Raw genomic sequence first — 70701 nt, 5'->3', positions numbered from 1 at the left:
TATCTAGGGACAGCACTGCTTGCTCCACACGGAGAGGGGCCTAGAAAAGGTGGCCTAAACAAAGCTCGTCTCCTCCACCCCAGTTGGCTAGCCGTGGTCAACGGGCATCCTTACTTGCGGTCAAAAAATAACAACAAAGAAAAGGCATGCACCTGCCTCACAAAGTGTGCAAAGACTAAAGCTTGCGTGTTGGAACATCAGAACCATGCTTGACACAGTAGAAAGTGGTCGCCCTGAACGACGCTCTGCTCTAGTTGCCCACGAACTTCTCAGGTTGAATATCGACATAGCAGCTCTCAGTGAGGTCCGTTTCCCTGAGGAAGGTAGTCTTCAAGAACACGGTGCTGGCTATACCCTCTACTGGTCAGGTAAGTCAAAGGCTGAGAGCCGCCTTTCTGGCGTTGGCTTCATGGTCAGGAACTCCATTGCCTCCAAACTCAAAAACCTGCCAACAGGTCACTCAGATCGCATCATGTCCATGCGCCTCCCACTTCAAAACAAGCAGCATGCAACACTCTTCAGTGTGTATGCCCCAACCCTTCAAGCAGATCCTGCAGAAAAGAACAAGTTCTATGCTGATCTACACAACCTCGTACGGAAGACCCCTACAGAGGACAAGGTGATCATCCTTGGCGACTTCAATGCCAGAGTAGGTAAAGACTCGGAAGCCTGGAAAGGAGTACTTGGCAAACACGGCATTGGCAACTGCAATGACAACGGGCGCCTCCTGCTAGAATTCTGCATGGAGCACCAGCTCACCATCACCAACACTATCTTCCAGCAGAAGAACAGTCTGAAGACAACCTGGATGCACCCACGGTCCAAGCACTGGCACCTTATCGACTACATTCTGGTGCGCCAGAGAGACCTTCGAGATGTCTTACACACCCGAGTAATTCCCAGTGCAGAATGTCATACGGATCATCGTCTTGTACGCTGCAATCTCCGTCTTCACTTTAAACCCACACCCAGGAGAGAAGGTATCCCTCGGAGGAAGTTTCAGGTTGGCAGTCTCCAGTCAGCCGAAGTTAAAGCTGCCTTCCAGGCAAAACTCCAGTCAAGAATTGAGGACCCCAGTTGCCCCACAGACCCTTCTCCAGAAGCACTCTGGGAACACCTAAAAATTACCGTCCTGCAGATCTCTGAAGAAGTCCTCGGGTTCTCCACAAGGAAGAACAAGGACTGGTTTGATGAGAACAATCAAGAGATCCAAGATTTACTGGCAAAAAAGAGATCTGCCTATCAAGCACATCTTGCTCAGCCCTCCTGTCCTGGGAAAAAAGCAACCTTTCGCGCTGTATGTAGCAACCTCCAGTGCAAGCTTCGAGACATTCAGAACGAATGGTGGACCAAGCTTGCAGAGAGAACCCAGCTGTGTGCAGACACTGGTGATTTAAGAGGGTTCTACGAAGCCCTGAAGGCAGTATATGGTCCATCATATCAGACTCAGAGTCCCTTGCGTAGTGCAGACGGCCAAGTGCTCCTCACAGACAAGGCATCCATATTGAACCGGTGGTCGGAGTATTTTCAGGTTCTCTTCAGTGCCAACCGCATAGTTCAAGATTCAGCAATTCACCTCACCCCACTTCAACCAGTGAAAACAGAGTTGGATGAGATCCCCACTCTAGAAGAGACTGTTAAAGCCATCAAGCAACTGAAAAGTGGCAAGGCAGCAGGAGTTGATGAAATTCCACCAGAGATCTGGAAGCATGGGGGCACAGTACTACATAGCTCACTTCACAAAGTACTTGTCACCTGCTGGGAACAAGGCAAATTACCACACGACTTTCGCGATGCAATCATCATCACCCTATACAAGAACAAAGGGGAAAAATCAGACTGCTCCAACTACCGGGGGATAACCCTGCTCTCCATCGCAGGCAAAATCCTTGCCAGAATACTTCTGAACAGACTGGTGCCCACCATTGCAGAAGAACTCCTCCCAGAGAGCCAGTGCGGCTTCAGAGCTAACAGGAGCACCACCGACATGGTATTTGTTCTCAGGCAGCTCCAAGAGAAATGCAGGGAACAAAACAAGGCCCTGTATGTGACTTTTGTCGACCTTACCAAAGCTTTCGATACCGTTAGCAGGAAAGGCCTGTGGCAAATCTTGGAACGTTTAGGATGCCCCCCAAGGTTCCTCAGCATGATCATCCAGCTACACGAAGACCAACGAGGCCAAGTCAGACACTGCAACGACCTCTCGGAGACCTTCCCAATAGGCACAGGTGTAAAGCAAGGCTGCGTTCTCGCGCCAACTCTCTTTACGATCTTCTTTAGCATGATGCTTCAAAGAGCCGCAGTAGATCTAGATGATGACGATGGTGTCTACATCCGCTATCGCACTGATGGCAGCCTGTTCAACCTGAGGCGACTAAAGGTCCACTCCAAGACAATGGAAAAACTCATCCGAGAGCTACAGTTTGCTGATGATGTTGCACTCGTCTCCCACTCGGTATCAGCTCTGCAGCATATGACGTCCTGCTTTGCAGAGGCTGCCAAGCTATTCGGCCTAGAAGTTAGTCTGAAGAAGACAGAAGTTCTCCACCAGCCTGCACCCCAGGAAGATTATCACCCTCCCTGCATCACTGTGGGTGAATCAGTTCTGAAGACAGTCCAGCAGTTCAGCTACCTGGGGTGCATCATCTCCTCAGATGCTAAGATCGACAAGGAGATCGACAACAGGCTGGCAAAGGCAAACCGTGTCTTTGGCCGACTGCACAAAAGAGTGTGGAGCAACTAGCATCTGAAAAAAGGCACAAAGATCAATGTTTACAAAGCGGTTGTGATGACAACCCTCATCTACGGCTCCGAATCGTGGGTTTTATACCGTCATCACCTGCGACTCCTTGAGCGCTTTCATCAGCGCTGCCTTCGCACCATCCTCAACATCCACTGGAGTGACTTTGTGACCAACACTGAAGTTCTCAAGCGGGCGGAGGTTACCAGCATCGAGGCACTGCTGTTGAAGACGCAGCTGCGCTGGGCAGGGCATATTTCTAGGATGGAAAACCACCGCCTTCCCAAGATTGCTCTGTATGGCGAACTCTCCACCGGCCATCGAAATAGAGGGGCACCAAAGAAGAGGTACAAGGACTCCTTGAAGAAATCCCTTGGCACCTGTCGCATCAACCATCACCAGTGGTCTGACCTAGCCTCAGATCGCAAAGCATGGAGGCACACCATCCACCAGGCTGTCTCTTCTTTTGAGAACGCACGCATAGCTGGTCTTGAGGACAAAAGGAGATTGAGGAAGAATCGCACTGCTACAGCACCAACCCTAAATCAGACTTTTCCCTGCAGCCACTGTGGCCGGATCTGCCTGTCCCGCATTGGTCTTGTCAGCCACCAGCGAGCCTGCAGCAGACGTGGACTATTGCACCCTTCTTAAATCTTCGTTCGCGAAGCCAAGCCGAGAGAGAGAAATTTTGCTCTGCTTAGAGGTCCAAGAAGGTAATGAATCAGCTGGCCCTTGGGGTCCCCACAGCTTCCAAACCCAGCAAGAAAAGACTTTCATCTACTCAAAAAGGTTACAGATAATCATATCATAAGACAACAGGTTATGCTCTGCAAAATAACCCACAATTAATAACTGTCTTCTAAAGAAATGAATAGGAGGCACAGTGATGAAGAACAGCTGGAGAAGAAGCAGCCTCCCCCCCAGACATGGGAATGTCAGTGACTTGCTGCACTTGCAGGGGCCGCATCCAGTCCAGTGGCTGTGTGGTGGGTGTAGGCCTATCAAATGCTTGCTTTCCTGGCAGAGGAACTAACGATGTTGTAAAAAAGGCTGGGAGGTCTGTCGCAAGTGGCACAGGAGCACAAATGGCACCTACAGATAAAGGCAATCTGGCTAACGGCATCAGGCCAGCAGCTACTCTCCCCCACACAGAGGTGGGTCCAGACAGTGCTGGGTGCAACTATTGAGTTAAATGTTTTTTAGAAAACCCACACAGAAGCTTTTTGTAATATCCCCAATCTGCCACATTTCCTGGTTAAGGGAAAAATACTGTTCAAAAAAATTGCAAAGATGATATGACAACAGCGGTAACAAGAGAAAGAGATTTCACTTACAAAAACAGCACATGTTACATGACATGTTCATGTAGGAACATTTAACTTATTGTGAACAGATTAACTTCCAAAAAGGTTTAAGTTGCTACTGCTTGAAGCCCAGATTAGAGAGAGAAGAAGAAAAACAGAAGGCCAAAGAGGCAGAGCATCTAATGAATGAGAGGGTGGGGCCCATTGCCCAAATGCACTCCAGGGAGAGAATTCTCTTAACCCTTTCTGTCCCAGATCCTCTTGCATGCACAGTTACAATATCCAACAGGAACAGCAAGTAGGCTTCCAAAACTCTCAGGCTGCTGCAAGGTAACAATAACTCTTTTTAAAAATGCAGATAAGCATCAGCTGCAGGTCTATGACTGCTTTCCAGAAAGCTATCAAAATGATGTATAAAGCTCACTCACAAGCCCAGTCCAAATGACAGCTTTTGGCCAACTTCTGCCAGATCTGAAATAAATGGGACTTTGTGGGACTAGGCCATGCATACCATAAAATGTAATGCCAGGTAGTGGAGATATAAACTAATATAAACTAATATAAAGGATAAGTAAAAATATAAAGATATTTTTACTTAAAATACAAACATGTTTAAAACTCTTGCAATGTTTTGTTTAAAGTGGAAAGGTGGGGGAATCGTGGGATTTGGCCATGCAATTTTAAAAATAAAATATCAAGAAAAAGCTCAAGGATCACAGCAGAAACTAAAAATATAAACCAAAAATATGAAATACTCTGGGCTTAGGAAAACATGAACTGGTTGGGCATTGCAAGCTTCTTCCCCTGCCCCCAGGTTTGCTCAGATTGGCAATGGTTCTCCAGTGCAATATCCGCCCTTGGAGGTGGGTTCCCAGGTTAGAGTACCCATTAGGGTTGCCAAGTCCAATTCAAGAAATATCTGGGGATTTTGGGGGTGGGGCCAGGAGACTTTGGGGGTGGAGCCAGGCGCACGGGTGTGACAAGCATAATTGAACTCCAAGGGAGTTCTGGCCATCACATTTAAAGGGACAGCACACCTTTTAAAATGCCTTCCTTCCATAGAAAATAATGAAGGATAGGGGCACCTTCTTTTGGGGCTCGTAGAATTGGACCCCCTGGTCCAATACTTTTGAAACTTGGGGGGCATTTTGGGAAGAGGCACTAGATGCTATACTGAAAATTTGGCACCTCTACCTCAAAAAACAGCCTCCCCAGAGCCCCCGATACCCGCAGATCAATTCCCCATCATTCCTTATGGGAATTGTTCAAGGAGGTGCATAATGGCTGTGGGGGTGGGGCTTCCCCCGCCGGCCAGCTGGCTGGGGGAGGGTGTCAAGTCAGCTGAATTCAATAACGAGTCTTTGGTTGAAACAAAGTTACTAGTTTATTGGAGACAGAACTATAGACCATGATAGAGATTGAAGGACTGGGGTACATAGACATTAACCAAGCATTTAAGGTATAGATCAAAAGGATTCCTGAGGGAGGGGCATTCTATGCAGTGTATATTCACATCAGGATGTTACTACTTTGTTCCCAAGCTGAGGCCTTGGCGCCTTCACACTCCCACAGACACCCGGCCTGAGAAGGTTCTACTATCTTGTTCCCATATCACCATTTCAAAGCAGGCTACACAACAAAGGGACGGTAAGGGGGTGAGGAAAGTTAGCTAGCAGCATTCGGTGTTCAGTGTGGTTTACCCAGAACCCTTCACTTCCGAACCAATGTTAGGATTGCAGCTTGACCAAAATACAGCAGACTTGACAGAGGGGGGAAGCCTGTAAAACCGGGGGATCCCCTGCTGGGATCTGGGGATTGGGAAGCCTAGTACCCATTAGGCACCAGTTCTAAGGTCCATTCAGCAGAGACACGCTGGCTCAAAGCATCAACCCTTTATAGGGCTGCCAGGTCCGACTCAAGAAATATCTGGGGACTTTGAGGGTGGAGACAGGAGCAAGGCTGTGACCAGCACGACTGAACTCCGAAGGGATGTCTGAGCTCTTGGGAACATCAGCAAAACACAAACTGTAAATCTTCCAATTCTGTATATTGCTGCATGTCTAAATGTCAAAAACTGTACATAGGTATAAGCACCAGGCCTATCAAGGTGAGAATTCGTTAGCACATTTCTTGCATTCATGTCAATGCTGAAGAAGCTCTTATGGCTAATCATTTTGGAGCCACTGCCCCCCCAAGATGGATTTAAATTCTGTATATTATTCCAGTATAAAACAACGAGACTATAGAATTGAAAATGTTACCACAGAAAGAGTGTTTCTTCATCCATAAATTTCAAACTTTACATCCTGAAGGATTAAATATCATTAGATCTTTATGCATTCCTGTAATTTTAAGATAATTCTGCAGTTCTACTTTACAGATTTAATTCATGTATTTTATACCAGAAAGATTATAAAATTGAAAATATCCAGAGAATATGACTATTGAAAGAGTCTCTCCTCATTGGACCTTTCTGCATTTTTGTAATTTCAAGATAATGTTGTTAGTCCCACACTTAGTAAAATGTATATTATACTAGATAGGAATATTGTGTACAATTCTGGCCACCGCACCTCAAAAAGGATATTATAGCATTGGAAAAAGTGCAGAAAAGGGCAACTAAAGGTTTGGAACACTTTCCCTATGAAGGGATGTTAAAATGCTTGGGGCTCTTTAGCTTGGAGAAACGTCAACTGCAGGGTGACATGATAGAAGTTTACAAGATTATGCATGGGATGGAGAAAGTAGAGAAAGAAGTACTTTTCTCCCTTTCTCACAATACAAGAACTTGTGGGCATTCAATGAAATTGCTGAGCAGTCAGGTTAAAACGAATCAAAGGAAGTACTTCTTCACCCAAAGAGTGATTAACATGTGGAATTCATTGCCACAGGAGGTGGTGGTGGCCACAAGCATAGCCAGCTTTAAGAGGGGATTGGATAAAAATATGGAGCAGAGGTCCATCTGTGGCTATTAGCCACAGTGTGTGTGTGTGTGTGTGTGTATATATGTGTGTGTATATATATACTGGCCACTATGTGACACTATAGCAGCTCTCAGTGAGGTCCGTTTCCCTGAGGAAGGTAGTCTTCAAGAACATGGTGTTGGCTATACCCTCTACTGGTCGGGTAAGTCAAAGGCTGAGAGCCGCCTTTCTGGCGTTGGCTTCATGGTCAGGAACTCCATTGCCTCCAAACTCAAAAACCTGCCAACAGGTCACTCAGATCGCATCATGTCCATGCGCCTCCCACTTCAAAACAAGCAGCATGCAACACTCTTCAGTGTGTATGCCCCAACTCTTCAAGCAGATCCTGCAGAAAAGAACAAGTTCTATGCTGATCTACGCAACCTCGTACGGAAGACCCCTACAGAGGACAAGGTGATCATCCTTGGCGACTTCAATGCCAGAGTAGGTAAAGACTCGGAAGCCTGGAAAGGAGTACTTGGCAAACACGGCATTGGCAACTGCAATGATAACGGGCGCCTCCTGCTAGAATTCTGCACGGAGCACCAGCTTACCATCACCAACACTATCTTTCAGCAGAAGAACAGCCTGAAGACAACCTGGATGCACCCACGGTCCAAGCACTGGCACCTTATCGACTACATTCTGGTGCACCAGAGAGACCTTCGAGATGTCTTACACACCCGAGTAATGCCCAGTGCGGAATGTCATACGGATCATCGTCTTGTACGCTGCAATCTCCGTCTTCACTTTAAACCCACACCCAGGAGAGGAGGTATCCCTCGGAGGAAGCTTCAGGTTGGCAGCCTTCAGTCAGCCGAAGTTAAAGCTGCCTTCCAGGCAAAACTCCAGTCAAGAAATGAGGACCCCAGTTGCCCCACAGACCCTTCTCCAGAAGCACTCTGGGAACACCTAAAAACTACCATCCTGTTGACCTCTGAAGAAGTCCTCGGGTTCTCCACAAGGAAAAACAAGGACTGGTTTGACGAGAACAATCAAGAGATCCAAGAATTACTAGCGAAAAAGAGATCTGCCTACCAAGCACATCTTGCTCAGCCCTCCTGTCCCGGGAAAAAAGCAATCTTTCGCGCTGCATGTAGCAACCTCCAGCGCAAGCTTCGAGACATTCAGAACGAGTGGTGGACCAAGCTTGCAGAGAGAACCCAGCTGTGTGCAGACACTGGTGATTTAAGAGGGTTCTACGAAGCCCTGAAGGCAGTATATGGCCCATCATATCAGGCTCAGAGTCCCTTGCGTAGTGCAGACGGCCAAGTGCTCCTCACAGACAAGGCATCCATACTGAACCGGTGGTCGGAGTATTTTCAGGCTCTCTTCAGTGCCAACCGCGTAGTTCAAGATTCAGCAATCCACCTCACCCCACTTCAACCAGTGAAAACAGAGTTGGATGAGATCCCCACCCTAGAAGAGACTGTTAAAGCCATCAAGCAACTGAAAAGTGGCAAGGCAGCAGGAGTTGATGGAATCCCACCAGAGATCTGGAAGCATGGGGGCACAGTACTACATAGCACACTTCACAAAGTACTTGTCACCTGCTGGGAACAAGGCAAACTACCACAGGACTTTCGCGATGCAATCATCATCACTCTATACAAGAACAGAGGAGAAAAGTCAGACTGCTCCAACTACCGGGGGATAACCCTGCTCTCCATCGCAGGCAAAATCCTTGCCAGAATACTTCTGAACAGACTGGTGCCCACCATTGCAGAAGAACTCCTCCCAGAGAGTCAGTGTGGCTTCAGAGCTAACAGGAGCACCACAGACATGGTATTTGTTCTCCGGCAGCTCCAAGAGAAATGCAGGGAACAGAACAAGGGTCTATATGTGACTTTTGTCGACCTTACCAAAGCTTTCGATACCGTTAGCAGGAAAGGCCTGTGGCAAATCTTGGAACGTTTAGGATGTCCCCCGAGATTCCTCAGCATGATCATCCAGCTACATGAAGACCAGCGAGGCCAAGTCAGACACTGCAACGACCTCTCGGAGCCCTTCCCAATAGGCACAGGTGTAAAGCAAGGCTGCGTTCTCGCGCCAACTCTCTTTATGATCTTCTTTAGCATGATGCTTCAAAGAGCCGCAGTAGATCTAGATGATGACGATGGTGTCTACATCCGCTATCGCACTGATGGCAGCCTGTTCAACCTGAGGCGACTAAAGGCTCACTCCAAGACAATGGAAAAACTCATCCGAGAGCTACTGTTTGCTGATGCTGCTGCACTCGTCTCCCACTCGGTATCAGCTCTGCAGCATATGACGTCCTGCTTTGCAGAGGCTGCCAAGCTATTCGGCCTAGAAGTTAGTCTGAAGAAGACAGAAGTTCTCCACCAGCCTGCACCCCAGGAAGATTATCACCCTCCCTGCATCACTGTGGGTGAATCAGTACTGAAGACAGTCCAGCAGTTCAGCTACCTGGGGTGCATCATCTCCTCAGATGCCAAGATTGACAAGGAGATCGACAACAGGCTGGCAAAGGCAAACCGTGCCTTTGGCCGACTGCACAAAAGAGTATGGAGCAACAAGCATCTGAAAAAAGGCACAAAGATCAATGTTTACAAAGCGGTTGTGTTGACAACCCTCATCTACGGCTCCGAATCGTGGGTTTTATACCGTCATCACCTGCGACTCCTTGAGTGCTTTCATCAGCACTGCCTTCGCACCATCCTCAACATCCACTGGAGTGACTTTGTGACCAACACTGAAGTCCTCAAGAGGGCGGAGGTTACAAGCATCGAAGCATTGCTGTTGAAGACGCAGCTGCGCTGGGCAGGGCATATTTCTAGGATGGAAAACCACCGCCTTCCTAAGATTGCTCTGTATGGCGAACTTTCCACCGGCCATCGAAATAGAGGGGCACCAAAGAAGAGGTACAAGGACTCCTTGAAGAAATCCCTTGGCACCTGTCGCATCAACCATCACCAGTGGTCTGACCTAGCCTCAGATCGCAAAGCATGGAGGCACACCATCCACCAGGCTGTCTCTTCCTTTGAGAACGCACGCATAGCTGGTCTTGAGGACAAAAGGAGATTGAGGAAGAATCGCACTGCTACAGCACCAACCCCAAATCAGACTTTTCCCTGCAGCCACTGTGGCCGGATCTGCCTGTCCCGCATTGGTCTTGTCAGCCACCAGCGAGCCTGCAGCAGACGTGGACTACTGCACCCTTCTTAAATCTTCGTTCGCGAAGTCAAGCCGAGAGAGAGAGACTATGTGACACAGAGTGTTGGACTGGATGGGTCATTGGCCTGATCCAACATGGCTTCTCTTATGTTCTATGTTCTTATGTCTATAGAACTGCAGATATCTAAAAGATACTACTATTGAAAAAGTTTCTCCTCATATATAAGTTCCAAACTTTAAGGATCAATCATGGTAGTAGACTTCTTTACACTCCTGTAACTTTAAGACGGCTCTAAGTTCCTATACCTGCAGATCTAAAACTTATATTTTGTATTAGTATAAATCACAAGACTATATAATTGAAAATATGTAAGTAATATTACTGCAAAATGAATTTTTGAAGTGTATATTTTGAAGGAGTAAATATGCCATTGGACTTTTATGCATTCTTGGAACTTTAAGGCAATTTTACAGCCTCATGCCTCTGCTAGGGGATTGCTTTAAATAGCACTTTGAATGTTATCTCCACTGGGAGAATCTTTCTCTATGTAATTACTCTAGGCTTTGGCTACGGGCGATTCCCGTACAAACACAGGTTTTGGTATGTATTATTTGTTTGAAGAGTTGTAAAATGTTTATAATTTATTCAGTTTTTGTATACATGTGTCTCAGTTTCTGCTTTCTCTTTTTGTTTTAGTACATAAGATCGCAAGCTCTTTGGAGCCTGTTTTGGCCCCACTCCAAAAATGATAACAGGTAGATCTTCATTTGAGCGCTTAGATTTTATTCTTGTCATTAATTTGTTAAGTCCTTATGACTTAGCCTGTATCCTTTCATTTTTAGTCATTAAGCTCTCTGGAGTCCAGGCTAAAGGTCCCATTTCAAGGTGCTCTTTTGAATGCTTACACTTTATTACTGTTCATTATTATGCTTCAATGATTTAGCTTCTGTTTTTTTAACTTTAACAAACAGGACTATATATTTATCCATTCATCATTAGATCCGATGAAGACTTGAAATGGTGCACTTTGGATTGACCCACTGTTGTCCATATATTTGGAATGTATATCTGGAATTAGTGTGTTTTGTTGTGCATGACTGGCTACCACTAAATTACTTTTATTGTTGTGCTGTTGTGCCTGGAGCAGTGTATTTTTGATTTGGATTCTCCACACTGCAGTCCATTGTTTTGACTACCCAACTGGGGACTGGCAGCCCAATTTGCAAGGTCACACATCTCCAGCAAGGAACAGCTTCTAACTGGCCATATACATGCTTACATTAAAATACATTGCAGCACAGATAAAGCTGCAAGGAAAACATGGAATGGATTTTTCCATTAAGGTCTCTGAGCCCCAGATAGACTACTCCCAGAGTATAGAATCATAGAGTTGGAAGGGACCTCCAGGGTCATCTAGTCCAACCCCCTGCATAATGTGGGAAACACACAAATACCTCCCCCTAAATTCACAGGATCTTCATTGCTGTCAGATGGCCATTTAGCCTCTGTTTAAAAACCTCCAAAGAAGGAGAGCCCACCACCTCCCGAGGAAGCCTGTTCCACTGAGGAATCGCTCTAACAGTCAGGAAGTTCTTCCTAATGTTGAGCTGGAAACTCTTTTGATCTAATTTCAACCCATTGGTTCTGGTCCTACCTTCTGGGGCCACAGAAAACAATTCCACACCATCCTCTATATGACAGCCCTTCAAGGGCTTGAAGATGGTGATCATATCACCTCTCAGCTGCCTCCTCTCCAGGCTAAACATCCCCAGGTCCTTCAATCTTTCCTTATAGGACTTGGTCTCCAGACCTCTCACCATCTTTGTCTCCCTCCTCTGGACCCGTTCCAGCTTGTCTATATCCTTCTTAAAATGTGATGCCCAAAACTGAACACAATACTCCAGGTGAGGTCTTATCAGAGCAGAGTAAAGCGATACCATCAGAGTAGTTTTTCTGTGCACAGAGACCTTAGTGGAAAGTCATTTCTGTGTTTTCCTTGAAGCTTCCCAGGCCCAGAATTGCTTTCTGCCTCAGAGACCAGGAAGAAGAAGCTGGGAACTTGGCAGTGTCAGAGCTTTGAAGAATTTGGAATGGGAGGGAGGGGGAGAAAAGAGCCCTGCAGGCCTGATTAAAGCCCTGAGCAACAGACACGTGGCAACACAGTAGCAACCAAGTGGTACAAAGAACAACTGTGCTATCACCAATGAAAACAATATTTAAGAATAATTGGTTCTACTTCTATTAAATATAAGTCATAACTATGACAATAGTATACACACAATCAACTTATCACACAAAAATACTATTCAAGCAAGGATAAATAATCCACCGAAAGGAAGGGCTGTTGAAACTCCTTGGTAAATAAAGGTAAAGGTAGTCCCCTGTGCAAGCACCAAGTCGTTACCAACCCATGGGGCAACATCACATCACAACATTTTCTTGGCAAACTTTTTGTTATTTGGTGGTTTGCTCTTGCCTTCCCCAATCACCTATACTTTACCCCCAGCAAGCTGGGTACTCATTTTACAGACCTGGGAAGGATGGAAGGCTGAGTCAACCTGGAGCTGAATTGGAGCAGAGCTTGGACTGCTGTACTGCAATTAATCAATCTGTGCCATGGGGCTCTTGCCTGAGCCTGGCCTGCCTTACTGGGTTGTTATTTGAATTATTGGCATGAGATATGTGAAGTATTTGAAACCTGTAAAGAACTGAACTGTAGTTTTAAGTCAGAGTTATCAAGTTTTCTCTGCAGCCATCTCCTGCTTTGTGGGTCCAGTTTGTGCTGACAGGATTGTTGTGTTTGGAGCATTCCTGTTTTTTAGCACCTGTCCCACAGCCAGGCTGCACTGTGTGGTGGAGGCCTGCTGGCTGACGGTGCCCCAGGAGCTTTGCCTTCAAGGCTCTGCAAGGCCACATGAAGAGGAGAGGAAGTGCTTGGAAGGTCTCATCCAAGCACCTGCATACCCAAGCAGCATACCTTTCTGACCACCGTGAGGCCAACAGAGTCTGGCACTGAGGGAGGATGTAGGCATAGCTGCCTTCAGGAGCTGAACCACCTGCCCTGTGGCCACGTTCCTGCCCTAGGCAGCCACCTGCTTTGTTTGACTGGCCCTGCATCCAGGCCATCTAGTCCCACCTCCTGCTCAATACAGGATCAGCCTAGAGCATCCCTGACCAGAGTTCGTCCAGCCGCTGCTTAAAGATTGCCAGGGAGGGGGAGGTCATCATCTCCCTCTGAAGCTGATTCCACTGCTGGACAACTCTTACTGTAAAAAGGCTTTTCCCAATAGGAATTCATTTGCATATTAGGCCACACCCCCTGATGTCACCATTGTTTCACACAGGACTCTTTCTACAAAAAGCCCTGTGTGAAACAATGGTGGTATCAGGGAGGACTCATTTGCATACTCGCCTACACCCCCTGATGCCAAGCCAGCCAGAACTGTGCTCCTGCTCCCCAAAAGCCCTGGTTTCCCCTAAGATCCAGCTGGTATCTTCCCACCGTTAATTTAAACCCCTGGTTGTGAGTCCTCTCCTCTGCGGCCCACAGGAACAGCTCCCCGCCCTCCTCTAAGTGGGAGCCCCCCCTCCCCTCTCCACCCCAATACTACTCATACAGAAATTAAACAGAAATTAAAATAAAAATAGAAAAGGTCTTCCTAAGTGCTATTTCCCTGGTATTTCATTATTGCACCTATAAATTTTGCCACTGAAAGGGTGACAAGATCATTTGTGTCCAATAGTAACCATGTCACCTGGACTCTCACATCAAGCAACTCAGTATTTTCAAGCAAAATGGTGATCAAACTAGCCCTCAATTTGTTGAATATAGGGTGCTTATATGCTCAGTGGTTTTCTACTTTGTTATTTTGGTGTAGTGGTTAAGTGTGTGGGCTCTTATCTGGGAGAACTAGGTTTGATTCCCCACTCATCCACATGTACTTGCTGATGTGACCCTGAGTCAGCCACAAGGAGTGAGCCTGCCTTTGGCAGGGGAGGGCGGGATACAAAAATAAATGTATTATTATTATTATTATTATTATTATTATTATTATTATTATTATTATTATTATTATTAAGTTCTCACAGAGCTGTTCTCTTAAGAGCAGTTTCTGTCAGAGCTCTCTCAGTCCCACCTACTCAGGGCCACATTAACAATTAGGCCAACTAGGCACTGGCCTATGAGCCCCCACACCTTTAGAGGCTCCAGGCCAGCTTCCCCCCATCCAGTTTTTCCCCTGCTTACAGTCCTCTCAGTCTGCACACACAGCCAGCAACTGAGCAGCTCTTTGCCCAACTTGCCCAGTGCGGCTGCTGGCATTGTGGCCAAGTTTGTGTCTCTCTGCCTCTTCCCCACAGTTTTGTCAAAGTGGCTTTTGAGAAGGGGCCTGCAGGCTGCAGCAGGGACTGCTCTGACTCTGAGATAATTTGCAAGGGGCCCCCCAGGATTTTGGCTGCCTCGGGGCCTCCACAGGGTTGAATCGGGCACTGCACCTACCTCACAGGGTGTCTGTTGTGGAGGGGGGAAGGGAAAGAAGATTGCAAGCCACTCTGAGACTCCTTCAGAATGAAGGGTAGGATATAATTCCAGTCTCCTTCTCCTCCTCTGAATATCGACCCTCCAAAACTGCCAAGGGAAGGGCAGGGCTTTTTTTGAGCAGGAACGTGCAGGAATGCAGTTCTGGCTGACTTGGTGTCAGGGGGAGTGGCCTAATATACAAATGAGTTCCTGCTGGGCTTTTTCTACCAAAAAAGCCCTGGGAAAGGGCATTCATTCTTGCAGGATTAAAAGTTCTTCTGAGCTTCGGTATTGTCAAATGGAAAGGAAAAAAAACTTTTGGCAGTTGCATCAGGAGGGCAATTCTTAGATAAAGTGTCGAACACACCGCTCATGCCCTTCTGGCTATTACATTTGTATGTCTGAATAAGACCAAGTAGAGTAGGCCCTCCTTCACTTTTTAAAATCTTTATTTTAAAAAATAGTTTAAGTGGAAGTGGTTGGGTTTAGGTCTGATTCCTGCAATTCTTTTAAAATAATTCCTCCAAGCCTTATCTTCCACATTGATAATTTGCCCAACTGAGCTCTCAGTGCCGTTCCTGAGACACATGACAGCCTTTCAAAGGCTTCAAGAGAGCGATGCTGTCCCCCCTCAGCCACCCGTTCTCCAGACTGAGCATTCCCAGATCCCTCCACCTCTCCTCCTAGGGCTCGGTCTCCAGGCCCCTGATCATCCTCGTTGCTCTCCTTTGCACCCCCTCCGTTCTGTCCACATCCTTCTTGAAGGAGGCCCCCAGAACTGCACACAATTATTCCAAGTGTGTCCTGACTTATATTGATATAGAACTTATATATACTCTAAATTTTCACTTGTATTTATATATCTTAATCTATCTTTTCATCTATCCAATTCTGATAATAATTTTATTACAAACATATTTTGCCAGTCCTTCTTTTAAAAATAATTTAAATTTAAATTGATTATTGATTTTCAGCTATATAATTAAAAATCACCTTCCATTTTTCTTGAAACTCTGAGATTGGCTTGTTGCATGTATAAGAGGTAAGTTCTGCCCTTGACCCATCTCCACATAGTTTGTTCTCCCATCCCTTCAGATCTGGACACACGTCTGCCTGCCGTTTGGCTGCAAATATTACTATTGCTGTCATCACCATGTATTTAAATAATTCACTATGCATTTTTTTAATATTACTTGGTAAAATATTTACTATTTTGGGATCCATCACAAACTTGAATTTCAATATCTTTTGCATTTCTTCACGTACTTCTATCCAATATTTTCTTGTTTTCTTACATGTCCACCACATATGATAAAATTTTGCATGTGTGTTCTGATATTTCCAGCACTTTCCAGTCTTGATTAGCTTTCGCAATGCCTTTGGGAGTAATGTGCCATCTAATAACATTTTATACCAATTCTACCTTAATATCTGACATTCAGTTAATTTTAATTTCTTTAGTCCATGCATATTTCACTGGCTCATGCATATATTTTCTCCAAAAATTTGAATCCATTTACTCGTAAAATTTTTACTTGCTCTGTTTTTGTATCATATCACAATAACATTTTATACATTTTTCCTATTAAGTGCCTTGAATCTCCAAGTAGGTGCTTAGAATCTTATTAGGTGCCTTGAATCTTCAAAGGCCATTTTTTCTCTGAACTGACCCGTTTCTTTGGCTATTTGTTCTTTTAAAGACGCCATCTGATAATACACGAAATGTTTTTTCCTTCATCTTGAATATCTTGTCAGGATTTCATTTCCCCTTGTTTATCCATCATATAATTTATATCGTCAATTTTATTTCTTTTCATATTATTTCCATCCATTCATTAAGCACTGGGCAAATATTAAATCAAGACTTCATTACAAAATTACAATCTAAAATATGATATGAAACACTATAAACCACACTGCTTTACAAGAGCTGTTTGCAATCTGAATATATAATTTTAGCACTGGAAAAAAGAATTGCAGGAATCAGACCTATACCCAACCACTTCCATTTAAACTGATTCTTTTCAAATAACATTGACTTGATTAATTTGGCTGACTAGGCTGTAAACTGGCACTGAGTCTGCCACAAAGAATCCCATACAAGAAATTATTGTGTAGAACCAGAATGAGCGCTGCAATCCATTCTACTGCCCAGAGCATAGGGTTGCTGCACCTCAATGTGGACACCAGGTGGCGCCCTTAGGATATGCTATGGATATTTTTGAGGGCCACAAAGCAGGTGGTGTTGGCTTCATACTTGTGTGAGCGGAGCCGCTCACACGTATGAAGCCAACACCACCTGCTTTGTGGCAAAGGTCCCATGCATGCAGTGAAGGATTTGCTCTGTTGTAATCCTAGGGTGGGTGGGATCCCTGTGCATTTGCTCTAGGAAGAGGGAGATGACGAACACCCAAGGCACAGAGTTCTCTGATTTACTTGGGAATAACTGTTTACATGTTGGGAGCTGTGAAAATAAAATAAAGTGGGGGAATCATTGGGGGGGGGGGCTCTGGAAGTACATCTTCTGGGTCTTCTTTGCTCCCCACCCCAGGAGGACAAACTGCAGGGACCTCCCTCCCATCTTAAAGGAACCTTGGAGAGAATATTGGTTTTGTAGGGCTTGGAGAGAAGAGGGTGTGTGTGTGTGGTGTTTTGAATTTTGTAATTTTCAAAAGCAAGGGAAATCACATTTGTTTTCCCTTGCATCGTGCTGCGCTGTGACTGCTTTCTTAATGCAGTGGTTTAAAACACTTCTGTGCAGGGAGAATGCAACTAGGACCTCACCTCGATGTAAAGACATAGAACTGACTTCCTTCCTCTTCAGTTGTGCTACCCTTCCCATGACAGAAATGAGAATAAGTCACAATTTGGTCCAACAGGGCACAACCATAAAACCACCTGTAAGACTATCAAATGCCAAACCTTTGCCACACGTCTAAATGGGAAGGCCTGCCCCCCCTCCCCCTGTCCAGTGGGCCCTGCAGAGGTCCGGATAGTGGTCAGATTCCTTCCCAGGAGCTCAGCACTCCAGGCACAGCTCTGCTTGGCTTCACAGCAGCCCCCCCCCAGGAGGGCTGCCTGCTCTGGCTTGGGAAATCCCTGGACATTTGGGGGCACAGCCTGGAGAAAGTGGGGCTTGGGCAGGGCGGGGAGCTCAGTGAGGTGAAATACAAGTCCACTCTCCAGGAGACCTGATCACGCAGTCTGGAGATCAGCTGTAATCCCACGAGATCTCTGCAATCAGGTAGGGCTGCCAGGTCTCCACAGTGGGGGTTTATCTCTCCCGATTGGGAAAGTCCTGGTCAAGTGCCACAGAGCCCACCCGCCCAACATCCATTTGCTCCAGGGGGCTGGTCTTTTTAATTTGGAGATGAGCTGGAGTTCTAGGGCAGAACCATAACTAACAAAGGGCCCACAAGGCCTAGCCCCCTGGACAGTTTTGGGGCCCCTCTCCCTCCCCTTCCTGTTCAATTTAAATCACACAGGAGGGGTGCCTAGGAGCAGTGAGCTCTTTAAATCATGTGGGAGGTGAGCAGTCCCTCTCAAGCTGGAAGCTATTCTTCTTTCTTCTGGTTGTGCAGAGCAGCCATCACTGACTTCTGCAGAGTGCAGGTATTAATTCAGCTGCTTTGCAGAAGAATATTGGATCATGTCTCGGGATTTGTTTCAGTATGACCTTTACAAGACAAGCTTCCCATTGATCCTCTGACTGGGGGGCCATTTAAATCACATGAGAGGGACAACAGCTGCTCCTGCAAGTCCCTCTCATGTGATTTCAATTGCATTGGAGGGAGGGGGTGCCCCTGGCCTCTCCAGCTTTGTGCTTTCACCCCCACAGCCTCCACCCCCCCATAACCCCTAGCTATGGGGCTGTTTGAGAGAATCCTCAGGTCTCTAGCACCAGGACCCACCTGGAGGCTGGCAACCTGAACTGTAGGGTATGTTCAGAGGAAAGAGAATAACTGGCCTAGGTTCATTTGATGAGAAAAGGAACCACTGGGAGGCTTGAATTCAAATCTTTTGAGTCTAATACTCTCTTCTGGCTCTCCTTATAACCAGGCTTTCAGCACCAGCTCTCTCGGCCTAGTGCCACCAACTTGTAACCTTCTCTGCTCCTCAGTACCCTGCACAGGACCAGTGCTCTGGAGGGGGCCCATGCTCCCCAGGGGCTCAGCCCACAAGGGGCATGACTGGCATCCTTCCAGGGCTCACACTGCCACAAGCTCCTGTAGTCTCATTCAGTGGTGGAGCAAACCCAGCGAGGGAGGAGAGTCCTTGGCATCTGGGTCAGCCATGCTCATGAACTTAGACCAAGAAGCCAGATCTGAAGATGATGGGCTTGCAGGCCACCTGGCTCAGATGTTCCCCTCCTCCTTCCCAGGCCTGGTCCCCAACTCCAGAAACCTCTTCTCAACAGGAGCCCATCTGCTACTTCCAGGAGACCTAAAGGCAGGACTTGAAGGGCGCAGCCTTGTCCAGGGGTCTGTTGCCCTGGCAACTGGCACTGAGCCTGTCAGGGGAGGGCGGGATATAAATCTAAATCTAAATAAATAATATAAATAAAATAAAAATAAATAAGAGATACATTAACTTTGAACTTGGTGGGGATTTAGCTAGACAGGCACTGGCAGAACTTTCCACCACTTAATATGTCTAAAGACTACCTATGCCGAGAGTCCCCAACATGGAGCCTGTGGGTGTCATGGCACCAACAGAAGAGGAGGAGGAGAAGAAGAAGATTGGATTTACACCCCACCCTTCCCTCGGAGTCTCTTTCCCTTCCTCCCCTTACAACAGACACCCTGTGAGGTAGGTGGGGCTGGGTGGGGCTGACAGAGCTCTGAGAGGTCACACCAGCAGCCGCAAGTGGAGGAGGAGTGGGGAATCAAACCAGGTTCTCCCAGATTAGAGTCCATGCACTTCACCACTACACCAAACTGACAGCTTTCCATGTGTTTTTAGGAAGTGGAAGGGGCCAGGTAGGAGTTTTGCCCAGCAAGACTTCTGATTGACTACTGGAGATTTGATTAGCTGTTCAGACTCCTTAGGCTTCACCTCCAAAATCTCCAGGTGTTTCCCAAGTGGGAGCTGGCAGCTGTCCTGCCTCCTGTGGCAGCCATTTTTTTCGTATTCCCCACCCTGCCGTGTGCTTGAGGCTCCAAGAGGTGTGGGACTCCTGATGGATGCCAATGGCTGACTTCTGAAGTGTTGTTATGCACAATGAAAGGAAGTACTTTCTTTTGTCTCTCTGGAATCTCTGACCAATACATTTTATTGCCTGAGCCCCCTCCCCCAATATTCTCCTGTGATGAAAGATGTGGGAGGGGTTCTCACTTTCTGAACTTTCTACAGCAGAAATCTTTTGAGGGAGCAAATAAACCTGGAAAGTATTTGGCCTGGCTTCGGCGGAGAGGGCAGGATATAAATAAAAATGTATTATTATTATTAAAATTATTAATAAAATTGTGGTTGATGGAAGAGAGTTGGTAGATCAGGAAGGAATAAAAAGAGAATTCTTTAAGTACTATGCCAAATTATTTAAGGTGTTAACATAAAGAAAGAAAAAATGGAAACATATTTACAAAATATTAAAATAGCACCCTTAACAGAAAATATGAAAAAAGTTTTGAATGATCCAATTGAAAAAATAGAAATTGAAGCAGTGATTAATGCAATGAAAAATGGAAAGGCACCTGGGCCAGATGGATATACAGCTAAATTTTATAAAATCTTCAAAGAATTAATACCAAAACTTCAGAAATTGATGAACATTATAAGAATAAAAGGGGAAATACCAAATACATGGAAGGAAGCTGTTATTTCGTTGATTCCAAAAGAAGACAGAGATGTCACAAATGTAAAAAATTATAGACCAATTTCACTATTAAATAATGATTATGAAATATATACAAGAATCTTGGCAGAACGGCTTAAACATCATTTGATAAATTTCATTAAGGAGGATCAAGCAGGGTTTCTTCCCAAAAGGCAAATAAGAGACAATATTAGAACTGTTGTAAATATCGTGGAATATTATGAAAGGCATCCAGAAAAGGAAGTTTAATTATTCTTTACGAATGCAGCGAAAGCATTTGATAATTTAAACTGGGACTTTACTGCAAACATATTTGCAGTAATGGAGAAAATGGAGTTGGGGGAAAACTTCATAAGGATGATAAAAGCAATATATAGTGAACAACGTGCAAGGTTATGTATAAATTCAGATCTTACAGAAGATATGACAATTAGCAAAGGTACAAGACAAGGCTGTCCACTTTCCCCACTGTTGTTTATAATGACTCTTGAAATCTTACTGATGCAAATCCAAGAAGACAAAGAAACAGAAGGATTAAAAGTAAAAGGATTTACTTATAAACATAGGGCATTTGCAGATGATATAATGTTTATAAATGAAAATCCCATACAAGTAACACCTTTGTTGTTAAAATACAAGAATATGGAGAACTGGCGGGACTTTATATTAATAAAGAAAAATCAAAACTGCTATGTAAAAATATGCAAGTAAGCAAACAAAAGGAACTGCAGAAGCTAATGAGTTGTGAAGTTACCTCTAAGGTAAAATATTTGGGTGTGGAGATAACAATGAAGAATATTGACTTGTTTAAAAACAATTATGAGAAGCTATGGAGTAAAATGGATGAAGATATGATAAAATGGAATAAACTTAATTTGTCATTGCTTGGCAGAATAGCTGCAATTAAGTTGAATATTCTGCCAAGAATAATGTATTTGTTTCAAACTATTCCGATTGTGAAAGACAGTAAACAATTTAATAAATGGTAAAGGAAAATTTCAGAGTTTGTGTGGGCTGGGAAGAAACCAAGGATCAAAATGAAAAACTTAACAGATGCAAAAGAGAGAGGAGGATTCCAATTACCAGATTTAAAACTATATCACGAAGCAGTTTGTTTAGTGTGGATAAAAGAATGGGTGATGCTGTTAAACAAAAAACTCTTAGCGTTGGAAGGTCATGGAAATAAATTTGGCTGGCACGCTTATATGTACTATGGGGAAAAAAGATGGATGGTTTTTTCTCTCACCATTATATAAGAAATAATTTGCTAAATACATGGATGAAATATAAGAAATATGGGGATGAGAGAAAACCGTTATGGATAGTGCCAGCAGAAGTAATAAAAATAACACTTGAGACGGGTGAAGAAAAGTGGTTGTCATATAATCAACTATTAAAAATACAAAGTGGTAAAATAGAATTGAAAACTGCTGAAGAGCTGAATAATAAATAAGATTGATTCCAAATGCAACAGATAAAGAGCTTGGTGGAAAATGATATTAAAACTGAAGGAATAAGAAAAGAGCAAACAGAACTGGAAAAAGTTCTGCTTGGAGACAATGAAAAATTAATTTCAAAATTATATAAATTAGTCTTAAAATGGTCTACAAAAGATGTAGTGAAATCTCAAATGATTAATTGGGCAATTAATGTAAATAAAGAAATACAGATGGAAACTTGGGAATATTTGTGGAAGAACTCTATAAAGCTTTCGACGTGTCATAGTATTAAAGAGAACTGTTTTAAAATGATGTATAGATGGTATATGACTCCTAAAAAGTTGGTAAAGATGAACAATAAGATGCCAGATAGATGTTGGAAATGTAAAAAACATAAAGGTTCTTTCTACCATATGTGGTGGACTTGTGAAAGAGCAAAAAAGTATTGGCAGATGATTCAACAAGAAATTTCTAGGATATTGGGATATGAATTCAAGAAAGCTGCAGAGACTCTTCTGTTGGGATTACAAATGGAAAAATTTCCAAAAGAAGATAGAACTATAATTTGGTACTTGCTTTCAGCTGCTAGGACATTGTATGCGCAGCTGTGGAAGCAAGAAAAAATACCAGAAAAATGGGATTGGATTGTAAAAGTTATGACATGGAGTGAAATGGACAAATTAACAAGAATTTTAAGAGACTATGACTTAGAAGTTTTTAAGGTGGAGTGGAAAAAGTTTAGAAGATATGTAGAAAAAGAGTGGAAAATAAAAGGACATTGGACAATTTTTGATAATGATTAAGTTTTAGAAAAAAGAAGAATATTTATCTTGGTTTTTATTAGTTAAGGGTACCTTTAAATATTAGTATTTTAAGTAAATAACACCGGCAAGGGTCAAATAACGGGGGGAAGGGTGGTTAGAAAGTAATATATGGGATAGATAAAAAGACGTTATTAATGATGCAAGAAATAGATATTGTTACCATATGTTACTAAATAAAAAATTGTTTTAAACAACTTTCTGAGCTTTCTATAAGCCCTGACTGGTTTTAGTAAGCAGTCCTTCATTCAAGTCTGCTTTAACTCTGGTCAAGCCTGCACTCAATCTTTGGTTCAGGAGAGAAGCATCCTGGGTAAAGCCATACTGTATGCTAATGCTGCTAGCTTGAACTCTCCTCAACCCCCTCCTTTCCTTTGTTATGTAGTTGTGCTTTGAAATGGGAATATATGAAAGAGATTATCGGGCCTTCTCAGGCTGGGCATCGGGGGACGTTGGAGCCGAGGAGACGCTCAAGGCCAAAGCAGGTCTGAGAATGAAATTGTAACATCAATGTGTGAATGTGCCCTGCATAGTACCCCTCCCTCAAGAATCCCTTTGAAGTGTACCTTACATGATTGCATTCTACTGTATGATCTTTAGTCTTTCGATCTCCTTGTAGTCGAGAACCATGATATCAATAAACTAGCTACTTTGTTATCAACAAGGACTTGTTATTGAATCTGCCAACTTGACATTTTGAAAGACTCCCCTTCAAAGCTCAACCTTTCCAGCAACTTTAAAACCTGATGGCCGAAAAGATTCCGGACAACGGAGAGCTTCCCAACGAAGAGGGGGAGACCGAGACGCCGTGGCACATCCTTGACTCTAGGAGAAACGCGACGTCCCCTCCCCAGTTCCAGTTGGTGATTACGCCCCGGCAGTACCAACCGCGGACCTCAACCACTACTATGGACGAGGCCCTGATCCGCCGGGAAGCCATCATGACCCACCACACCCAGAGGGTCCGAATGGCCGAAACAGAGGCCACCAACCCGAGCACCATTGAGCCGGAGGAAGTGGACAGCATCATCGTTGTCCAAGTACCAGAGGACGAGAGCGAGGGTGCCGAGTGCATGGAAGGCGGTGGAGGGGATGCAAGGCCGAAAGACATGCACGATGAGGACTACCAGATGTTCCATTCGATGGTGCACCAGGAGGTCGACGGAGTGATGCGGGGCCTGAAGGACGAAATGCAGACCCTAACGGCCCAACTAGGGAGAGCGCTGGGGGTGACCGGGTCCTGGAGACCACCACCGGTCCAACCGATGACCCGAGGCCACCCAAGCCAACCGGCACAGGCGGCAGCCCCCGTGAGAGGCGCAGCTCCCACGATTCCCCCGGCCCTGCGCAACGGAAGAAGAGGGCGAGAGCTGGACGCCACCTTCGACGGGGACCCCGAGGAGGTGAACTACTTCGCCATCCAAGCAAACAGCTACATGTATTACTGGGGGAACTCCTTCCCCGACGAGTTCAGCAGGGTGGACTACCTGGGATCGAAGCTAAGAGGGGCAGCCAAGCGATGGTACGTGAGCCTGTGCGAGGCGATGAGCCCTGATCTGGACTATGTGCACACTTTCCTGCAGGCCTTGCTGACCCAGTATGAAGACCCCCTTCAGGAGGACCGCATGCTGGCGGCCCTCCGTGGCATGCAACAGGGGCCCCGATCCATCCGCAAGTACACGGCTAAGTTCCGGGCAAATGCGGCCAAGGTCCGGGGCTGGAGCGAGTTGATGAAGATTGAGCACTTCACCCTGGGGCTCAACGCTAGCATCCTGGACTGGGCGCTCACCCAAGCCCGTCCAGAAACCCTGGTGGGTTGGATCCAACTGGCAGGGGAGGTAGAGACCAACCTGAAGCAGGTGGCGATGCAGCGCCAGCACCAGTCGGGCAAGAGCCAACCGAAAGCCGCCCCGGGGAAAGCCAAGGCCAGAAGCTCAAGAGGCCAGCGGCGGGGGTGCCGGTGGGATCCCGCCGATGCTTCAGATGTGGGGACCCGGGCCATCTCGCCTCCAATTGCCCCCAACCCCTGACCGCCCGAGTACCCCAGGCGGCCCCCAAACCCGGCACCCCGGGACCCAAGAAGACAACCGGCTGCCCTAAGGATGCGGCGAAGAGCAGCGCGGTGGTGACCGAGGAACTGCTGGACGAGGAGGTGCTGCTGTCAGCGGAACTAGCCGACCTCGCCTGGGTGGACGAGCCGGCAGGAAACGAGACCGGCCTGCTCTGAACGGTGCCAACCAGCAGGTCGAGCGGGAAGAGGCACCACTGACGGTTAGAGTCCCGGGACATTTGTATTTTGTTACTTTGAAGTTGCTGAACCCCAAACTGAAAAGGTTCCTGAAAATCCGGGCCCTAGTGGACTCGGGGTGCAACCGAGAATAAATTTCCCCCAAGGTAGTGGAGGCGTGGGGCTCGAGAGCTCACAGCTACCGCATCCGATGCTGTTTGAGCAGATGGACTGGTCTGTGATGTGCGGGGAACCGTGCATGTTAGCAACTCAGCCCTGCCCCATGGGGATCGAGGAACATTGGGACCATGAAATTTTTGTCATTGCCCCCTCATGCTCCTACCCTGTAGTACTGGGTGTGGGCTGGTTGGAAAAACACGAGCCCAGCATCCGGTGGAGGGCCTAAACCATCCGGTTCTTGGACCCCCTATGCAAAAGCCACCTATGGGACTCGGCGTGGGGGCCGCGCGCTCCCATGGCCAAAGAGAGGGTGTGTGTATTGGTGGAGGAGGCATACCCCGTCCCGAACGTCTACAGCGACCTGATGGGGGTGTTTAGTGAGCGGGAAGCCAACCAACTACCCCCCCCCCCATCAGAGCACAGACTGCGCCATAGAACTGATCCTGGGAGAGAACTTGCCAAAGGCTAAACTCTACCAGATGGGATGGGCAGAGAAAAAGGAGTTGCGCAAGTTTTTAGACCAGAATCTGGAACGGGGGTTCATTAGACCAGCTACAGCCCCCACGCCGCCCCGATGCTTTTCCGAAAGAAGGACGGGTCGCTTAGACTTTGTACGGATTTTCGCGGAATAAACGCGATTTCCATGTCCAACGCCTACCCCATCCCCCTCATCCGGGACCTGCTGAACACAGTGTCGGGGGGGGGGGAGATTTTCACTAAGCTGGACTTGAGAGATGTGTACTTCCGAGTGTGCATCAAGGAGGGGGATGAGTGGAAAATGGCGTTCAACACCCCTATGGGACAATTTGAATACTTGGTCATGTCTTTTGGGTTACAAGGGGCACCGGGAGTGTTCATGAACTTTATAAATGATGTGCTTAGAAAGTTCTTGTACAAAGGGGTGGTGGTGTACCTGGATGACATCATTATTTATTCTCAGGAGGAGCGGTCCCATGTCAAGTTGGTGAGAGAGGTGCTCAGCACTCTGCTGGAACACCAACTGTATGCCAAACTATCTAAATGCGAGTTTCACCGAATCGAGTTAGATTACTTGGGGTTCCGGGTATTGGGGCAGGGGTTGGCAATGGACCCAGCCAAAGTACAGGCGGTGTTAGAGTGGGCCCCCCTGAGGACACGTAGACAGCTCCAATCCTTCCTCGGGTTCGCAAATTTCTACAGGGCGTTCATCGAGGGGTTCGCCCAAATCGCCCTGCCCCTGACCGAGCTCCTTAAGACCAAGGGGAAGGGGCCACAAGCCAAACGGCCGGGTGCCAGGCTGCACTGGACACTGAAGTGCCAGGAAGCCTTTGACCACCTAAAGCGCTTGTTCACTAGCGAACCGGTCTTGAGCCACCCCGATGAACAGCGGGCCTTCGTGGTGCAATGTGACGCCTCCGACGTGGCCGTAGGAGCCATTCTCATGCAGAAAGATGGGGAGGGGAAATTGCGACCCTGCGCCTACATCTCCCGGAAATTCTCGGGGGAACAAAGAAACTGGTCAGTGTGGGATAAAGAAGCCTTTGCAGTCATGTTTGCCCTGAAAACCTGGAGGTCTTGGCTCGAGGGAGCTAAGATGCCATTCGAAATTTGGACGGATCACAAAAACCTCGAAGCCCTGACAGGAAAAAGGAAGCTGAGTGAAAAACAAATTCGGTGGGCGGGCTTCTTTTCTAAATTCGATTTCACCCTGAGGCACATCCCGGGAACCAGGAATTTCTGGCCGATGCTCTCTCCTGGCTCCCGCAACACGAGAGCCAGAGGGAAGAGGTGGTGGACTCTTTAATTCCACCCTCCCAAGTGGCGGCCATGGTCACCACCCAATCGCAGAAGAGGAGGGAGCTGGAAGGGATTAGCAGCGAACGAATAGCCATGAAAACCGAGAGGGAGGGGGGAATCCGGCCAGAGGGAGTGCTGAAGGGAAAAGACGGACTCTGGTACAAGGGGGAAAAGCTTTACATCCCCGAGGGACTGCGAAGGGAGATCCTGCAGCTCTGCCACTCTTCCAAACTAGCCGGGCACTTTGGTTATGTAAAGACCCTGCACCTAGTCAACCGGCAATTCTGGTGGCTGTCCCTCAAGAAGGATGTGTCGGAGTTCGTGGCTAGCTGCCCAGTGTGTATCATGGCCAAGCGAAGGGGGGGGGAAGCCTCCAGGGCTCTTGCATCCGATAGAGATGGCCAAACGGCCCTGGTCGGTAGTGTCCATGGACTTTATAGTGGAACTACCCCCCTTCCGAGGAAAAACAGTAATACTAGTGGTGGTCAACACTTTCTCAAAGCAAGCCCACTTCATCCCGTGTGCCCAACTACCCACAGCCAAGAAATTAGCGGCCCTGTTCTTTGATCACGTGGTAAAACTACACTCATTCCCTGACAAGGCCATTAGCGACTGTGGGCCGCAGTTCATTGCCACCTTCTGGCGGGAGTTTTGTAAACTAGTGGGGATGGAACAGGGTTTGAGCTCAGCCTATCACCCACAGACGGATGGACAGACGGAGAGGGTGAACGGGGTGCTAGAGCAATACTTAAGGTGCTTCATCAATCAGCGCCAGTCAGACTGGGCTGATCTCCTCCCCTTTGCTGAATATGGCTACAACAATAGTGTGCATAGTTCCACCAAAGCCTCCCCCTTCTCTACCGTGTTCGGGTATGAGGGGAAGCCCATCCCCCTGCTGCCGGGAGGGGAAGGCCAGGGAACTCCCTCAGCGTTTGAACAATGGTGGCAGGGGCCGAGCCGAAGCTGGCCAACCATCCAAGAAAACCTAGAGGCTGCAAAGGAAACTTACAAAAAATACTATGACAAGTCCCATGTCCCCACTTGGGATTTCAAAGTCGGGGATTCTGTGTTTCTGTCAACCAAGAACCTACCTCTCTCACAGCCCTTCAGGAAATTAGCCTATAAATACCTGGGGCTCTTCAGAATAAAAAAGGGCTATTAATCCAGTGACTGTAGAGTTGGACCTGCCACCTGCCCTTGGTAAAATACACCCTGTATTTCATTGCAGCCTGCTCCATCGAGACCCCGGTTCTTTGATTTGGCATCCTCAGCCACCAGGATCCCTCCCAACCCCAAGGGAGAAACAAAGCCTTTCAATCCATGAAGTCCGGGACTCTAAGACCAACCAGCCTCTACCACTGCCTCGGGCTGTGGAGGGGGCTTAGGGGGGGCAGTATGTCAAGTCTGCTTTAACTCTGGTCAAGCCTGCACTCAATCTTTGGTTCAGGAGAGAAGCATCCTGGGTAAAGCCATACTGTATGCCAATGCTGCTAGCGTGAACTCTCCTCAACCCCCTCCTTTCCTTTGTTATGTAGTTGTGCTTTGAAATGGGAATATGTGAAAGAGATTATCAGGCCTTCTCAGGCTGTGCATCGGGGGAGGTTGGAGCCGAGGAGACGCTCAAGGCCAAAGCAGGTCTGAGAACGAAATTGTAACATCAATGTGTGAATGTGCCCTGCATAGTACCCCTCCCTCAAGAATCCCTTTGAAGTGTACCTTACATGATTGCATTCTACTGTATGATCTTTAGTCTTTCGAACTCCTTGTAGTCGAGAACCATGATATCAATAAACTAGCTACTTTGTTATCAACAAGGACTTGTTATTGAATCTGCCGACCTGACAATTCCCCCCTCTCCTTTCCCTAGAAGTCTGAGAGATGCACACTGTGATGCTTGTGCAAATGTTAGTGTGAATGTTTATTTCTTTACTCTAGTTGCATCCCACCTTTCTCCTCAGAGGGGTCCCAGAACAACTTACCTCTTTCTCCTCTCTTCCATGTTATCATCACAACAACCCTGCGAGGGAGGTTTGGTTGAAAGGGAGTATCTGGCTCAAGGGGACCCAGAGAGCTTCCCTGGCGGGAGCAGGATTCAAACCAGCACCAATAGACGGGATGTGCCTTCTCATTCTGCTCCACTAGATTCTCCTGTGACTCATGGCAAGGCCTTTGGCATGCATGTCGGATTAGGAAGTGAGTCCGATTTACGTTAAGGGGGATGAGACAGGCAGCATTCAGGGCAGCAGGGGAATGGGCCGTCAGAGCTGATTCGCCCTGTGTGATGATGGGGGCATTCCAGCTGGCTCCATTGAGGCAGGGACAGGAGCCTCTCTGCTCCCTACGAATTAATTTAGATTGCGGATTTTCAGCCCCAGCATCAAAATATTTTGGCACAGCCTGGGAATTGCTTAGCATAGGTGTTCAGAGACATGTTTCAGGAATCCTTTTCAGTCCTGTTGCTTTGGCTTAATGGGCTGTGGATGAGAAAGCTGGAGGCCAGCTGTGTCCCAAACATTCATTAAAGATCACTTGGAAACTTAGCCAGTGTCTCTCTCTCTTGCTGCTTGGTGATTCCCGGTGTCCTTGATGGATGGCCACTCCAGGTTCAGAGGGAGCCACCACCTCTGCCTGAGGCTGACTCTCTAATCCATCTTTTGCAAGAACCAGAGGTGCTCAAATGAAGCAGCAAGCCAGTGATTTTCTCTTAATTGATATTTTGGCCTGATTTACAAAGTTGTAAAACCATCTGTATGAAGGAGCCGCTGTTGCTGCTGACACGCAGAGAGTTGTGAACATTCTGCGGCATCCCCCCTTCCCCCCCTCTGGGATTTCTGCACCAGGTTCTTGCACAGTGTGGAACCCTCCAAGAATGGGGAAGTGCTCAATGGTGTGTTTCTTATTTGCCTGGAGTTGGCTGCTCTTGGGGAGTGAGCTTTTGTCCTGCTTCCTCATGCTCCTCCCAGAGTTCCCCTCACTTTTCTCTCATCTTCATAAAACTTCCTTTGCTCTGAAGTTTTGGGAGTGATTGCAGGAAAGCCTGGATGGCTCCTGTGGAAGTGGGGAAGGTCTGATGCTCCTGCAGCCCCCTCCCCATGTCCCCCAGGGGGCCCCGCCTCCTCCTCCAGAGGGTTTTGTCTTTTCTTTTGAAATTAGTTATTCAATAGTGCTAACTTGACATTCCCTTATACCCAAATATGCACAAAAGTAAAATGCACTACGGAATACAGGACTCTCTTTATCTTTTGTGCTCTCCCAGGGCATTGGCAACAGGGTCTACAAGGCCTCAGCTCAGATTAAGACCTTCGCAAGGTAGCACTTTCCTCTTCAATTGAGTGATTGATTGATCTACTGGTTCTATTATCATGAAACTAAATAAAGTCCTCTTAAGGTTGAATGCAATAAAATGAATATTGAACCTAGAGTTGAAAATGAATTGGCTCTGTGTTGGATAATGATTTTCTTTCTCTTCTCACCCTGTTCTTTACATGTAAATAGATTCAGATGGTCGCTGTGTTGGTCTGAAGCAAAAGAACCAAGTCTAAGTCCAGTCAGGCACCTTGGAGACCAACAAAAGTTTCTACCCAGAATTCAACTTCCTTGGTCTTCAAGGTGCCTGACTGGGCTCAGACTTGGTTCTGTTGCTTCAGACCAACAGGATGGCCCACCTGACTCTTATCTGAAGAGGGGTGTGTGTGTGTGCGTGTGTGTGTGTGCACATGGAAGCTTTTTATACCCAGAATAAAACTTTGTTCATCTTAAAGGTGCCCAGCTGGATTCAAACACACATGTAAGTCACTCAGTGGCTTGTAGCTGGACATTTGCACTGCAGATCCAGGACAAAGCGCAGTGCTTGGGGGTGGGGACTAGAACTGCAGCTCAGGCAGGCAAGTTGCCATTGGATGCTGAGGCCATCAAAGCAAGTAGAAACCAGACCTGGACAGGTTCAACCTGGCTTTGGGGCTGCGAGTGGAGCATCAGAGAAGAACATGTGCCGTGGAATGGCCATCACAGATTAGCCATGGCAGATGGGACTTTGATCTCATCTCACTTCACTTCATCTCAGACTTTCAGTGGAGTTATTTATTTTATTAAGCTTCTAGTCCTCTCAAATGACACTCATGTTCACATGTGAGAAGTGGTTCTGGTGACCAATGGCTGCAATTCTGAACTGGTTCCACTGGATAGTGGCTTTCGGAATACAAGATGTGTATCTGTGTAATGACCTCCTGGATAGCATTCACACACCCAGATCCTGGCCTCATGCTGTCATGAAGCAATATATGAAAGATGTCTGCAGAAATAAGAGGTGTTGAAAGGATCAGATCAGCCACAGTTGGCAGAAGCAACATCAGCTATGTGCCTGGTATGGACAGTAGGAACCAAGGTCTCTGCAGCCTCAGTGGGAAACACCTCTCTGACCATCATTTAAAACAAATGTTTACAACATTATTGTCCTATGGGAGAGAGACCCACTGCTTTGGTGACCTCTCTCTCCCTGAGATCACATACTTCAGCACAGATGCAAACATTTCAGCTCCATGTAGCCCCCAGTCAGATGTGATACTTCTGCCTGGGCCACTGCGGGCAAAGAAGCCCATCTGAAAGAAGGTGGTGCTTTGTGGACCTGGCTGATAGGAATCACTTTAACATCCAAACAGTTTCTGGTTCCCTTTGTGATGCTCCTTTGAAATACTCCTGGGCCTGAAGAGGGAGAAGCACCCGGGGCTGTCCCTTGAGGGGAATGAGCCCAGCAGGAGTAGGCACCTGGATGGAGAAGCAAAACTGCCAAAGAAGTTCAGCAGACAGACAAAACAAACAGCTGTTCACTCTGTGCCCTCCCCCCCCCCCGCCTGCCCAGGGAAATCAGGAAGGCCCCCCACTCTCCTGACTTTCCCCACACGATGCAAACCTGAACTAGTCAAGAGGGCTTTTCTGCATGGGCAACTGAGCTGGACTGGACTCAAGGATTCACCAAGTCGCTTGGCCAAATTATCAGGGATTTCCATGTGCACTACTGCGTGGAGCCTGCTGTGGCTCAGCTCTTATTGTGCAAATGTCATGTTAATGCTTACTTTGCTTCAATTCTGTTTTCAGACTTGTGGCCACATCTACAACCCAAATCCTATTGCATTGTTTACTAAATGTCCCACCCTGTGGATTGTCTTGACTCTCTGTAGAATCCGCCTTGAGTCGAAGTGAGAAAGACAGATTACAAATAACACAAATGAAAGAAAGATAGAAAGAAATAAAATGACCCTGAATGGAGAGGAGCCTGTGGAAGACAAGCAGCTCTGACCTGGGGGCACAACTGTTGGCATTCGCTCACCCGGCCTTCTCTCCCAGGCAGAGACCACAAGGGGAGGAGAAGTGAACTGACGGGAGTCACCATTGCCAGGGAAGGGTCTGAGCCAAAAGGCCCCGAGGGTGTGGCTTTGGCCACCAGGGGCTGCCTAGGGCAGGGGCCCACCTGAGGAACAAAATGGCCGGCTTGCTCCTCTGCACCAGACCAACCAGAACCAATGGGCTGAAATTAAATCAAAAGAGTTTCTTGCTCAACCTTAGGAAGAACTTTCTGACTGTTATAGTGGTTCCTCAGTGGAACAGGCTTCCTCGGGAGGTGGTGGGCTCTCCTTCCTTGGAGGTTTTTAAACAGAGGCTAGATGGCCATCTGACAGCAATGCTGATACTGTGAATTTAGGTGTTTGTGAGTTTCCTGCATTGTGCAGGGGGGTGGACTAGATGACCCTGGAGGTGCCTTCCAACTCTGTGATTCTATGATTCTTCTGCATGAAAGGGCCAGGCCAGTAAGCATGTATGTGTGTGTGTGTGTTTGTGTGTGCGTGTGTTGGAGCAGGTGGGGGTGGGGTTCCAATATGTGAGTGTGTGAGGGAGAGATCTCTGCAAAGAGGAAGCAAGGATAACAGAAATGTTCCGTTCCCAAATGAATTCCAAATCAAGTGGCAAAACACTATTGTTTTATCATGTGTTGCATTATTGCTGTCTGTTTTTTGAGGAGTTCAGGGCTGCACACACAGTTCTCCCCCTTTCCGTTGTATCCTCATAGCAATAAGCGGCTGCTCCCATTTGAAGCGGGACCTGTCCAGCCTCACACACTGCTGTGCCAGATCTCTTAGCAATAGCATTTGCTTTGGCTTGCAAAGAACATGCTCCAGGTAACCAGGTGCAGTTCCTTTTAATAGGTCACGTACAGGATCAGGGCTTTTTTTTTTTTTAGAAAAAGCCCAGCAGACACTCATTAGCATATTAGGCCACACTCCTCAGCACCAAGCCAGCTGGAACTGCGGGATAACATCTCAGTGTGCTGGATCCCGTGTTCAATAGTTGGAGACGGAGTGCTGTGGGGAACTGTCTGAGGCATTAGAATATCTTGGAATGTGACTTGCAAGCCCTGGATGGAAAAGATCAAAGGTACCGAAAGCGCTTCTGGACACTGAGAAGACAAAACGCTCCCAGGAATGAACTGCTGCTTCCCTTGGAGCTCCTTGCACAGAAATGCCGCTGGGCTTGGGAGGCACACACATCTCCCTTCTGGGTCCATGCTGAGGCTTCTTGGCCTCCTCCTGCTTGCACCTTGCCTTGGCCTTTCAGCCCCCTGCCTGGTGTTCCCTTCACTGGATGGGACAAGGCAGCCCAAAGCCACCAAAGGGTCTTCTGGGACTCAGCCCATGGGAGCAAACCACCCTGGAAAGAATGAGGCTACAGAGACCGGCTGAGTTATTCTGATGAGGTTAGAATGACTGACAATTAGATGAAGAGACTGAATTTATACCCCACCCTTCACTAGGAGTCTCAGAGTGGCTGACAAACTCCTTTCCCTTCCTCTCCCCTCCCCACCCCACAACAGACACTCTGTGAGGCAGGTGGGGCTGAGAGCTCTGACAGAAACTGCTCTTGAGCAGAACAGCTCTGAGAGTTATATGACTGACCTAAGGTCATGCAGCTGGTTGCATGTGAAGGAGGAGTGGGGAATCAAACCCAGTTCTGCCACTCTTAACCATGACTTGCTCTCCTCCTCCTTTCTTCACCTTTGTTCCTCCCTCCTTTCCGGATGTGAGACTCACCAGTGCTTTGAGGTGGAGGCACTGAGACACAGCGATTGGCCCAAGCCTTTGCCTCCTCTACTTCAGAGCCAGCATGGTTAAGAGCGGTGGACCCCCCCCCTCCTCCACAGGAAGGCTGCTGGGGGTGACCTGGGGCAGACCCAGTTCTCGGAGAGCTCTCTCGGCCCCACCTGCCTCCCAAGGAGCCTCTCATGGCAGACAGAGGAAGGGAAGGAGATTGGAAGCGGCTTTGAGACTCCTTGGGGTAAAGCAAAGGGGGGTGGAGGTGGTAAAACCTTCTCTCAACACAGAGATTGCAGGATATCGAGCTACCCACGGGGCCCCATGCTCCCTTGATGACTCTCTCCCTGGGGAAGTGGTTCTCTGAATCCTGGCTGGGTGGTGACACTGAACCTCAGGACACTTGGGGGGCCGCGTCCATCGAAGGGCAATCTAACCCTGATCCCCCTGTCTGGTTTCATCTGCAGCGGGTGTGTGTGGGGGAGAGAATTACCTGTTGGTAATGGAGCCCCGTGATGCAGAGTGGTCAGCTGCAGTACTGTGGTCCAAGCTCTGCTCACGACCTGAGTTCGATCCCGGCAGAAGCTGGGTTCAGGCAGCCGGCTCAAGATTAACTTCGCCTTCCATCCTTCCGAGGTCAGTCAAATGAGTCCCCAGCTTTTTAATGATGAGCTGCATATCGGGGGATGTGGGAAAGGATGCAAGGCAGATTGCTGGTGGAACTAGAATGTGGATTCCCCCAAGCAGCCTGCATCAGTGAGAGAAAGGGGCCATCCCCACCTGTATACATGAGCCTGCACAAGACTTGTCCTTCGTAACAAATTGTGTTTGGAAGCAATGGAATCAATCAAATCTTCAGAATGTACAAAGACTGCAGAGGAAGTTTGTGAGCCTGATGCCTGAGCAGTTTCTTTGTTCTTTTGCAATTTAAAGTAATGTGAGGCTGCCGGAGAGGCTTGTGGCTGGTGTGGGGTGGAAGTCCAGAGGGCTGAGTGAGGATGTCAGCAGCACCTTTGCCCTTCGCTTCACCTGCAGGGACTTTGCAAGCCAGTAGGCGGGAGGCAGGCCTGGAATGTAGCTGAGCAGCTTGCTTGGGTAGCTTTGGGCCACTCACACCCTCTGAACTTAGCCTACCTTACAGGGTCCTCAGGTGCATACAAGGAGGAGGGAGAAATCTGCCAGATCCTTAACATGATGTAACTCAATCATTTTTCACTGATAATTTTCTGCCTGGAAATGAGCACACAGCACCTAGTTTATTTTTCTTTTTTAAACAAATCCGGATTTCCTTCGTCCTGGGGATTCTCCCGCATCCCCCCCCCCTCTGTTTCCGGCTGCTTGCAGGGATTGGGTGCAGGCCCGGCCTCCCCAAGAGTTCCAGCCCAGGCAGCCGCCTCCTGGAAGGGCCGGATCCCGGCGCCTTGCCCCCGCCCCCCAGGAGTGGTGGGGGCCCCTCGTTGCCAGCAATGGCCAGCCAGCTCTCCACCTGCCCGACTCTGCTCCGGGATTCCCGCTTTTGCTTGCCCATTTTTCAACTCCTCGAAGCTGTCGGAAGAGGCCATGGAAGCGGCTCCGGTTTTGAAGAAATCCCAGCTGGGGATGGGGGGAGGGTGGGAGGGTTCTCCTCGTCCCCTCCCCCGCCTCCGGCAGCTGGGCGCCCTTCCCCTCCCGTCCCGTCCGGGCTGCCTGGCGCCAGCGCCCTCTCTCGAGCCGCTGCCCCGCTGAGCTGCTCCGGAGGCGACAAAGGCGCCCAGGCGAGCTGGATTCGCTGGTTGAGGCCCGAGGCAAAAGAGCGAGAAGAAAAGCGAGGCCCTTGAAAAGCAGCGCCGACGGCTCCCGCGCGGCTCTTTTGTGGCGGCCCCGGCTATTGAGCGGGCGCGCTCGGCCGTGTGATTCCCAACTGATTGTCACAGCCTCGTTATTAATCGCTCGCCTCGGGCTTGAATTGAGTGGCCCGGGACTGGAGCACCGGGGGAGGGGCGGGCGGGGGGCCCAGAGCCTGTTTGCGGCGCCCAAAAGCCAGCCCTGGGGTGGGGTGGGGGGCCTGCTGCTGGCAACCCAAAGAGGGGAGGGGAGGGGAGGGGGACGCTGGAATGCCAGCCTGCCCTTCTCCGGCGGGGGCTTGGCGCTCCCTCCGCTCCTCCTTCCTGAGGTCGCAGCCGCCCCCGCCCCCCCCCTCGGGACGGCCCAGAGAGTGGGCCTGCAGGCGCAGAGACCAGAGCGGGAGGTTTGGGGCGCGGGGCTGCTCTGGGGTGCGGGCGGGGGGGGGCAGGGAGAGGAGAGGGAGCGGCAGCAGAGGGGGAGATCGCCCCCCCCACACACACCGCTTGTCTTTCTCCCAGGCAGAAGAACGTGGGAAATGCCAGCGCGGCCCCACCTCTGGTCTCCGACTGCCGGGCGCCAACGGGGCCCACTCAGTCGCCCCAGCTGCTTGAAGGAAGCCACCCGAAAAGCCGAGCCCGCGGGGAGACCTGGGTTGCTGGGGGGGGGGGGGAGGGTGGCAGTCTGACCCAAGCCGCGCGACTGTGGGGGGGGGGCGCCTGCCGGGAGCCCAGTGAAAGGCAAGGGGGGGAACTGCGGCGCAGGGAGGCTGCTGAGAAGCCTGGCGGGAGCGAGAGAGGCGCGGCCCGGGGGCACTTAAGAAGCAGAAGATATTGGATTTATATCCCGCCCTCCACTCCGAAGAGTCTCAGAGCGGCTCACAATCTCCTTTCCCTTCCTCCCCCACAACAGACACCCTGTGAGGTGGGTGGGGCTGAGAGGGCTCTCACAGCAGCTGCCCTTTCAAGGACAACCTCTGCCAGAGCTCTGGCTGAGCCAAGGCCATTCCAGCAGGTGCAAGTGGAGGAGTGGGGAATCAAACCCACTTCACCACTACACCGAAATGGCTCTGCTGGGCGGAGCCCTTGGGTGCAAGCTCTGGAGGCCGTTTGTCCGAGAAGCGCCCACGACGGTCAGCCAGGGCGGTCTTAAGTGCCGCCTGGGTTCCCTTCCCGGGTCCGATACTGCCGCGCAGCTGGTGTGGGGAACGCACCTGCGCTGCTCCCTTCCCCCCCCCGCCCCCAGCCGCCAGAAGCAACAGGGTCGAGGTGGGGGCGCGGGGCGAAGGCTCGGCTGGTCTTGCTCGCTTCGGAGGGAGGGGGGTCGAAGAGCCCAGTCCGCCCCACCCGAGGGCTTGTAGGGCCCGGCTGCACAGGCGCCACGACGCGCACTACCCCCGCCCCCCGCCTGCTCCCGCCACCTCGCCGCCGAAGTCTCCTCCTGGCCCGCGAGTCCCTTTCGGGGCCCGCTGCCGGCCTGCGGGGGCTTTGGACGAGAGCCGTCTTGAGTGGGAGCCGGCTGGCGGCAGAGCCGAGGGGGCGAGCGGCACGCACGGGCCCCCCGGCCGGGCTCTCTTCTCCCTTCTCCCTGCCCGGACTCACGAGGCTGGAGCCGCAGCCACATCAAGGCCTGTGGAGCTGCTTGAGCAGCCGGCGGGACCCCCAAAGCGCTGGGGCGCCAGCAGCACTTCCCAGGCGGCCTCGCGACAGCCCGGCTGCTGCGTCTGGGCGGCGAGCAGGGAACCCTCCTATTCAGCGGCCTCCTCCTGGCCCGGCCATTTCCCGACTTGGGCGGCCCCAAGGCCTCCTGCTCCTCCCTGGCGCGGGATTTGGGACCACCTGGCAGTGCCCCGGCAGGAGGCAGGTCAAAGTCGGAGCCCAGCGGCCCCTGCGCGGTGAAGCTTCCCTGCCCACGATGCCCGCACAGCCCAGAACAAAACTTCCCGGGTTTGAGGGGGCCCCTGACTCCAGCTCGGGATGAGCCCGCCAAGGTCCTCTTTTCCCCAAAGGGGCATTCCACCCGCCCCTCCCCCAAACTGAATCCCGGGTCCTGGCAACAGACCAGTCCCTCCACCACAGCCCGCTAAACGCCCCTGACTTCAAGCCATCGCTCTCCGAATGGAAACGCTGGGCGGAAAAGAAGATTTGGTGCTAACTTTGGGGAGGGGGAGAGAAAGGGGGAGATTTGCAGTCGGGGAGGGGGGGGAGAAGGGGGCACGTTGGTCCGCGGTCCCAAAGGGGGTCTGTTGATCCGGGCTGCAGGGCCCCTGGCCCCTCTTTCCCTGCAGCCTTCTCCGTTCTGATTCCGGGGGATTCCCCGCTCTCCTCCCTCCACAGGCAGTTGGGTCTCCTCTGAGGCTGTAATCCCCTTCCATGTAATCCAGTTGTAATGACTGTGTGTTCTCCGCGCACGCACTGGCTTCTGCGGCGGCCTCAGCGGTGACCAGAGCGCACGAAGTGAAGAAATGGCCGGCTTTGGTGGCGCGGCCAGGCCAGGCGCAGCGCTTTGGGGGCAGGCGGCTCCAGTGACGCGAAGCGCCGGGCCTTCACCTCAGCCGCATTTCCCGGCCCGCGGAGGGGACCGGCCTGGATCCCAGGAACAGGAGGCCCCTTCCAGCTCTGCAAGAAAGTCGGCTGGGCTGCTGCAGTCGTGGGCGCCGGGGTGGGTGGGGAAGGGTCGGCGCCCCAGTGGGCTCTGGGGCTGCATCGCGGGGCTCCGGAGGGGCGGGGGAGGAAGGGAGAGGAGGGGCGCATCAAGGAAGGCCTCGCACGCCAGCCCGGCAGGGTCGTTTAAAATTAATTTATTTATCAAATATAGCTATGAATATAAAGGGTACTCAATTTGCAGCTGTACAGTATGTTACAGGGCGAGAGTCCGTCCCGCCGCGCGCGCCTAGGCGAGGTGGTACATGCTGTAGCCCACGTGCGCGGCGGCGGCGTAGAGGCCGACGGGGCCGGGGAGAGGCAGTCCTGCGGCCCGCGGGAAGGGCCCGGCCGAGGCGGCGGCGGCGGCGGCGGCGTAGAGGGAGGCTCCGGCGGCGGGGGCTGCGCCCAGGGGGAAGGAGAGGCCGAAGGCGGCGGCGTGGGGGGGCAGCAGGGGCTTGGCTGCCATCTTGAGCTTCTCCAGCTCGGCCTCCTGCAGGCGCTTGGCCTTGGCGCGCCGGTTCTGGAACCAGATCTTGACCTGCGTCTCGGTCAGGCTCAGCGAGCTGGAGAACTCGGCCCGCTCGGCGATGGACAGGTACTGCTTCTGGCGGAACTTCCTCTCCAGCGCCAGCAGCTGCGCCGTGGTGAAGGGCGTCCGCGGCTTGCGGTTCGTCTTGTGCTTGCGCAGCGGGCAGGCCGGCGGGCTTGCGCGTCCTGCGGGGAGGGAGGGAGGAAGGAAGGAAGGAAGGAACATCTCAGCTGCCGCGAGGAAGCCCCCCCCCCCGCCTCCCTTCCCCGGCTCCAAGGAGCGCGACGGCGCAGTCCTCAACCCGCCCGCCGCGCCCTCCAACGCACCGGCACGTCTCTTCCCAGCCAACCCGAGCTGATCCCTCGACCCCACCCCCACCCCGCGGCTGATCTCTGGGTCCCAGGCCAAGGGGGAGGGGGGCGGTTATGGGGAAGAAGAAATAAAAAAGCAGCGTCCCTTTCCTGGGGTGGAGACATGGAATATTGACTGCCATCCAGTCCCGCTGAAGTTAAAGGGTCCAACTGATTTTTTCGGGTTAATCCTGAGATTCCTGGTCCGTTTAGGGGCGAGCGGGCCTTTCTTGGGGACGTTTAATATTGAATTCGGAGCGCAGTCGGGTCGCCGGGTTCAAAAAACCCAATTCAGCATCCTTGATGGCGAGAGGCCTCTTTAGACCCCGGGAGCCACTGCATCACGATCCGGAGCCCTTGAGGAGCTGAGCCGGGGGGGGGGGGAGGATCGCGGGGGGCTCACTTGGGCAGGAACTCGCCTTTCCCTGAGCTGCGGCTCCTGCATGGAAGAGCCGGCCAGGCCAGGCCGCTTCCTTCCGACCCGAGACCAAGCCGGTGCGGCTTGGGGGTGACCTCGCTCTTTACACCCACTTGTCCTTTTGGTCGGACGGTCACCTGGACACAACCGAAAAGAACGCTGACGTGCCGGGAGGATAAAAGTCTTACTGCCCCAAGCAGGGGCCGTTTGCGGCAGGAGGCTCCGGCCCAGAAAGTCGAGGGATCCTACCGAGATCCCGCCCCCGCCTGCGAAGAGGCGCAAGGCTGCCTGAAGGTGCCCCCCCCAGCCTTGGACAACGACGACGCCTCCCTCTCAGGGGTCCCGCCCCCCCCCCCCCGCTTCGCTCCCCTGCAAGACTTGCAGGCTGGGCAGCTCCTCGGGCCGGCGGCTGAGGCAAGGGCTGCCCCAAAGGCTCCCACCCCAGGGAGAGACGGCGGGCCAGGTTTACGAGTGCCCCTGCGCCAAAGTGCTTGCGGGTAGCAAGGCCAGGCGGCGGGTGAGGCATTTTACGTTAGGAAGGAAGGAAGGGGGGAAGGGAGGGGAAGAGGAAGAAAGGGAAGAAGGAAGGGAGGGCCGGCCTCCCCTCTGTCGGTCACTTCCCGTTGGTGCCACTCCTGGGACGCAGGAGGCCGTAGGAATCCCCCGGCTCCTCTGCTTCCCTTTGCGGCCTGCTTTGGAGGAAGGCGTCCCCGCTCCAGAGAAGCAGAAGCCCGAGGCTGCAGGACGTGGAGCGAAGCGGTCAGCTTGGGAGGGCCCGGCTTCCCAGAGCTTAAAGGCGCAGCGCAACAAAAACCCCGTAGCAGCAGCTTGTTCGGGGAGCTCCGGAGAGGCAGCCGACGAAAGCCCTTTTGCGTCTCTCGGCGCATCTGGCCCAGGCGGGAACGATGCAGACTGGGGGTGGGGGGGATAAAAGCAAAGCTCCGGGGGGGGGCTGCATTCTTCTCCGCAGGCCCCCCTGGAAGGACCCGTAGCTCGGCCCAGCTGGTGCCCACAGAGGCCTATCGATCTCCGCCAGGCGAATTGCCCTGCGGGGCAGCCCTCGGTTAATTCAAGGCTCCCCAGGGAAGGACACCGGGTCGGCTTTTGTCCTTCGGTGCCTTTCCTTCCTCCGCCCTTTGCAAACTTGACCGTTGCGCCACCGAGCTTCGAGAGCGGCCAGGCCGGATTTGGACCCGCTGGACTTTGCGGGAGGGGCGGGGTAGAAATCAGCCGAAATAAAATCAGCGACTAAAGTCCGGCGCGTTGCCCTGCAGATCCTGGTTAGGCCAATTTTGCTATATTTGCTAACCGGAAGGGAGGATCGGGTTCCCTTTGCAACCACCCGGAAGACTGGAGTTTTTCGAACCGCGAGGATTCGGTCGGCCTCGCTTGACAAAGTCGTGTCCAGATGAAATTTGGAATGAAGAGAATGTGATTTGAAGGCTTTGACCTTTAGCAGTCAGGGCCCGGGGGCAGCAGGGGAGCAAATGCGGAACCGGGAAGAGCCCCCGGCAGGATCGATGGGCCTCCTGGCCGGCCCGTGACGCCGCACACCTCTTGGAGCTCTCGGGAGTTCGTCCAAGGCACCTTGAAGGCCGTAGAAGCGGTCTGCAAAGGTTTCCTAGGCGGGCGATCTAGGAAGCTGCCGTCTCCCTTCTCCACCCGCTCCTCGGCCCCGGTCCCGGGGGATCAGGCCCCTCCCCTGGCAAAGGAGGGCGAAAGAGGCTGGGGGCGGAGGGCCGTTCGCGGGAAGAGCGGCACCCAAGGGCAGTCCCGCACAGCCCCGCAGAATCGGCTCCAGGGTGGCCCCCGCTGGCGCTCTGCTGCGCTGGCTTAAACCTGTCTGCAGCCCCCCGAAGAACGACATATAGAATCTGGGGGGCTGGAAATGCACCTCGTGGCGGTTCCGCCCGCTCGCAGGCCCTGGCGGGGGGGGGGGGAGAGACCCTGACACCCGAGAGCCGCTCCCTGCGCGCAAAACCAACTTGGCTGTTGCGAGGCGCCACCGTCGGGGCCTCAAGGCCGCTTCCCCCGGAGAGAGCGTGGGGAGGGAGACGCGCGCTCACTGGGGCCAAGCGGCGGGATCGGGACCCTTCCGCAGGGCGGAGCCAGAGTCAAGCCCCGGGGGAGGCCTGGCCGGGCCCACGACGCCCCCCCACCCATGCAAAGAGCCCCGATCGACAACAGGCTTGAGCAGGAGCGCCGGGGTTGCAGGCCGGGCCAGCCCCTTCTCAGCCGAGCTCCCACGCCTCCCACGGGGTAGATTCCCTGCGGAGGAGGCTGCCCAGCAAGCGGGGCTTCCAGCTGGCTCCGGCGGCCTTGGCGCAGCCCAGCGGCACGAACTGGTTTCGTTTCGAATCCAGTGGACAATGCAACTCCGCCAGGGGAGTGGAACCGCCGGCCCCGTCCTGCCCTCCCCGCTGGGAGCCAGTGGGGCTGCTGCCAACCTCCCGCCCAGTGGGAGAAGGTCCCACAGGCCAGTCCGGGCGCCCCCCCACTCCCTCCTACAGCCAAGCCACTTACTTGGGGGAGGCGGCGGCGGCATCCAGGGCGTCCGCTCGGGCTTCTCCGGGCTCTCGGCTTGGAGCAGGCGCGCCTCTTCGGGCAGTTTCCCCAGGCCCCCGACGGCGGCGGCGGCGAAAGGGCTGGCCAGGGCCCGGGGCGAGGGAGGCCGCTCCGGCGCCGCGTGTCCTCCTCCTCCTAGGCCGGTGCCGCCGCTGGGCCTGCGGTGGTCGGCCATGAGCGCCTCCACGCTGAAGGGCAGCGGGGCCGGCGCTCCCTTGGGCTTCTCGGCGCCCTCCTCGGCGCCAGCCCCCGCTGCCGGCCCGGCATTGGCCTCCTCGCCCGGGGCCCGGCTCTGGAGCGCGGCCATGCTCAACGGCAGCGCCGGGGCCATGCAGCAGCGCCCCCCCTCCGGCAGCAGCCGCCAAGGCCGGGCATGGGGTCGAGTCGGGGCAGGCCGGGCGCCCTCCTCGCTGCCGCCCGCCCGCCCGCGCTCTCTTCGGGGCTCCTGCCTTCCGAGGGCCGCTCCCCGCCCCGGGGGGACCTAATAAAGGGCGGCCCGAGCCGGCGGCGGCCAATCCCGGCGCCGAGGGGAGTTCCTCTCGCCTCCCATTGGCCGCGGCGCGCCGGAGAGGGCGCCAGGAGGGGCCGAGGCCGCCCCAAGCCCGCCCGCCCGCCCGCCCACCCACCCGCTCTCGCCGTCCAGGCGCTCCAAAGGCCGCTTGCTCTGCTCGGCTTTGGCGCTGCCGTGGGGAGGCTGGGTGCGCCCGCGAGGTGGGGGGACCGGGCGCTTTGGGCTGCTGAGGCCTTTTTTCGGACTCCCCCCGCTCGAGGGCGTGCCCACCCACCCCGCCCTCGGCGAGCAGCCCAAGCCCGTCCACGCAGCGTCCCAGCCCGCTTTTTCGGGGGAGGGGATTGAGGACGGCGCCTTCCGCCTATTTTGGGGGGAGGGGCTGTTTAGACTGGCCCCTTCTCGCTGCTCCCCAGCTGCGAGGTGGGGGGGGCGGGCAGGGAGGGGCCGGGTTCTGGAGCGCCAGAAAGGGGCCTCGGCCAAGCCATTCCCGGCGGCGGGCTCGCTGGAGGGCCGCGGGAGTTCCCAGCGTGGAGCCGGGGTGGGCGTTGGGGCGCTGCGGGAGGAAGGAGCCCGGGGCGGCGGGCGGGCGGGGCTGGAAGGCCTCTTCTTCGGCTGCCTGCACGGCTTGCTCGGAGCTCAAGTCCCGGAGCCGGTGGCCCCTTGGCCAGGCCCGGTGTTAGTGGGCCCTCCCTCCGAGTCCTGCCTTGGAGCAGCCCCGCCTGGGGCCGGGAGAACTACCCCCCGCGCCCGCCTGGAAGACGCCTGAGCCGGCCCTGGCCGCGCTCTGACCTCGGCCTCAGACGGGACGGGCAGCGGCAGTTGGGCGCCCTCCTGGGCACTACCGGGCGGAGGGGGCGGGCAAGGCGGCCCCTTGTTTCCCGAGGCCCGAAGGAGAGGGCTGGCTGGCGCTCCCAGGGGCACGGTGGCAGGAGCCCTGCGCAGAGCGGCGGGCAGGTGCCTTTCCTCGAGGCTCCACACCGCCCTGCCTTCATCGATTGGTTCCTACATTTTAGGTCCATCGTCCGCCAAACCCCCTTTGTCAGGGTCCTGGGCGCGATCTCCTGAGCTGAATAAGAGCATCTCTCGCTCACTCCCTGTGTTTGTAGCCCGCCCTTCTCGCGGAGTCAGAGCAAATGAGACGGAGTAAAAATGGCCGATCAAATAGCAGGAGATTTCCACCATGCAATGCAATCGCACTAGGATCACGGGAAATTAGAAATAATGCAAAAATACATAATAAATGCAGTAAACAATAAATTCAAGACACAGAGGTTATAATTTCTCTCTTTTTAAAGTTAGACACAGATCTTATAATTTCTCTTTTTTATTTTAGATCACCTATGTCCATTCCTTTTTTGTGTGCCTCGACATTTGTTCGGCCTCGGCAACAACACCAGATTGTCCCTCTCTGTCCCGGCTGGCGCGCCCGCTTGGGGACCTGCGGTGGAAGCCGAGGCCGGGAGCCCTTGGCTGGCGGGGGAAACCAACCGCACCCATTTCTCCTTGTAAACCAAGCAGCACTTGTGCCATTTATGCCGGCCCTCGTCAACGCCCTAGTAAGTATTGCACAGCGTTTACTTTCGAGGCGGGGAAACTAACACGAGGTAACTGTGAAGTAGACATTTTATTTCGATCCCTTTTCTCACGTGCGTCTGAAAGCTTGCGGGAGACTTTGGGGGTGGAAATTCGCGTTGCGTAGCGCAAACTCGCCCTTAGTTCGTCTTCTTTTTTTTTCTTTTTCTTTTTTAACAAAAGCTCGGGCGAAACCCTTAGGGATAAAAGTACTAGTAGTCCGTGTACATGAGAGGCGGAAAGAGAAATAAAAAAAGATGTGATTTCCTGCACTGTATCCGCCTGGCTGCGCTCCGGGGCAGGTGAGATCTTTCTTTCTTTCTTTCTTTCTTTCTTTCTTTCTTTCTTTCTTTCTTTCTTTCTTTCTTTCTTTCTTTCTTTCTTTCTTTCTTTCTTTCTTTCTTTCTTTCTTTCTTTCTTTCTTTCTTTCTTTCTTTCTTTCTTTCTTTCTTTCCTTTCCTTTCCTTTCCTTTCCTTTCCTTTCCTTTCCTTTCCTTTCCTTTCCTTTTCTTTTCTTTTCTTTCTTCCTTTTCTTTCTTCCTTTCCTTCCTTTCCTTTCCTTTCCTTCCTTTCCTTCCTTTCCTTCCTTTCCTTCCTTTCCTTCCTTTCCTTCCTTTCCTTTCCCTGGCTGCCTCGGGTTTTCTCGGCTGGCTTTGTCCCGGCCGGAGCGAGGCCTTGGGGAAGGTGGGGCCGGGCGGGGGTGGGGGGGGGGGCGGCGGAGCTAATTGCGCGAGTCAACAATGTGTCAGGAGTCGTCAGCGGCCGGCCGGGGCAGACGCGGGCTGTTGTCTTTAGGCGCCGGCGGCGGCGGCATCAAAGGCTCCCGCCGGAGGGGCCCATTCAGCGCGCGGCCCGGGAGCCAGGCGCCGCCGCCGCAGACCCCCCCTCCCGCCCCCTTGATCCGGCCGTCGCTTCCGAAAACGACAGCCCCCCTTCCCTTGCCCTCCGGGGGCTGGCTGGGGCTCCAAGCCTCCCCTCCGGCCTTCTGCCCCCAGGAGGACAGCGCCTTGGCCGGGCCTCCTCCTTCGCCCTCTGGGCCTGCCCGCCCCGGCCTCGCCCCGACTGCTGGCCTGGAAGAGGGGCCGGCCGGGCCGCGGCGCCAGAGGGGGGGCAGGAGGCCTGGCGGGAGGGCTCCCCCGAGCGGGCTCCCCTTCTCTTGCCTACTGCTAGTTGAACAAAGCAGACGTCAAGGGGCACCTTGAAGACCAACCAAGTCTTCCTGAGAACGTCCGCTTTCGCGTGCTCTAAGCACCCTTCCTCGGGCGAGGAGTCAGACAGAGCTGAGCAAAGCCAGAGCCGCTGCCTACCCGCTCTGCCTGGCTCTGCTCTGCTGCCTGTGCCGGACTCCTCGCCCGAGGAAGGGTGCTTAGAGCACCGAAGCGGACGTTCTCAGGAAGGCTTGGTTGGTCTTCAAGGTGCCCTTTGGCGCCTGCTTCGTTCAACTGCTTCAGACCAGCCCGGCTGCCCGCTTGCATCTATTTACTGCTCGTTAGTCTGCGGGGCAGAAATCAATAACCCAAATGTCAAAGTGCATATTGAACAGAGTTGTGGAGTGTGGCCTGGAAGGAAGAAAAGGGAAGTGCCCCTCTGGAGTCGCCGGCGCAAGGGGAGGGCAGGCCCGGGACTTTACCCGCCCGCCCAAGGCCCATCCCCGCCTCCCCCCCCCCCCCCGCGGGCTTCCTGGACTCGACCAGGGCCTGGCGAGGCGGGGGAGGCCTTCCCGGCAACAGCAGCCCGCCCCGCTTCTCCTGGCTCAGGTGGCCCCCAGGGGAGGGCAAAGAGCGGCGGAGAGCCCGGCTGCAGCTCTCCTGGGGAAAGTCGAGACGGGCGAGCGGAGGAGCCAGGCAGGCCGGGCCAGTCGGCGGCGGGGGGGTGGGGGGGGGCTGGGGCCCTGCTGCGTTTGTATGACGCGAATTCGTTGCATTTATAAGCTGCATTTGAAGACCTCCTCCTAAAACCTGCAGATCGGAAATCCGGGATTCCGAAGCAGCCCATCTCGCCTGTCGGCATAACTGCCAAGAGACCCGGTTTTGCCCCGACTTCCGAGTCGCGCTTTACATTTTGAGTGACTAACAAGCTTTATTTCAGCAGACGCTTTCAATGCAGAGGCAGCGGGGTGGAGCGGTCGAAGTGTGGGACAAGGATCTGGGAAACCCAAGTTCGAATCCCTGCTGCGCCCCTCCCGCCCTCGCGACCTCACAGGGGCCAGGAGGACGCCGGAAGCAGCTTTGGGTCTCCGTTTGGGCCAAAGGCGGGATAGAAATAAAATAGAGCTAAATAATGAATGCTCTGACTCTCCGGAAACGACGCCGGCAGACATTTTGATTCAGGCGGGTCGCCTGTTGGTCTGAAGCAGCAGAACGAAGCCTGAGCCCGGCGGCCCCTTCAAGACCCCAAAAGCTGGGTTCTGGGCAGAAGCTTTTATGCGCACAAACACTGCTGCAGATATTTTGTTAGCCTTCAGTGGGCTTCCTCTATGTATGCATGTCCTCATGGATGCACGCAGGCATGTCATCCATCCATCCCTCTCCACCCCACCCCACCCCTCCCCAAAAAGCGGGGTGTGCCGGGGAGTTTCATTCTGATGGTTTTGATGAAATGTCCTTCCAGAGAGGAAGACTCGCTTGCCTGCTTTGCTTGGAAGCCGCGCCTGGCTTCTTGCCACGGGACGAGACTCCAAGTTGGGTATTTAGAATGCAGTCAGAGCCCAGCGGCTCCTTTGAGACGATAAAGCTCATGCCCCCGAAAGAAACCTGCTTGGTCTCCAAGGACTCCAAGTTCGTTCTGCTGCTTCACCTGCACCTGTAGCAGAAGGAGCGCCACGGCGGAGTCCTTTAAGACCAGCGCTTCGTGCGCGTGAAAGTCCCTGCCCGCTGAAACATCCGCGGAATACGTTCTTCTGCTGCTTAGACCATCACCGCCACCCGCCTGGCTCTGTATTCGCCTGCACAGGTTGCCCGCAGGCCGAGACTGCAAAGGCCGCTCGTGGGAAGCTTCGGAGGGCCTTTGCCTGCCTTCCCAGCGGAGCCTGGAAAAGTCGCAACCGACTTCTCTGGGCAGCTCAGCTCGGAGGGACCACTGAAGCGAGGCGAGGCGATCCGGGCCGGGCCGAGCCGCGCCCCGCGGGGGTTCAAGAGGCAGCCGAGGCCGCCGGGGAGCTCTGAGGGCGGGAGGCTGCGGGGGCGGCCGCAAGCGCCGGTGTCCTTCGCAGGCAGGCGGCGCTGAATGAATGGGGAGGGGGGGGGGGGATGACGGAAGGACTGCCTGAAAGGGCGGCTCTATTTCAAGGGGCCCCAATTAATTTGATCGCGACATTTTGATGCCCTCGCGCAAGATGAAAGCGCGAGGCTGGCCGTCGCCGCCGAGAGCTCTATAATTATAGATAATATATCCTATTTCAAAGCAATTAGCTCCATCAGGCGGAACGAGGCGCTCAGCTGCCCGGCTGGCTGCACATGGCCCCGCGGCGGATGGAGTCTCTGCGGGGCGGCCCCCTTGCTCCTTTGGGGGGGATCTCCCTCCAGCCCCACCCGCTGACTTGAGGGTGTGCCCCTCTGAGGATCCCCGCGGCTCAGCGGGAGGGGGGGTCAGGGAGGGCCGAGGCAGCCCTTCAGCCCCGCCTCCCCGCTGGCTTGTTCAGAGGTGAGCCACCCCTCCCCCACCCCCTTCTCGACCTTCTTACGGTCCAGATCCCTGGGCTTAGAATCGGTGGCTGGTCTCCTGCTGCTCTATTCGGTCTCCTCTGAGCAGGATTGGACCCTCGGGGTCCCCCTCAGTAGAACCGGATCAAGTGGCCGACTAAAGCCCCCACCCCCGCCCCGTTTTAAATCCGGCAGGCTGCATGATACTCCCTCTAAACTGAGGGGTCTGGTGAACAAAACTTCTACTTTGTGAGCTCCTGCATCAGTTAGTGTGCTCGGCAGCCAATTTTCCTGAGCTAAGAAAAAAGTGTGAGCTAAAACCATGTGAGCTAGCTCACATTAACTCAGCTTAGAGGGAGCGCTTCTCCCCGCCCCCCCCCCCCCGACCTTCGGGCTTAAAAGGCCCTTCTCCAACCCAGCGCGGGAGCAGGCCGCCTCCTGGGCTCCAGGGAGCCGCCGGGCTGCGACTCGAGGGAAGGAGGGCGAACGGCGGAATGGCTCCTGCGGGGGGGGGGGGGAGGGGGCAGGGCACCTTTCTTCGGGAGGCCGGCGGGCCTCGGAGCTCCCTGGCCCGAGCTCCCGCGCTTCGAGGCAGGCAGGGCCTGAGCGGAGACAGCTTCGGTGGATTGGGGTGGGGGTGGCGTGGTTTGTTTTGCTTACAGCGGGGAACTGGGAGCCCCCGCCTCCCCCCCCCGCCTAGTCTTTTCTGCTGACGTTCATAAACACACACTGCCCCCCCGCCGCCGCTTTCTTTCCCACAGCGCTGTAGGATCCCCCGGGGTTTCCTGAACGGTTTCGGAATATTTTCCGTCGAATCTGATTCTGGAGCATCCAGTAGGACATTCTGGAATCCGTCGCGGGAGTCTGGCGGGCAAACGTGACCTCACTGGATTCAAGGAAACATCCGCCGCCCCCCGCCCCCCACCCAGGCCGGGCTACAGCCGGGAGCGGCCCCCTCCGACTGAGCGCGGCGTCAAGGTGCGTGGGCTCGGGCTCGAAGTGCAATTCCAAGTACGTCTACACGGACCAAGCCCCACTGTATGCGGTGGGGGATAGGGCCGCATCCTGAGCCGCTCTGCCAACGTGGCCTAGGCTAGATGGGGGCCCGCAGAGGCCTGCTTGGAGACTGCACCGCCCCCCCCCCCCCTGTCTTTCGGCGGGGGTCTGGAAAACTTGCAGCGGCACTTGAGGCTGCAGGCGAGGTCCTGCTAAGAACTGCGCGGGCTTCTCTGCACCACTCGCTTGATTCCCTCTGGTTCTAGCCTGCGTTGAATGTATTCACCTTGAATGGCTTTTCCAAATGCCTTGTCTACACCTTCAGCACCAGCGATGGTCGGTTCTGCAAGTGCTCCCTGGGCTGGATTCCGGGAACTTGGGGGAGGGGATTCATCCGTAGCAATTGGGGGAAAACGTGGTCTGCGCATTATCCCGCCCCCCTCCTCCCCAAACTGGGACCCAAACAGACCCACGGAGCAATAAATACATGGCGACCAAAAACCCCAACGGAATGGGGGCTTCCCGTGCCTTCCCCAGACCCCTCCCCTCCTCGCCTAGCGCTTTCTTGGAAGCCAGTCGAGCTCCGTGGTCATCCACGCGGGAACCTTGACAGCCTGCGTGTTCCTTGGTTGTAATGAGAATGGCTCCTCAAAAAGCGTGTTGGGGATTGCAGCTTTAAATTCGGGTCGGAAAGGATTTTTAGGAACTCTCCCCCCGCCCCCCCCCAACAAATCTTCTTTCCATCCATTTCCTGGTACTGCCCTCCAGGGAAACCTGGTTGCCTAGGAAACCGGAATCGAAATCTGGGTATGAGGCCGTGTGAAGAGGTTGTCAAGCCGCCCAGAATCTCTGCAGCTCTTTCCTAACCTCGTAGGCAGAAGGGAAGTGCGGCGACTGGGCTCCCCGCGGGCGGTGCGCAAACTTCCCGGCGGAGGTCGCCTGGAAGAACTCGGGCCCCAGCGAGGCTCTGAGCGGCAGAAAAGAGCAAGCTAAGAGTCGCGGGCGGGCGGGGGGGGGGGGCTTTCCCCGAAGGGAGCCCTTGCGCAGACTTTGACTCTGGACTCTGCCTCTTTTCTGCGGCTTCAGACAGACTCGCGCAGCGGCCACCCGGCCTGATCTCGGCTCTGAAGGCCGAACCCGCGGGATTCTGGGAAGTGGCTCTTCCCCCCCCCCCCCCGCCCCAACTTCCCTTTAAAAAAGAAATGCCGTTATCCGTTTGCCTGTGATCAGCTCGGTTCATTTCCCACGGACGTCGAAGGGCAGCGAGCAGACGGCAAATGGTTAGTGCCAAGAAATGCTTCTCAGGGACAAGGCAGTGGTCCGTGCTCTCTCCCCTCCCCCCCCCCATGTAATTAGCCCGGCTAATTCGGTTTAAACATCCCCCCGCCCGGACTGTTCACCGACCCGCCTGTGTCCCCTGAAAGAATTTCTTAGGCGTTCTTCTTACTAAACATCGAGGTCTTTTGCAAAGAAGCCATCTAGGGAATCTCTATCCAAATAGCCAACTGGAAATGCACCCTATATCTTTTCTGCTCGTGCTTCTTTGTAAAGTCTCGCTCTCGGCTTGGCTTCGCGAACGAAGATTTAAGAAGGGTGCAGTAGTCCACGTCTGCTGCAGGCTCGCTGGTGGCTGACAAGACCAATGCGGGACAGGCAGATCTGGGGAAAAGTCTGATTTGGGGTTGGTGCTGTAGTAAGGTAGAACTGAGTAATATGCATGTGGAATGAAGCAGGCTAATATACAGACAGAACGTGTGTTTTCAACTGCGGCTTTCAGTGCCCTGCACGGGGGGAATTCAACAGGTTTGCCCACGCTCTTGAAAGCAATAGCAAAGGAGCCATCCGAACCCGTGCCCGAGAGAGTGTCCCTCTGCACAGCCGGTCCCCCTGGCCTGGAGGGTCCCGGAGGCCGCCTGGTGGGCACTAGAGCGAGGGGCGACTGCAGGGCCTCATTCCACACACCTTGGCGAAGGCAGCCCTTCAGCAGGGAAGAATCCAGCTGCGAAGGATCGCCCTAGAATCCAGCGCCTGTGCAACTAGTGCGGGTTCGCGTGCGGGAGTCGGCGAGGGTCCCCCCTCGCTCACAGGACCTTCGGTCCAAGGGGCGGCCCAGCCTGCCGCGTGGGGAGGGGCAAGCGGCTCGGCCCGGGACGGAGGGAGGGAGGGAGCGAGAGAGGCGCTCCGAGGAGAAGCTCCGGGACCACGTGGCAGCTCTTGGGGGGGGGGGCTGGCGAGCCCTTTAGGGAGCTCCAGAGTAGGGCGGGAGGCAGGGGAGGCGCTGCCGGGAGGAGGGCGCTCAGGAGCGGTGCTCTGGTCGGAAAGGCCGGTTAATGCGCTGGAGCAAGAGGCCCGCAGCCTCCTCCCGGCCCTCCTCGCCTTGAAGCCCAAAGGGCGCCCCTGGCCGCGGGAGCTCCTGGGCAGTCTGAGCCGGAGCCGGCGAGCGGGCAGAGGCGTCCCTGAAGGAAGGGAAAGGGCCGCCTCGCGGGACTACGAGCCTCTCGGACTGCCCGGGGATTGCATGCTAGCCCGGACCTGAGCCGGACCAGGGGCCTTGGGGCTGGCCCGGGGGCTCTGGACTCCCAGCAGTCCCTCCACCCACCGAGACCCCCAATCCGCCTGGTGCTCCGGCAGTAGCAAGTTTCTACAAAACGGCACTCGCTTATTGCAGTCCCACCACCGCAGAGGCCCAACGGGCACACTCGCGCTGCGAGGCCACGTGCTGCTGACATCCCCCAGCCCTCCTTGGCATCTCGGCGACTCCGTTGGTTCCCGGAGCAGTTCCCCTTCCAGTCCTTACTCGGGAGGGAGCCTCCCGCCTGCCTGGATCGACGGTAGGACTGTGGTTATCTACGTGTGAGGTCGAGGAGCCGGGGTTGCAGGCGCAGGGCAAAGCCCCCAATCCCTGGACCCGGGACGGCGGCTTTGCCTGTTGCCCCCAAGAAATAGATTCCAATATCGCCCCCCCCCCACTCCTTCATCTCACAGGGCTTGCAGATGACACTACATTGCTCAGGGTGGTGAGAACCAGAGAGGATTGTGAGGAACTCCAAAGGGATCTGTTGATGCTGGGTGAGTGGGTGTCAATGTGGCGGATGAGGTTCAATGTGGCCAAGTGCAAAGTAATGCATTTTGGGGCCAAGAATCCCAGCTACAAATACAAGTTGATGGGGTGTGAACTGGCAGAGACTGACCAAGAGAGAGATCTTGGGGTCGTGGTAGATAATTCACTGAAAATGTCAAGACAGTGTGCGTTTGCAATAAAAAAGGCCAACGCCATGCTGGGAATTATTAGGAAGGGAATTGAAAACAAATCAGCTAGTATCATAATGCCCCTGTATAAATCGATGATTTGGAGTACTGTGTACAATTCTGGTCACCGCATCTCAAAAAGGATATTATAGCATGTTCAGAAAAGGGCAACTAGAATGATTAAAGGTTTGGATTCGGAACACTTACCCTATGAAGAAAGGTTGAAACGCTTGGGGCTCTTTAGCTTGGAGAAACGTCGACTGCGGGGTGACATGACAGAGTTTACAAGATAATGCATGGGATGGAGAAAGTAGAGAAAGAAGTCCTTTTCTCCCTTTCTCACAATACAAGAACTCGTGGGCATTCGATTAAATTGCTGAGCAGTCAGGTTAAAACGGATAGAAGGAAGCACTTCTTCACCCAAAGGGTGATTAACATGTGGAATTCACTGCCGCAGGAGGTGGCGCGGCTACAAGCATAGCCAGCTTCAAGAGGGGATTGGATAAAAATATGGAGCAGAGGTCCATCAGTGGCCACCGCCTTCGCACCCCGCCGCGGGCCTCATGTCCCCAGAGGCTGGCTGGGTCCCTGGGGAGGGGGGGGAGAATCAGAAGGCCCGGGGGAAGCCCGCCTCCCGCCTGAAACTGCAGGACGAAGGACTGGCCCAAGGCCCAGTTAGGAGGCTCTCTACCCGCCGCCCCCCCCCGCCGCCGCCTTCGCACAGCAGTTCCACCCTGGAGCAGCGGCCTGAGTCGCCGGCTGGGGGCGATTCTCGCATCGCCAAAGGTTGTTTCCTCTAATGGCGCGCCAGAAAGAACAGCGACTCCGGGGCCCCAGCGTGGAGTTCCGGGCCGCTAAGTCCAAGGCAGTTTCCTTCTGGGCCTGGCCTTCCCTCGGGCTTTGCTGCACAAGACCCCCGCAGGGAGTGTTAGGGGGCCGAGGAAGGAACCGGCTCGCCCCTCCTTCCCCTCGCGCAGGGCAGGCGCAGGGCGGCGGGGCGGCCAGGAGGCCAGAGGGGACTTCGGCAAGGCTAACCGCCGAGAAGCAACAGCTAAGTGCGCGGACTCTTATCTGGGAGAACCAAAGTGTGATTCCCCGCTCCTTCACTTGCAGCTGCTGGAATGACCTTTGGGTCAGCCATAGTTCCGGCAGAGCTGTTCTCTCATGAGCAGTTCTCTCAGCCCCACTAGCCTCACAGGGTGTCTGTTGGGGAGGAAAGTGAACGAGATCGTGAGCCGCTCTGAGATTCAGTATCTTCTTCCTCCCCCGCCCCACAAGCCACCTCTCGCCTCGATGTCCATGCAGGCGTGTTAGGGGCAAAGGGGACTCAGTAGGGGAAGAAGAAATCACAGCTGATCGTCCAACTCGGAGTCCTGCAGCATTCCCCCGGCCAGTCCGGGAAGGGAGACTAAGCTCTGGAGGCCCGCGTTGAAAGATGGCCGGGAGGAGTGCGGAGTGGGGGGGGGGGGGAGCCACGGTGTGCAGGACAGGAAGGGGGGCGAAAGGCCGAGCCGCTGCTCCTTCGACAAACAGCCCCAGGCCGAAGGAGGAGGGAGACTCAGCCGGCAGCTGCCGCAGCGCAGCTCTGTCAGTCCCGGGGTCATTCCGGCGACTCTCTCCAGGGCAACTTGGGGAGCGGAGGGACGCCTGCCTGCACTTCCCGCAGCTCCCCGTTTTGCTTGGGTCGTGTGACTTTCGGGAGAGAAGCGGGGTGACCAAACTAGACAGGCCACCTGCCCTGCCCCCATTCATATCAACAACAGAACAAGGCATTTCTTATGTGTGCCTTTGGCTGGGGCGCTCCTTTCAGAAATGTGGGGCTGCCAGGGGTAAGGCCCTGTCTCCTGCGTCCACCAGAGGAGCTTCTGGGATTTTGGGGGCAATGAGGGGGAAGGGGGGTTCTCCGGGTGAGCCTTGAGCGAATCCTAGGCCGGCGCCTCCTGCCGGCACTTAGAATCATAGAGTTGGACGGGACCTCCAGGGTCATCTAGTCCAACCCCCCTGCACAATGCAGGAAACTCACAAACACCTCCCCCTTAATTCACAGGATCTTCATTGCTATCAGATGGCCATCCAGCCTCTGTCTAAAAGCCTCCAAGGAAGGAGAGCCCCCCACCTCCCGAGGAAGGTGTCCTTCACTTTGTCTTTCGCTGAGCGCCACCTTCGCTGTGGTTGTCGGGAGAAGAGCCCTTCCCGCCGCCAGGCCAATAAATGGGGGCGGGGCCACGCCGGTGTGAACCAAGAGACTCATTCATAGATGTGATGATGGACGACCTGATCGATTCAAAGGTGTTGTCGACAAAGCGCGGGGCTGCTCGCGGCCTGGGTTCAAGTCGATTGGGCTGGAGCAGGAGTCTCACCAGCTAGAAGAAGCAAGCTTAACTAAAATTAGACTTTCCCCCAACTGAGAAGGGTGTCTAAGTACAGCAGAAATTATCTCAGCTTTTATTCGTTAGGAGTTAGCCGGACGGGGGCGGGGAGGGAATGCAACGGCTCAGTCAACCTTTCCAAATGGGCAACCGTGTTGGTCTCAAGCAACTGAACAAAGAAGGAGTCAAGGCGCACCTTTAAGACCAACCAAGTTTTATTCGGAACCTAAGCTTTCATGTGCTCTCTAAGCACACTTCATCAGACGAGGGGATCAGGGATTGTGGGCTGAAATACATGCAGTTTGTTGATTAAGAGCGTACACTGGCTGTGATCACCTGGTGGAACAGTGTGGCTTGGCCATTTGGTCTGGATAGCCATAAAAGGTAATAAAGTTTCCTGTATTTCCTAGTTGTAGTCCTCCTAATTTACTTATCAACATCAATCTATACATTATAAACATCATTCTAGTCTGTAATTAGAAAACAAGGATACATAAAATGAAAATGGGTTAAGTATATGTAATGATTTAAATGGCCAATATCCCTTATTTGCAGTAAAACAGCTACTTTGAGGTCACCCATTGAATGCTTTGGAAGGTTGAAGTGTTCTCCCACAGGTTTCTCAGTTTTGTAATTCCTAATGTCAGATTTGTGTCCCTTTAGTTCCAAAACGGTTTGTTGTAGATCCCTCTACAAACCTTGTAGATCTACAACAAACCAGCTCTCATAGCCATACATTACTACTGGGAATACCATCGCTTTGACTATATGGACTTTTGTTGGCAGGTGATGTCTCTACTTTTTATTATACTGCCCAGGTTCTCCATAGTTGTCCTCCCAAGGAGCAAATGTCTTTTGATTTCATGGCTACAGTCACCATCTGCAGTGATCTTGGATCCCAGAAATGTGGTCTGTCACTACTTCCATGTCTTCCCCTTCTATTTGCCAAGGTGTGATGGGGCCAGATGCCATGATCTTAGGTTTTTTGATGTTGAGTTTCAAGTCTGCTTTTGTGCTCTCCTCTTTCACCCTCAACAAGAGGTTCACTTTCTGCCATTAGAGTGGTATCTGCATATCTGACGTTGTTGATGTTTTTCCCAGGAATCTTAATTCTGGCTTCTGCTTCATCTAGGCCAGCATTCCACATGATGTACTCTGCATATAAATTAAATAAGCAGGTTGACAATATACATCCTTGTTGAACTCCTTTTCCTATTCTAAACCAACCAGTTGTTCCATATCCCATTCTGACAGTTGCTTCTTGACCCTTATACAGGTTTCTCAGGAGGCATGTGAGGTGGTCTGGTACTCCCATCTCTTTAAGGACTTGCCACAGTTTTTGTGATCCACACAATCAAAGGGTTTAGCATAGTCAATTAAACAGAAATAGACGTTTTCCTGATACTCCCGTGCCTTTTCCATAATCCACTGAATGTTGGCAATTTGATCTCTCGTTCCTCTACCTCTCCGAAACCCAGCTTGAACTTCTGGTAGTTCCTGAACTACATACTGCTGAAGCCTAGCTTGTAGGATCTTTGACATGACCTTGCTGGCATATGAAATGTATTTTCAAGAGTACTGGGGGTAAACCTTTTCTTGCACACAGACAGCCCCCCAATCTCAAGCAACTCCTCACACACAACAATACAGCATCTCATCTGAGCATGGACCAGAGCTTGCAATAAACCCAAGTGCCAACTTTGCTGCCACAGACACTCAGACAACACAATCACTAACAGCATTAATTACACCAACTCAGGCTCATTCACTTGTTCATCATCCAACATTATATATGCCATTAAATGCCAACAATGCCCTTCAGTTCTCTACACAGGGCAAACAGGACAAACCCTACGCCAAAGGATGAGTTTCCGGCTCAACATTAGGAAGACCTTCCTGACCGTTAGAGCGATTCCTCAGTGGAACAGGCTTCCTCCTCGGGAGGTGGTGGGCTCTCCTTCCTTGGAGGTTTTTAAACAGAGGCTAGATGGCCATCTGACAGCAATGAAGATCCTGTGAATTTAGGGGGAGGGGTTTGTGAGTTTCCTGCATTGTGCAGGGGGGTGGACTAGATGACCATAGAGGTCCCTTCCAACTCTATGATTCTATGAAATGGACACAAATCTGACATTAGGAATTAGTATTTCTCTTTTGTAATAGTGTATCATAATAATGTTTTATATTGACATACTCAGATAAGGGATATCGGCTATTTACCTCATTACATATAGTTAACCCATTTTCGGTTTTTGTATTCTTGTTTTCCAATGACTGACTAGAATGAGGTTTATAACGTATAGATTGATGTTGATAAGTAAATTAGGTGGACTACAACTAGGAAATGCATGTCCTTTTGTGATTTACCTAGATTTGCAGAAACACCAACTGACTGGAAACTTTATTACCTTTTATGGCTATCCAGACCAAATGGCCAAGCCACACGGTTTCCCCATGTGATTACAGCCAGTTTGCCTTCTTAATCAACAAACTGCATGTATTTCAGCCCACAATACCTGATCCCCTCGTCTGATGAGGTGTGCTTAGAGAGCGCACGAAAGAAAGCTTACGTTCTGAACAAAACTTGGTTGGTCTTAAAGGTGCGCCTTGGTTGGTCTTAAAGGTGCGCTTTGTTCAATCGACCTCCTGGGTCCACACAGCGCCTGGCACGCGGGCGAATGAGCAGACCGGTGCCTTGCTGGGTCCGACCAGTGTCAGGTAGTTAAGCCCTCATCTTCTCCAGCGCTCGGCGCAGATGATGGACGACGTTGACAACTGGTTTCGCTCCAGAACCGGCAGCGGTAGCTCTTGTAATTAGAACTTACAGGGTAAAGAGGGTCGGCTTAAAATCAGGGCGCAACCTGGAGAGGGGAATCAGTTACAACTCTGCAACACACCCTTCGGCAGCTTTACGCCTCACACCACACGATTACAAGTACTCGCGACCGCTGGAATGAATGTAATGGGCGGGCCGATTCGAGCACCTTAGGGTTCTTAGGGGTGGGGGAGGTCTGGGGGCGCTATTTCCTTTCCGTGTCCTCAGGCAGGGCGCTTTCGTTAACGGGACCCCCGCTTCCTCCGGCCATATCTCACGGAGGTAAGTCTTGGTGAGGTGCATTTTACAGCCGTTGGAGCGTCCTGGCCAGAGCCTCAGACCGGGACTCGGGAGACCAGGCACCGATCCCCGGAGGGAGGGAGGAAGGGATCAAAACCCCAGAGGTGGCGAAGAGTCAAGGAGGGGTGATAGGATCCCCATCTTCAAGGACATGAAGGGCTGTCATCTAGAGGATGGGATGGAATTGTTTTCTGTGACCTCAGAAGGTAGGACCAGAACCAATGGGTTGAAATTAAATCAAAACAGTTCCTGGCTCAACCTTAGGAAGAACTTCCTGACAGTTGGAGCGATTCCTCAGTGGAACAGGCTTCCTTGGGAAGTGGTGGGCTCTCCTTCCTTGGAGGTTTTTAAACAGAGGCTAGATGGCCATCTGACAGCAATGAAGATTCTGTGAATTTTGGGGGAGGTATTTGTGGGTTTCCTGCATTGTGCAGGGTGTTGGACTAGATGACCCTGGAGGTCCCTTCCAACTCTAGGATACCGCTCTAGGTGAGCGGTAGGAATGAGCCAGAGCCCAGGAGCACCTTCCAGGCTAACAAAACCTGAGGCAGGGGTAGGGTTGCCAGCTCTGGATTGGGAAATTCCTGGAGATTTTTTGGGGGGGAGACAAGGGCGGGTGGGTTTAGGGGAGGGGAGGGACCTCAGCGGGAGCTCAGCCCGCCCTCCACAGCTGCCATTTTCTCCCAGAGATCTGGACATCAGTGATAGTTCTAGGAGATTTCCAGGCCCCACCTGGAGGCTGGCAACCCTAGGCAGGGGCTTTCGGGAGCCGCTGCATCCCGAGAGCTCCTCCGTGGCCGCAAATTTCCTCTTTTCTAGGGAGACAGAAACGGAGAGAGGCGGCCCGGGCCCTTCGCGGATGCGGGAGAGAGAGCAGCTCTGCGCACAAGTCACACTGAACACAGCACATCCTGCTTTTGCGCGTAGGAGATACCTCTTTGTAAGCAACAGCCCCAGCAGTTTCTTCACAAATGACACGGGCAGGGAGGGCCCTCTAGCTGAGCGAGAACGGGCTGCCAATCATCTGCACGAGCAGGGCTGCGACGTGAGAATTAATCACCCCAAGAGAGGCTCAAGTGGGCAGCCTGTCGGTCTGAAGCAATATTAGAACACAGTAGGAGTCAAGTCGCACCTTTAAGACCAACCACGTTTTATTCAGAATGGAAGCGTTGGTGTGCTAGAAGCACACTTCCTCAGACAGCATAGGGTGGAATGGCCAGCAGTCCGAGACTCCGAGAGAGAGGGGGGGGGCATTGCATTAGGATGCAAAGTCATGGAAATGTTTGTTAGTAGATTAAAAGAGCCGCAATTTGGGGTCTGGGGGTTGCAAGTTCGTGTTCAGTGGGCTGCATCAACAAGGGCGCCGTGGAAGTCCGAGTGCGCCGTGCAAGGCTGGCCCCTGCATTGGCGGTACGGAGGCGCCGCCCCCGCCCCGAAGGTCGCGCCTCCTCCAGGGGCCCCCTCCTGCCCTCCCGGCCTCTGGGCTGGAAGGAGGCTGCCGGCAGAGGCGCGGGGTCGGCGGGGTGGGGGCGACCTTGCTCCACAGCCGTCCCGGAGAGGAGCCTGGGAGGGAATCCCGGCCGGGGCGGGAGGGCGGGAGATCCTGCCAGGCCGCTGCTGCTGCTGGGGCGGCTCCTCTTCTTCCCTGGGCAAAGGCCGCCTCAGAGGGCGGGCGGGCGGGCGGCGGTGTTGGGCTCTTGAGCAGCCAGGCGGTTTAGAGACGAGTCCTGCGGCGGCGAGAGTTCCAGGCCGAAGCTCTGGAGAGTCGAAGCCCGCCGTTCTTGGGCAGCTGCGGGATGCCCAGAGGCCCAGCGGCGCGGGGGGAGTTGGCGGACCTTTGGCTGCCGGAAGCTTCAGCTCTTGTGGGTCTCTGAGGGGCCGCCGGGCTCCAAGCCGGCTGCTGGTCAAGGAGTTCGCGACTAACCAAGGCAACTCCTCGCCATTCCGCGCAACCCCTGAGAAGGGGGACAGTCCTCTTCAAAGGGTAAGTTGCTAGTCCTCAGGAGGACAGCGCCCTGCTCGAAAACACCCAGCGCAACCGCGGAAGCCGCGGGTGGTTGAGGGCGGCTTCTCAGCAAAGCCAGCACACGCGGTGTTCAAGGAAGAAGAAGAATTGCAGATTTTTACCCCGCTCTTTTCAGAGTCCCAGAGCAGTTTACAATCTCCTTTGCCTTCTTTCCCCACAACAGACACCTTGAGAGGTGGGTGGGGCTGGAGAGGGCTCTCACAGCAGCTGCCCTTTCAAGGACAACCTCTGCCAGAGCTATGGCTGGCCCAAGGCCATTCCAGCAGCTGCAAGTGGAGGAGTGGGGAATCGAACCTGGCTCTTCCAGATAAGAGTCTGCACACTTCACCACTACACCAAACGCCTTCGATCATTCTCATCCTCCCCCCCCCCCCCCGCAATTCACCCCCTGGAGTCAGGAGTTAATTAATGGGTTCTGCCTGGTGGTAGGACCGATCAGCCAGGCCGCAGGTATCTCCCGCCAGAAGCGAGGCGTCATGGTGCATATTAACCTGTAAGGGGAAGCCCTGATTGGGCAATCAATCGGTTGAGGGTGGTCTGGAGAGAGAGCACGGGCCGGGTTTACAGGTTTTACAATCCTTTGTTCATTCCTAGCTCTCCAGGCAGTTGCCTTTTAGACCGGAGAGATTCAACAAGTAGAGAGGACAGATAGGATGTTAAATCCTTTCCAGGGTTTGTAGAACTCCAAGTGACGCCTTTCCTCACTAGACTTTGGCCAAGCGAAATGCGGGCGCGGGGCTCTCTTGCAGTTTCCTCTGCTACGGAAATCCTAACAGGAGCAGAGGTCACCTGCTCTCCTGGCGCACAAGCCGAAGGGAATTTTGTCTCCACCTGAAAACCAGCAGTAAGGCAACGGGCTTGGCTCTGCTGCTGGTAGCGAAGGGCTGAGCGGGAGCGCAAAGTTGCCAGATCCGGCCTCCTTCCTATCTGTAGGGCCGGGAGGGACCCTCGGGGGTCAGCTGAGCGGGAAGTTCCCCGAGGCCGCTGGAGTCCCATTTGCTTCTGCCCGGTGCTCGGAAACTGCCCAACGACGTGTCGAGTCTTCCTAGGGAAGGAGCTCGCAGCCTCCCTGGAAAGAAGAAGTGCGCGCGCCCACGAACTTTCTTCTGGTGCTTCCGACCAGCCCGGCCCCCACCGACTCTGCCTGCCCAGTGAGCGCGCGCACGAAAACGCCGAGCCAGACTGGATGATCCTCAAGGTCCCGCCGCTGGACTCAGACCTCGTTCTGCTGCCGCTTCAGCCCAACAGCCGGCGGCTGCCTCTCGCGCAGGAAAGCCTGGCTCTCCTCTCCTCCTCCCCTGAGCGGGATGGGCCGGGCCGGGCCGGGTCTTGGAAGCGGAGCGGAGCGGAGGAGGGCAGACAAGCGCACCCCACGCCACCGCCGAACCTCCCTTGCCTTGCAAACCCTCGGGGGCGTCTCTGTTCCTCAGGGGTGACTTGGCAGCCAGCAAGAAATACATACAATAAAATGACAGCTGCAACGTGCCTGTCAAGGGTCTATCAAGGGCTACTAGGCCATGGCTGCTGAATGCGGGGAACTTCCCCATCCAGAGGCACTCAGCCTCTGCATCCCAGAGCCAGGAGGCAGCAGCAGCGGAAGGCCTCAGACTCTCTGCCCGGTTGGTGGCTGTCCAGGCGAGGAAGAGATGGGCGCGAGACTAGACGGACCTTTACTGGTCTGATCCAGCAGCGCTCTTCTGAGGTTCTTATGCTCAGGAACTTCCAGTCCCTTGGCCCCACAATGCAGCTTGCCAGAAGCGAAGCGGGGGCTTTCCTGGTTTTGGAGACGGGCCTCTTTCCACTCTGGAGGGCCACTCAGTCCACACATTACGTTTTAGAGGCCTCCCTTCCCTCCCTCCCTCCCTCCCTTCTCCCTTCTCCCACCGTTCTCCCCAACGGGGACACCCAAGGCGGCTCACCACATTCTCGCCTTCTCCATTTTACCCTCCCAGCAGCCCTGTGAGAGGAAGAGAGCATGACTGGCCCAAGGTCACCCGGTCAGCTTCCACGGCGCCAGTGGGGATTCGAACCCAGGTCGACTTGATTCTAGTGCAGCCGCTCCATCACCCTGGCTCTAGTCTGCACACCCGAAGCCTCAAACCGGAATGGTGGCGGCGCAGGCCGCGAAGGGGAGGCGCTGAGCAGGGACTGCTGACGGGCTAAGCTTCCCACCGGCTGAAGCTGACGCGAGAGGTTCCCCTGCAGTGCGGGGACACGGAACGGATAGTGCGCCCCGTCGCGCTGGGCAGCTGCCTGCAGGAAGGGCGAGTCCCGCGCATGTGTGAACCAGCCGCGACGGCTTTGGTTGGCGTGCATCAAGTCCCTCGGCTTGACCAACGCTGCTGCTCTCAGCTGCCCCAAAGGGGCCAAGGGGGATGGGAAGGGGATGGGAAGCGCAGATCGCCCAGCGGCTTCGATGCTGCAGTGGGGGGGGGGTCGGATTCCAGCCCCCCCCCCGCAGCCTCCCCCTCCCCAGTCTCTTCGCAGCGGGAGCTTCGGCTGCCCCTGGGGTCCACGCCTCTGCCTCTCTGGCGCCGCACCTGCCCCGCCAGGTGGAAAGGGAGCCCGCCCCATGTCCTTACATTTTTGCGTAGGACCCAGCCAAAGTGAAGCACTTGCCTAGCTGCACTTGGATTTCCAGGGGCCAGTCAGGTCAGGTTCACACAGGTGGAGAGCAGGTGAGAGAGCCTCCCCCTCCCCATGGGACAGACTCTGCACCCACTTAAGACTTGAAGGGGAGGATCAATCACCTCTTGGAATGGACCCCCCCCCCCCCATGTTACATCTCCCTCCAACTGGAAAAGCAGCTCACCAAGCAGAGAGAGAGAGCACAGAACCCTGTCTCCCCTTGTTGAACTAGTGGTCTGTTTGCATGGAATTCTGTTGGGAGAAAGACAGAGCATCTAAAGCAGGCTGAAGGAAATCAAACCCTTCTTCCAACTCAGGCCCCAGACTCTGAACCCAAAGGCTTCTTGGGGTCTCACTCACTTGAAGTGCAAGGGTTTTGCTCACAGACTAAACATTGGGAAGCAGAAAAGAAGATGAAATCCTGAATATGGGCCAGATCCATTATTATTATTATTATTAGAGCTGAGCACTTGTCAGCCTCACCCCTTATTTCAAGGGCTTCCCCCTGCACAATTCTTCTGAAATGGAGGAAATGAGCTCTTCTGAATCACAGGATCCAAGATAGGTGTCTGCTCAAAACTCATCATGAGCTAGAGACGGAGGGTCTCATTAAAAAGTCCAGGAAAGCCTCACCACAAGGTAAAGGTGGACAACCACTTCAGCCCCCTACATGGGGTGTCAAACATGCAGCCCGAGGGCTGGATCAGGCCCCTGGAGGGCTCCTATCAGTCCCGCAAGGAACTCACTGTCATTTGCTTCCTTCTATCTCTTCCTTCTTTCTGCATCACAGCTTGTTTTGCCAGACTTGCTCAAGCGCAGGGCCAGTTCTGGGGGGGGGCAGAGGGGGGTGCTTGCCCCGGGTGCTGACAGAGGTGGGGGGGTGCCAAATTGGGTGTGAAGTTCATTGTACTCTATGGGACCATAAGATAGAATGTGTCAAGCGATGGAGACTCAAGGCCATATTCATTTGAGACAATGTAATACTTTATTGGAAACTCATAGCTTGAAACAGAAATTGAGACGAATACCTTGGCAGGGGTGTTTCTGGGTCTTATGGAATCTACATCAAAGAAATATCTGAACAAAGACATTATTCTCAAAACAACAGGGAGTGAAGGTGCAAACTTTCACAGAGAGCCTCTGCTTATCTCCTAGCCTCTGGGAAGATGCTGGCTAGCGGCGGTATCTATTAACGGTCACATTCCTTTGCTCTCTTTACAACCTAAACAAAGTTAACATTTCAAAAGTCCCCTTTGATATGCATAGTGACTACAATATCACAAAGGCTAGGGGTTAGTATAGAAAAGTCCATTTGGTTAGTATTTTATAATTTCAGTATGATAGAGTTACAGAGCCTGACAGAATGGCCCATAAGGGGGCACCGTTTTTGAATTTTGCCCCCACCTCAAAAAACATGTAGATCTGGTTCTGCTCAAGCGCACAGGAGCTATAGAGCAAAGCATGTTTTCTTCATTGGTTGGCCAGCACACAAAGCAACTAATGGTTACAAAAGCTTACTATGCCCAGCCATTTCATGTTTTCCCCTGGGTTTTAGGTTTAAAGCATTGACCATGAGATTTCTGTAATGAATGTCAATACATCCAAAGTAGGTACACAGTGGAACAAGACCTGAACACCCTACTCAAGATTGCTACTTCACAGGCATTGTCTCCAGATTTTGATGGAATAATTCAGAGCATGAAGTATCAGTTATCATAAACTGTTAAATAAAATTTTGCAAGAGTGCTAATCTTTTAAGCATGTTTAAACTTTTTTAAAAAATCTTTAATTGTGTTTGTCGGTGTCCTTTATAAAGTTTACATATCTACTCCCTGGCATCAGATTTTATGACACACATGGCCTGGCCAGACAAGGTCTAATTTATGTTAGATTCAGCCCTCATAACAAATGAGTTTGACACCCCTGCACTACATGGTCTCTACTGTGAGGGGGGGGGGGGAAGAGACAGAAGGTAGTATAGCCTCACCCCACCCCCCAAACCACAGCTCTTGTGTGACTGAAGTGCACATGAGGACTGGGGGTGGGCTTGTATGGATGCCAGCCTCCAGGTGGGGCCTGGGGATCCCCCAGAATTACAGCTCATCTCCAGTCTACAGAGATCAGTTCCCCGGGAAAACATAGTTGCCATGGCACTGCACCCCACTGAGATTGCTTCCCAGTTTGGTGTAGTGGCTAAATTCACAGACTCTTATTTAGGAGAACAGGGTTTGATTCCCCACTCCTCCACTTGCAGCTGCTGGAATGGCCTTGGGTCAGCCATAGCTTTCGCATTAGTTGTCCTTGAAAGGGCAGCTGCTGTAAGAGCTCTCTCAGCCCCACCTACCTCACAGGATGTTTGCTGTGGGAAGGGGAAGGTAAAGGAGATTGTGACCGCTCTGAGACTCTGAGAGAAAGAGTAGAGGGCAGGATATAAATCCAATATCATTGTTGTCATCGTCATCTCTTCTTCTTCCTCCTCCTCCCCAAATCTCCGGGAGTCTCCCAACCTGGATCTGGCTGCCTTATTACAAGATAGTAAATACAAAACAAATCACAAATAATATAAAACTAAAATAGATTAACAACAAGGAAGAAAACCAATAATCATGATCACAAGCCATAACTGAATAATCAGAAAGACTACCTAATATTAATATAAAATTCCATAAAACTCTTTAACATTATAAAATTAGAGTTTAAAATCTTGGTGCATAATAGCAGCACAACAATGCCTTTGATTTAAAGAGAACACAATCGACAAATATTTTGCCACTGAGTTATTTCAGGTCCACATCTGCCAGCAGTAGAGTTCTCACCCAAGATTCCACAGGAAGTCAATGTTTATGTAAGAGAGGAGCAATCCAAAAGGATCTAGGCACAGTCCACTGATGGCAGAACAACATAAGGTGATCTAGTGTCTATTATACCTGATGCACAGTCACACAATCGGTCTGAGTATGGCATTCTAGCAAAATGTCCCCTTAGCTCTGTAGTTGGGGAAACCCTCAGCTAAGCTAGCAAAACAACGTATCTAAATCTGGAGATTGTAAGGGAGTTCATATAAGAAGGAATTTTCTTAGGGGACACAATCCCTAGTACGAAATTAGAACACACATGCCTTGCACGAACTGAGGTGCTAATTTGATTTGTATTTCTCACCCTCAGTATAGCCAAGTTTAGTGCGTCTTGATGGTTTGTATTATGAAGTACTGTGGAGGAAAGATCAGTCCTCTCCGGCTTATTCTCTACATATTTTATCCAAGTGCATTTATAATCATCCTCCTTTAGAAGATGAAGGAGACTCCCGTGAACATTGGGTATCGTGTAGAAGGCTTTCAATCTCAGTTTAAAAGCAGCCTTCCAAACTCTAGACTCAAAGGAGCACTGTGCAAATTCCTCTCTAAGTGCAGCCCCTGCAACGCAATGGGAACTCCTGCAATATGATTCAAGAACTGAAGAGGAATCTGATCCAATGATTGTTTATTTACATATATTGACAAGGAAACAAAGCGGGGGGGGGGGGGGGGACAAAGCCTACATTCATCCGATTTTTATAGCTGCAACCTGTTAAGAAGGGACTCAGTACACATAGGCAGAGTTGATGCAGAGCTTCCTTCCACTGCAGAACATGACACACAAAAATGTCCTCCGTTTTCCTTCTGAAAATTTTTTTAAAAGAAAACTTCAAAGGATAATCCAAGGAGATGCTGAGTGCTTCTGTAGTGCTCATGTTATCCTTCCATTTCCTCCTGAAACCAAATAGGCTCAGAAGTATTCTTAGTAGCCCATATAGTTCCTGTCTCCTTGTTCACATACATTTGGCTGCCAAAAAATAATTGCTGAACCAAGGGGTCTTGAAAGGCTAATTCACCATACGGTGCTGCAAAGGAAGCTAAATACCAGCGGACCCCTCTGAGGATGAGCTGGCGAGCGCTCTAGGAAAATTTCATCCCTTGAAAGCATGGGGCCCTCAAAAGTAATTGACAAGATGCAACAGGTTATTTCTACATCTTTGGTCTGCTCAGGAGTTGGAATTAGAACAAAGTAGGAGTCCAGTAGCACCTTTAAGACCAACCAAGTTTTATTCAGAATGGAAGCTTTCATATGCTTCATCAAACAATGGAATGGTGTACAATGAGCAGAGCTGCATATAGCTAGTAGGCAGTGGTTTAGAATGCAAACTGGTATAAAGTTAGAATCCAATGACAAAATATTGAAATTAACAAATTGAAAGAACATTTGGTCCGGATTGCATTTGCGTGGGAAACCAATAATACTAAACCCATTCTCCATTATTTTAATGTATAATATTTTTCTAATGGCAAACTAGAATGATGTTTATATGTTTACATGTTAAAAAGTAAATTAGGTGGACGGGGAAAACATTTGAGAGAGAAATGTCCTCATTTTAACCCAGACTTGCTAGCAATAGAATAATTAATAGACATTTATTACCTCATTCTCCCATTCTGATATGTTACTGTTTTATTGGTTTCCCACTCTGTGAAAAAACCCTTCAAGCAGATCCTGCAGAAAAGAACAAGTTCTATGCTGATCTACGCAACCTCGTACAGAAGACCCCTACAGAGGACAAGGTGATCATCCTTGGCGACTTCAATGCCAGAGTAGGTAAAGACTCGGAAGCCTGGAAAGGAGTACTTGGCAAACACGGCATTGGCAACTGCAATGACAACGGGCGCCTCCTGCTAGAATTCTGCATGGAGCACCAGCTCACCATCACCAACACTATCTTCCAGCAGAAGAACAGTCTGAAGACAACCTGGATGCACCCACGGTCCAAGCATTGGCACCTTATCGACTACATTCTGGTGCGCCAGAGAGACCTTCGCGATGTCTTACACACCCGAGTAATGCCCAGCGCAGAATGTCATACGGATCATCGTCTTGTACGCTGCAATCTCCGTCTTCACTTTAAACCCACACCCAGGAGAGGAGGTATCCCTCGGAGGAAGTTTCAGGTTGGCAGCCTCCAGTCAGCCGAAGTCAAAGCTGCCTTCCAGGCAAAACTCCAGTCAAGAATTGAGGACCTCAGTTGCCCCACAGACCCTTCTCCAGAAGCACTCTGGGAACACCTAAAAACTACCGTCCTGCAGATCTCTGAAGAAGTCCTCGGGTTCTCCACAAGGAAGAACAAGGACTGGTTTGATGAGAACAATCAAGAGATCCAAGAATTACTGGCAAAAAAGAGATCTGCCTACCAAGCACATCTTGCTCAGCCCTCCTGTCCTGGGAAAAAAGCAACCTTTCGCGCTGCATGTAGCAACCTCCAGCGCAAGCTTCGAGACATTCAGAACGAGTGGTGGACCAAGCTTGCAGAGAGAACCCAGCTGTGTGCAGACACTGGTGATTTAAGAGGGTTCTACGAAGCCCTGAGGGCAGTATATGGTCCATCATATCAGGCTCAGAGTCCCTTGCATAGTGCAGACGGCCAAGTGCTCCTCACAGACAAGGCATCCATACTGAACCGGTGGTCGGAGTATTTTCAGGTTCTCTTCAGTGCCAACCGCGTAGTTCAAGATTCAGCAATCCACCTCACCCCACTTCAACCGGTGAAAACAGAGTTGGATGAGATCCCCACCCTAGAAGAGACTGTTAAAGCCATCAAGCAACTGAAAAGTGGCAAGGCAGCAGGAGTTGATGGAATTCCACCAGAGATCTGGAAGCATGGGGGCACAGTACTACATAGCTCACTTCACAAAGTACTTGTCACCTGCTGGGAACAAGGCAAATTACCACAGGACTTTCGCGATGCAATCATCATCACCCTATACAAGAACAAAGGGGAAAAGTCAGATTGCTCCAACTACCGGGGGATAACCCTGCTCTCCATCGCAGGCAAAATCCTTGCCAGAATACTCCTGAACAGACTGGTGCCCACCATTGCAGAAGAACTCCTCCCAGAGAGCCAGTGCGGCTTCAGAGCTAACAGGAGCACCACCGACGTGGTATTTGTTCTCAGGCAGCTCCAAGAGAAATGCAGGGAACAGAACAAGGGTCTGTATGTGACTTTTGTCGACCTTACCAAAGCTTTCGATACCGTTAGCAGGAAAGGCCTGTGGCAAATCTTGGAACGTTTAGGATGTCCCCCAAGGTTCCTCAGCATGATCATCCAGCAACACGAAGACCAGCGAGGCCAAGTCAGACACTGCAACGACCTCTCGGAGCCCTTCCCAATAGGCACAGGTGTAAAGCAAGGCTGCGTTCTCGCGCCAACTCTCTTTACGATCTTCTTTAGCATGATGCTTCAAAGAGCCGCAGTAGATCTAGATGAGGACGATGGTGTCTACATCTGCTATCGCACCGATGGCAGCCTGTTCAACCTGAGGCGACTAAAGGCACACTCGAAGACAATGGAAAAACTCATCCGAGAGCTACTGTTTGCTGATGATGCTGCACTCGTCTCCCACTCGGTATCAGCTCTGCAGCATATGACGTCCTGCTTTGCAGAGGCTGCCAAGCTATTCGGCCTAGAAGTTAGTCTGAAGAAGACAGAAGTTCTCCACCAGCCTGCACCCCAGGAAGATTATCACCCTCCCTGCATCACTGTGGGTGAATCAGTTCTGAAGACAGTCCAGCAGTTCAGCTACCTGGGGTGCATCATCTCCTCAGATGCCAAGATCGACAAGGAGATTGACAACAGGCTGGCAAAGGCAAACCGTGCATTTGGCCGACTGCACAAAAGAGTGTGGAGCAACAAGCATCTGAAAAAAGGCACAAAGATCAATGTTTACAAAGCGGTTGTGATGACAACCCTCATCTATGGCTCCGAATCGTGGGTTTTATACCGTCATCACCTGCGACTCCTTGAGCGCTTTCATCAGCGCTGCCTTCGCACCATCCTCAACATCCACTGGAGTGACTTTGTGACCAACACTGAAGTCCTCAAGCGGGCAGAGGTTACCAGCATCGAGGCACTGCTGTTGAAGACGCAGCTGCGCTGGGCAGGGCATATTTCTAGGATGGAAAACCACCGCCTTCCCAAGATTGCCCTGTATGGCGAACTCTCCACCGGCCATCGAAATAGAGGGGCACCAAAGAAGAGGTACAAGGACTCCTTGAAGAAATCCCTTAGCACCTGTCACATCAACCATCACCAGTGGTCTGACCTAGCCTCAGATCGCAAAGCATGGAGGCACACCATCCACCAGGCTGTCTCTTCCTTTGAGAACACACGCATAGCTGGTCTTGAGGACAAAAGGAGATTGAGGAAGAATCGCACTGCTACAGGACCAACCCTAAATCAGACTTTTCCCTGCAGCCGCTGTGGCCGGACCTGCCTGTCCCACATTGGTCTTGTCAGCCACCAGCGAGCCTGCAGCAAACGTGGACTATTGCACCCTTCTTAAATCTTCGTTTGCGAAGCCAAGCCGAGAGGGGTTTCCCACACAAATGCTATTCAAACCAAGTGTTCTTTCAATTTGTTAATTTCACTGTTTTGCCATTGGATTCTGATGTTATACCACTTTGCATTCCAAACCACTCTGCTCACTGTACCCCATTCCATTGTCTGATGAAGTATGCATGAACATGTTACCATGTTGACCATGCTGGCTGGGGCTGATGGGAGATGTAGGCAAAAAACATCTGGAGAGCTACCGTTGGGCACCACTGACCATGGAAAACAACAGTCCTCATTAATAGCACTAATGTTGATCAAGTAATAAAACATTGTAATTAAATAATAATGACACAAAAGCCAATGTAATAAAGACTGTGACAAATTTTTTCACTTCTGGAAAAAGCATATTTAGTAGCCCTTTGAGCATCCAAATAGGTGCTACAGAATTCAGAGCACAGCAAGGACTTGTACATTTGATGATTAGCAGCCTATGTCTGTGGTAAAGTGCTCTGAGTGTCAGTTTCTGTGCAGCCTCCAGCACAGCCCAGGAAGGAAGCCTCAGTGGGCAAGAGGTCTTTGGAACAGGCATGACTCCTGAAATACAAACTAAAAATATATATATATATGAACTAATTGTATATGTGGAGTTCATTAATATGAAAGCATTTTTTGGAAAACCTTTGAAACAGATTCTCTATCAAGGAACAAAGCTGTTTTTAAAAGAACACAGAAAAATAATCTGCTTCTCTCCTGGACTTTATTTACAAAGCATATTTATATGACAACAAGATGTTCATTGACTTTGGAATTAATCTCCCAATTACCTTGTCTCTGGAGACAGGATCTGACTTGCATTAGCTGCTGTGGAGATCTGCCCTGATCCTGTATGATGTCATGTTTGAATCAG

At 52.2% G+C, this 70701-nt stretch overlaps 1 protein-coding gene across 1 annotated transcript; it reads right to left on the bottom strand.

Moving 5' to 3' along the window:
• Window positions 1-38715: 38715 nt before the first annotated feature.
• Window positions 38716-49478, bottom strand: MSX1 (msh homeobox 1). The gene is made up of 5 exons (XM_060247260.1): window positions 49337-49478; window positions 48769-48918; window positions 47917-47967; window positions 42289-42600; window positions 38716-39182 (listed from the first exon to the last, which is right to left on the bottom strand). Exons 1-5 carry the CDS (start codon window positions 49476-49478, stop codon window positions 38716-38718), a joined length of 1122 nt encoding a protein of 373 aa, XP_060103243.1.
• Window positions 49479-70701: the final 21223 nt, after the last annotated feature.

The sequence above is a fragment of the Heteronotia binoei genome, chromosome 9 (genome assembly GCF_032191835.1).
Source record: "Heteronotia binoei isolate CCM8104 ecotype False Entrance Well chromosome 9, APGP_CSIRO_Hbin_v1, whole genome shotgun sequence".
NCBI lineage: Eukaryota > Metazoa > Chordata > Lepidosauria > Squamata > Gekkonidae > Heteronotia > Heteronotia binoei.
The sequence above is the reverse complement of the archived record's forward strand: the minus strand, read 5'-3'. Positions and strand labels throughout refer to the sequence as shown.

Bases quoted from the DNA above. Each gene is read 5' to 3' on its own strand.
- MSX1 (XM_060247260.1), bottom strand. From the start codon at position 49,478: ATGCGCAGACCACGTTTTCCCCCAATTGCTACGGATGAATCCCCTCCC. The intron at 47,968-48,768 runs GTCAGCAGAAAA...GGGGATCCTCAG, and splicing joins GGCAGTGTGTGTTTATGAAC to AGGGGCACACCCTCAAGTCA. The intron at 42,601-47,916 runs AGGAGCAAGGGG...CGGGCGAGGAGG, and splicing joins TGGAGGGAGATCCCCCCCAA to CCAATGCCGGGCCGGCAGCG.